Source organism: Urocitellus parryii, chromosome 9 (assembly GCF_045843805.1).
Source record: "Urocitellus parryii isolate mUroPar1 chromosome 9, mUroPar1.hap1, whole genome shotgun sequence".
Taxonomy (NCBI): domain Eukaryota; kingdom Metazoa; phylum Chordata; class Mammalia; order Rodentia; family Sciuridae; genus Urocitellus; species Urocitellus parryii.
The window spans coordinates 30,299,142-30,371,230 of record NC_135539.1 but is presented as its reverse complement, the minus strand read 5'-3'; the positions used below and the strand labels follow the sequence as shown (position 1 = coordinate 30,371,230).

Genomic DNA, 72,089 nt, shown 5'->3' with positions numbered 1-72,089 from the left:
AAAAATATCGTGCACCATGATCAAGTGGGATTCATCCCAGGATGCAAGGTTCATTCAACATATGGAAATAAATAAATTTAATCATCATAACAATAGACTCAAGGATTAAAATCATATGATCATTTCAATATGTGCAGAAAAAAAAACATTTGACAAAATACAGCATAGCTTCATGTTCAAAACAGTAGAAAAACTAGGGATAACAAGAACATATCTCAACATCATAAAGGCTATCTATGCTAAGCCTCAGGCCAACATCATCTTAAATGGAGAAAAATTAACAGCATTCCCTCCAAAAACTGGAACAAGACAGGGATGTCCTCTTTCACCAGTTATATTCAACATAGTTCTTAAAACACTGGCCACAGCAATTAGAGAGTCAAAAGAAATTAAAGGGATATGTATAGGAAAAGAAGAACTTAATTAGCACCATCTGCTCACGATATGATTCTTTTTTTTAAAGAGAGAGTGAGAGAGAGAGAGAGAGAGAGAGAGAGAGAGAGAGAGAATTTTTTAATATTTATTTTTTAGTTCTCGGCGGACACAACATCTTTGTTGGTATGTGGTGCTGAGGATCGAACCCGGGTCGCACGCATGCCAGGCAAGCGCGCTACCGCTTGAGCCACATCCCCAGCCTGCTCACGATATGATTCTATACCCAGAAGACCCAAAAAGCTCCACCAGAAAGCTTCTAGAACTAGTAAATGAATTCAGCAAAGTAGCAGGATATAAAATCAACACCCATAAATCAGAGGCATTTCTATATATCAGTGACAAATCCTCTGAGAAAGAAAGCTACCCATTTACAATAATTTCAAAAAAATAAGATACTTGGGAATCAAATTAAAGAGGTAAAAAATCTACACAAATAAAAACTACAGAACCCTGAAGAAAGAAAATCACAGACGACCTTAGAAGATAGAAATATCTACCTTGCTCTTGGATAGGCAGAATTAATATTATCAAAATGACCATACCACCAAAAGCACTATTCAGATTTAATGCAATTCCAATCAAAATCACAATGGTATTCCTCAAAGAAATAGAAAAAGCAATCATGAAATTCATCTGGAAAAATAAGAGACCCAGAATAGCTAAAGCAATCCTTAGCAGGAAAAGTGAATCAGATGACATCTCTATACCAGACCTTAAACTATACTACAGAGCAATAATAACAAAAACAGCACGGTATTGGCACCCAAACAGACTGGTAGACCAATGGTACAGAATAGATGACACAGAGACTAACCCACAAAATTACAATTATCTTATATTAGACAAAGGTGCCAAAAACATGCATTGGAGAAAAGATAGCCTCTTCAACAGATGGTGCTGGGAAAACTGGAAATACATATGCAACAAAATGAAATTAAACCCTTTAATCTCTTTCATCTGTATAATTGCTCTGCTCAGTGTTTCAAGAACTATGTTAAATAGAAGTGGTGAAATCGGGCATCCCTGTCTTGTTCCAGTTTTTAGAGGGAATTCTTTCAATTTTTCTCTATTTAGAATCATGTTGGCCTGGGGCTTAGCATAGATAGCTTTTACAAAGTTATTATATGTTCCTGTTATCCCTAGTGTTTATAGGATTTTGAACATGAAGCCATGATGTATTTTATCAAATGCTTCTTCTTCATCTGTTGAGATGATCATATGGTTCTTATCTTTAAGTCTATTGATGTGATGAAATACATTTATTGATTTCTGTATGTTGAACCAACCTTGCATCCCTGGGATGAACCCCACTTGATTGTGGCACAGTATCTTTTTGATATGTTTTTGTATTCGATGCCAGAATTTTTTTGAGAATTTTTGTATCTATATTCATTAGAGATATTGGTCTGAAGTGTTCTTTTTTTGATGTGTCTTTGCCTGGTTTTGGAATCAGAGTGATATTGGCTTCATAGAATGAGTTTGGAAGTGTTGCCTCTTTTCTATTTCCTGAAATAAATTGTAGAGTATTGGTATTAGTTCTTCTTTAAAGGTCTTGTAAAACTTGGATGTGTATCCATCCATTCCTGGGCTTTTCTTGGTTGGTAGATTTTGTGGTGTCTGCTATTTTATCACTTGAAATTGATTGGTTTAAATTCTGTAGATCATCCTGATTCAATTTGGACAAATTATATGACTCTAGAAATTTATTGGTGCCTTTGATATTTTCTATTTTATTAGGGTATATATTTTAAAAATACTTTCTAATTTTCTTCTGTATTTCTGTAGTATCTGTTATGATATTTTCCTTTTCATCAAGTATGTTATTAATTTGAGTTTTCTCTCTCCTTCTCTTCATTATAATGGCTAAGTGTCTGTCAAATTTATTTGTTTTTCAAAGAACCAACTTTTTTTCTGTTAATTTTTTCAGTTGTTTCTTTTGTTTCAATTTCATTTATTTCAGCTGTGATTTTAATTATATCCTGTCTTCTGATGCTTTTGGTGTTGATTTGTTCTTCCTGTTCTAGGGCTTTGAGATGTGTTAATTCACTTATTTGTTGACTTTTTCTTTTCTTAAGAAATAAACTCCATGCAATGAGGTTTCATCTTAGAACTGCTTTCATAGTGTCCCAGAGATTTTGATATGTAGTATCTGTGTTCTCATTCACCTCTAAAAACTTTTTAATCTCCTCCCGATGTCTTCTGTAACTCATTGTTCATTCAATAGCATATTGATTAGTTTTCAGGTGTTGGAGTGGATTTTATTTCTTATTTTATCATTGATTTCTAATGTCATTCCATTTTAATCTGATAAATTCAGGGTAGTATCTCCACTTTTTTTATGTTTTCTAAGAATTGCTTTGGGAATATTATATGGTCTATTTTAGAGAAGGATCCACGTGCTGTTGAGAAGAAAGTATACTCTCTTGTTAAAGATTAAAATATTAAAAAAAAAGATTAAAATATTCTATATATGACAGTTAAGTCTAAGTAATTGATTGTACTATTGAGTTCTAGAGTTTGTTTGTTCAGCTTTTGTTTGGAAATCTATCTAGTGATGAAAGAAGTGTGTTAAAGTCACCCAAAATTATTATGTTGTGGCCTATTTGACTCTTGAACTTGAGAAGAATTTGTTTGATGAATATAGCTGCACCATTGTTTTGGGCATATATATTTATGATTTTTATGTTTTTTGGTGAATGGTTCCCTTGAGCAGTATGTAATGTCCATCTCTATCCCTTTTGATTAACTTTGGCTTGAAGTCTACTTTATTTGATATGAGGATGGAAACTTCTACTTGCTCCCAGAGTCCATGTGAGTGGTATGATTTTTTCCAACTTTCCCCCTTCAGTCTATGAATGGCTTTTCCAATGAGATGAATCTCTTAGAGGCAGCATATTGTTGAGTCGGTTTTTTTAAATCCAATCTGCCAGTCTATGTCTTTTGATTGGTGAATTTAGGCCATTAACATTCAGGGTAATTATTGAGACATAATTTGTATTTCTAGCCATTTTTGTTTATTTTTGGTATTTAACTTGTCTTGGTTTCTCCTTTGATTAGTTTTTCCTTTAGTATAATGCCTCCCTTTTCTGATTTTACTGTTGTTTTTCAATTCCTTTTCATAGAATATTTTGCCAAGGATGTTCTGTAGTAGAGACTTTTGAGTTGTAAAATCTTTTAACTTCTGTTTATCATGGAAGGTTTTACTTTCATCATCAAATCTAAAGCTTAGTTTTTCTGGATATAAGACTCTTGGTTGTGGCATCCATTTTCTTTCAGAGCTTGATATATGTTGTTACAGGACCTTATAACTTTCAGGGTCTGGGTTAAAACTCTGCACATATTCTAATCGGTTTCCACCTATATGCAATCTGATTCCTTTCTCTCATGACTTTAATATTCTCTCCTTATTCTGTATATAAGGCATTTTCATTATAATGTGCCTTGGTGTGGATCCGTTATAATTTTGTACATTTGGCACCTTGTAAACCTCTTGAATTTGGTTTTCCAATTCATTCTTAATGTTTGGAAATTTTTCTGATATTATTTCATTGAACAGATTGCTCATACCTTTAATTTGGAACTCCATTCCTTCCTCTATCCCAATATCTCTTAAATTTTTTTATTCTATCCCATATTTCTTCTATCTTCTGCTCATGGTTTCTTACCATTTTCATTGTGCGGTCTTCATTCAAGATTATATATTTTGTCTTCATTGTCTGAGGTCCTGTCTTCCAAGTGGTCTAATCTATTGGTGATGCTCTCAATTGAACTTTTAATTTGGTTTATTGTTTCTTTCATTGCAAGATTTCTGTCTGTTTTTTTTTTTGAAGCCTCTATCCCCATTGAAGTAATCTTTTGCTTCCTCTATTTGTTGATGTAGCTCTTTTTCAAAAATGATCTTTTGCTGCCTGTATTTGCTCTTATATCATCTCTCAGTTCACAGAACATTTTAATTATGTACATCCTGAACCCCTTCTCTGTAATATCTTCTGCTGTGCTAGCCATGGATTCTAATAATGCAGTGTCTTTATTTGTTTCAGACACTTTCTTCCTTTGTCTTTTCATATTGCTTGTGTGTCTTTCCTTCTAGCACTGTGTATATAGGTGGTACCTATTTTACCGTATAGGCTTATTGTGCCCCTGTAAGAACCCAATACCTCTTCTTTGAAATGAAGGACAATGTTATCAGATCCCATATAAACAAATATATATCCTAAAAACCCAAATGTTTGCTACAGTTTGTTCACAATGTACAAAAATGGTGAATTAACTTCTATAATATACTCAGTAGGCTTATAAAAGGATTTACAGATTCTGATGGTAGGCAAGGAACCTGGGGTGAGGAATAGGATGATATGGTGAGGAGGTAGGAGGTGAGGATATAGAGTTGTTATACCTTAGAAAGTCTGAAAGAGAAATCTAAAAAGGAAAATTAGTAGAAGGATGGAAAGTACCTTTTGGGTAGATAATTAAGTGGGAAGATAGTAGAGTACATAAAACAAACACACAGATATATCAAGAAAAGTAAAAAATGTTAAAATAGAAGAACATTAAGGAAAAAAGAAAACAGATTTTTAAAATTTAAAAAATAAAATAGTATTAAAAGAATGTACAACATAATGTAATATACTATTCAGACGTCCCAGACCTTCTTTGTGGGTGCTGCTGCCACTGCCATGGATGGTCTCACTCAGGTATCCAGTAGTCTTGTGTGGGCTAGTATTTGGGAGACCTACTCTGATCTTGAGGCCTGGAGCCCTGGAAAGGCAAGGTGCTTCCTGCATGGGGCAGGAATATTGCTGGCAGAGAAGCCATATTCTCACAACTTGAACCCCAGGTTACTGAGCAATGCAGAATTCTACCTCCCTCTGGCCCGCCATCTTGTAACCCCTCTTAATCATCCACACTTCATTCGTTGCTGTAATTTGTTCACTTATGGGTCTCTCTCTCTCTCTCTCTCTCTCTCTCTCTCTCTCTCTCTCTCTCTTCTCTTCTCTTCTCTTTGATCTGAGAGATGAGTCTCACTCACACTAGTGTCTCTGACTCCGCTGGCACAAGGGCAGCTGCCTCATGGCATGTGATGGGAACAAGAACTAGCCATTGGTCAACAGATAATTCTGACAGTGTGTGGATCTATGCTGGACCAGGCAGTGAGGGAGATAACATGTAGGTGACACATAATAATGAAAACTCCATCGTCATATTCTGTCCTTTCCAACTCCAGTTAGAGAACACCCCCTCCCAACCCCAAAAGCACAATAATTAGCTAAAAGAAGTTTAGTCTTCATGGCCCAAATTCTTGGGTTCATACTTGATAAACATTCCCATAAGTTAAAATTTCTGTGCTCCTGAGAGGTCCATACTGGTGTTCTGCCAGGGCGTTTTGTTTGCTATGTCTCTTTGGTCTCTTGACTCTTCCTTAATGTGCAGATTCCTACTCTAGGTAAAAAAAAATGGTGGGGAGAACAGATGTTTTGACATGATTTTGATGATGAGATTTTGGGTAACCAAGTTCACTCAATTACAGGGAATCCACTGAGAGAATATGGTGACATTTTTTCCTTGCAATTTGTTCACAAAACATTTATCTTTTTTCTTCTCACTATGCCATGTCCCTGGTTCATCATCCAGCACTACTTTAAATCTGACTTCACATGGGCACTTAGAAACAGTCATAGTATTCTTATTTCTATTGAATAAAAAATGTATCATTTTAAAAAATGAGACTCCATTGGCTTAACACAAATGTGAAATCTGTTGAGTGACACCAAAGTCTGTTGTCAGATAATAAGATTGACTTGAGCCATAATGAAGGCTGATTTCCCTTACATCCTTTAAGTGCTACTTTGAGGAATGAATGACTGAAAAATCATCTCCAGACCACTCCTCTCCTTATTGAGTGTGTTTCTTCAACTGGAGATGGTCAAATGGCTCACAAAGCCAGACATGCTCATGTTCACCAAAGTGGTCAATCACGAAGCAATTTGTTTATTGCCTCCATACATGAGTATTTAGAGCAGAGGATACCATACATTAACTCTCTTTGTAAGAAAATCTACAAAGGCTGGTGCCCCTTGGGCTGAATAGTCAGCAACTCAGATGTGTTAAGTTGAATAGCCCCATTCCTGGGTATTCTGGATCCTAAAACCCCTGCCCTTCCACAGCATTACTCAAAGATGAGAGACTAGGAAAAGAAGAAAAGGTGAAGAAGATTTCTGCCAGCTGCTTTAATCATGAAACATCTAGTTCTGTATAGGTGGCCCCATAGTGGCAGAGAAGGAGAGTGTGGTAAGTATAAATGGCTCAATAGCCCTGCAATTCCATTCAGCTACATGGAAGAACCTTCCAAAGTTCAGGTACAGTCCTGTTGACACAGCAGAAAATATGCAACATAAAATAAGAACCCATGATGAGTTCCAAACAGTTGCAATAAAAACTTGATGCTACATCTTTAGAGGAGAATGTTGAAGGCAGTATAGGTTTCATACACTTCTGTACAAATCATGTATCTAAATACAAGAAAATTAAGCTACATCAATTTATTAGAAAATGTTATTGAAGAGAGGATTATGTCACCATAACACCCTGAATTAATACCTTTAATTTCAGAGAATTGAAACTTTTTCATGCTATTGTGATTCTCTACTCTTACGAGTGAAATTCAGACAGAAGTCCAATATAACCGGCATGGAATCTCTCCTACACACACATCAAAGTAATGTCTCTCCCTCTACTTCAAGATATCATGATCTCATTATTAAGAGCATTTCCGATGAGATGATATTTATTCATGTTTTCATGCTGGAGTATAGAGAAAAAAACTATAAAATCAAATTGTCTTTGGGGTGTTTTTCAGGCTTCTTGCAGATTTCATATAGGGGGAAATGCATCTCTTTACTGATGTTAATCAATATAAAGCAAGAATAAGACTTCTTAAAATTTCTGTCAAGTATCCTCTGCTCTAAATACTCATCATTTGGAAAGAAACAGTATTGTGTATTGCTTAGTGTAAGAATTGAGTTGTAGGAGGGAGGGAGCGCCAGGAGTGGTTCACAGAAAACAGGAATTTGTGCAGTTAGCCTCCTGGGGAGTCTCAGGTATAATTGGTTCATTCTATAAATAGTGCTGGGGGCAGGAGGAGTAAGGAATCACCACATGCATAGGAGCTATTCCTTTTACATTTGTTTTGCAGAAGATAGAAAACCCAGAGGATAAAGGCAAAACCCAAGCAAACTGGTTGCCCCCGAATTTCCCAAAACTCCAAAGGGTGAATTTTCCACTGTGCATGGTAATAACTCATTCATTAGCTGTATATGTTTAATTCTGGTTCATTACACTAGGTGCAAAGTCAGAGCCAATCAGATCATCCCCAGGAACAAACCACCAATCCCTCTACCCACAGGAATATGGATTTAGAGGTGGGGAGGAGCTCCAGAAGTCTGCCTAAGATGAACAGGAACTTCCTAAGTGTTTATAGCAATTTCAATGACATCATCTCTTTGATCTTCCAAACATAAGGGAAACAGGAACCTGATTAGGCCTCCAACTCCAGGGTTCCAGAGGAGAGGAGGCTAGACAGCAATTAAGAGTGAACTTCAGACAGAAGTCCAATATAACCTGTATGGACTTGTGTCTGAATTTCACTCTTAATTGCTGTCTAGCCTCCTCTCGTCTGGAACCCTGGAGTTGGGGGCCTAATCAGGTTGGTGTTTCTAATGTAGCTCCTCATAGGTAGAGAAGCACAAGGCTGATAGCTAGGAGGACTCAGGTCTCTATGGAAGAATTTGGGATCAGATCCATCACCATTTTCCTTCAATACTTCTGTCTTCTGAATTTTCCTTTCAGCTCTGGGGGATGCTGTTTGGAGAACTGTGCCTGCAGAGCATGCCTTCTGTGCCAAGTTGTGCAAGGCCAGTTTATGTGCTGGGAAATGAGGTGGGGCAAGAGTTTCAGTCAGAGGAAAGGCCACTCTCTCCATTTCCTGAAATTGGAGGGTCAGGTGCCCTCTTTGCAGTTGGCAAAAAATCGTGCACTGTCTTACTTTGACCTTTTATAATAGGAACTTCAAGAAGCTACCTTTGGTAAATGCAGTGACTCTGAAGTCCACAGCTGTTCAATGGGTAACTAAAAGCAGGATAAAGCTTGGTGTTCTGCCTTCATTGGGTATCATTTACTAACTTAACATTTTTGACTGCTCAGCTCTGCACATAGATATGTTAATCATTTAAGAAGTGCTCATCTAAAAACTGGAAATACCACATTTATTAACCCAAATTTACCTATATTTAGCTATATTTGATACCCCCTTGAAAACTGAGGCAAGATGGAGGGGACATTTAATCATCAGCTTTTACAGTACCTTGTTTCAGAGACCTGGTGTGGTGCCTAGAAGTTTTCAGTCATTGTTCAATTCCTTCCAGAAATGACAGAGCATTATAGACAGATCACAATGAGGAGACTCTTCCCTCAATAGGAGCAATCATTTCATGGGACCTATAATGCCCCTTCTAGCATTTCAGGTCTGGTACATGAACATACTGTGCATTAAGTTAAATTTACCGACTTCAAGAGATAAGGACTTCTCAGAGTGCTAGAACTGAGATAATAATCCATCAGACTACAGTTTGGCCAATAATACTTAAAAATGCATACTTCTTCCCCACTTCTGCAATTCTTCTTCTATATAAACCTTCAGTTCATGTCAGCACCCTGAAGATATGCCTAAAACATGCATTCCCATTGTGGCTGGTATTAAAGTTATTTTCTTGATTTTCACAATTACTGTTTGGGTTTGTTTTCGGGGGTGAGTGGCCAGACCTGGTTTTTGTACCTGGCCTGGAACTCCTGTAATACTTTTAGTTCATATATTTTGGGAAATCCATTAATCACTGTGTAATTGGTAATGTCATAGGTTATTTGATATCATGAGAAACCGAAGCAAAGCCACTAGCATTAAATCTCCTTATTTTGTGTCTGCAAAATAGCTGCTGTTGTTAAAAACAGACTTTATCATAACAAAATGTTTCATCAAACATTCTTAAATCTTAGCCCACACAGTTTTGTCTGCCTAGTATGATTTTGTGCCTCATAAAAGATTCCTGCTTAGCCTACAAAACAAATCTCCTATAGCATCTATTTGGTACATAGAGTCTTTCCTTATTTATCTCAAACAGTAGAACAATTTATCTTTTGCCTGTATTCCCCAAGACTCTGGAGGCTGAGGATGGAGGATTGCACATTCAAAACTAGCCTCAGAAATTCAGTGAGGTCCTACGCAATATAGCTAGAACCTGTCTCAAAATAAAACATTAAAAAGAGAAGAGTAATAGAATTAATCACACATTATTACTCTATGCAAATGATTATACAACACACGTATCTCTACATAGTGTACAAGCAGTAGATTCATTCTACTATCCTTATTACCTCATATCCCCTCCCCTCCCTTCACTCCTTTCTACCTAATCCAAAGTAATTCTATTCTTCCCTAACATCAGAATTTTATTGTGTATTTGCATTCGCATATCAGAGAAAACATTCACCCTTTGGTTTTTCTGGGATTGGCTTAGCACAATATTTTCCAGCTCCATTCATTTACTGAAAAATGTCATAATTTCATTCCCTTAGGCTGAGTAATATTCCGTTGTGTATATATAACACATTTTCTTTATCCATTTATCTGTTGAAGGGCACCAAGTTGGTTCACTGTTTAGCTATAAATCTCTGCTCTAAGTACTTGGTTAAGTAGAAACTCAGCCCCAGATATCATGATGATTTGAGAAAGGCACACCCCATAAACAGGCAATTTCAGGATGCCAAATAAAGTAATCATAGTGGAATTAGAAACAGCATCCTACCAATCTTGAATGGTGGAGCTTCTTTCTTGCCACGGGATGATCCATTCCCTTGTTTTTCGTCAGCACAAGTGACATCTCTTTGAGAAGCCTGTTCTGACTTTCACTGACAAGTATATTGCTCATGGTCTTGGTTTATGTTTTACATTGAAAAATCAGAGGTCATAATCTTAAATATGCAAAAAGAAAAAGGAAAGAAATGAAAGAAAGGAGAAAGATGATTTGTGCAACTCAGTTCTCAAATGCCCTTTCTTCAAAGTAGGAACTATATTCATCTTGCCAGTTTTGGGGGGCAGGCAGTATCTAAGCTTTGTGGCTGGGAAAGGGAATGGCCAAATCCTCTGGCCTTTGTGTTTGTGTTGTGAGGAGAGGGTCAGGTCTAGGGACATTCCCTCTTGGCACTGGAGAAAGTATGTACCTCACCTCAGTGTCACTGCAGGGTGACTGGGCTGCATGCCTGCACTTGTAATGCATGGCTCAGATCAGGATTTAGGATCTAAGCCATGCATCACACAAAAGCCAGGCACAACCTTGGCCTTCATGAAGTTTAACTTTTCCTGGGGGAAATAGACACTAAACAGCAACAACAAAATTTCCACTAATACAGATTTTGAATTACAAATTGGGATAAATTCTGTGAAGTAGAAGAATTCTTTACTGAAGCTTGCAGCAGGATTTGATTCATTCATCCTTTCTTTTCCTCAAATCACTCCTCCTTTGAAAAATATAAAAACAACAGAATCAATGGGACTAGAGGCATGGAAAGTGTGAGGCATTGGTTGTGCCTGGATCTCTTTCCTCACAAGGGAGAAATTGACCTAAGAGGTCCAAAAGCCTTGTTATCTCAATCACAAGACCCACTCAGCACTACCTGCCTATCTCATACTTGGCATGAAACACACACCTTCCTCATTATTCTAATTATCTTCTATGTTATAGTCCCCAAATTTCTCCAGTTCATGCAGAAACCAAGAGATCCTGTGATCAGGATGCATAAAAGGTGAAATAATCTGGAACTGAAAGTTGACACACCTGCCACAGATGTCCTGAGCTATAAAATCTAGAGAGGGTATCTCAATTGGGAGTGCAATAACCACATACAGGAATCAATAACTCAGGAAAGAATAGCTACCATTTATTTACTTATCTATATTTTTTATTTGGTCTTTTTAGATATACATGACAGTAGAGTGTGTTTTGACATTACACATACATGGAGTGTAACTTTTTAATTAGAATAACATTCTTGTGGTTGTACATGATGTGGAGTTTCATTGGTCTTGTATTAATATATGAACATAGGAAGGTGATGTTCAATTAGTTCTAATGTCTTTCCTAGTGTGTTTTTTTTTTTTTGTTCTAATAACTTCTGCTTCATTAACTGGCACAATCCATCCAACAACTCTATGAAATTTGTGTGATTATAGTCATTATTTTATGAATGAGTAAACTAAGTATCACAAAGTTTAACTCACCCACCCATGGTTACCTAGCTAATTACTACCAGAGCCACTGTTATAATTTAAATCATCTAACTCTAGTGCCCAGGGTCTTAACCTTGCAACCTGGGCTCAGCCTCACCTTCTGCCACACAGGATGAGTTAAGGGAATGGAATGTGGCCCAGATCTTCTGAAAGTGTTGTGCCCAGAGCTCTGTCTCCTACAAAGGCACAAGTTGAAGATACCATTTTAGCTCCATGGGGGACATCCTATCTCCCCTCCTCACTCTGGAAGAGGAAACCTTCTGAAGATTTTGAGGTTAAGAGTAAGAAGACTTCATCATGGCTGCTCACTTCCTACTCCATCCCTGAGCCTTTCTTCTTTTGAAAATAACCAATAAGGGAACAGAGTACCTCATAGTTTAGAAAGCTCATTTACATGTCTCTTAATGATGGATCCTATTTGTACTCTGTGAGACAACTAGTGTTGGGTTGTTTTAATTCCCCTGTTATAGCTGTGAAACCAACACTGAAGAAGAAAATTGCTGAGGCAATTTAATCCTGAAGTGGGGCCCTGGAGCCAGAACTTGTAATTCCAAATTCTTCTGAAGGTGTAAGGGATTCTCTCAAAAACTTGGTTGATATGTCAGCCTCACATAGGTTATATATTTCTTTCCACCCCTCCCAGAATACTCCCAACATAGTTATGAAATGGTGCAGAACTGCTTGTGAACACAAATCCACAGACAGCCTTTAGTTTATTACTAAATGTGAATTCACTGAATTTCTGGAGTCAGCAGACAGTCAGAGGTAGAAATAGTTCAGTCATTTCATAATCTGAATCATTTTGATAGTCAGGAAAGCAGGAAGCAAATGAGGACAAAGCCAATAAATCAAAGAGAAATCAGAATTCATGAAAGAGAAAATGAGTAAGGAGAAGATGAGCATCAGGGGGGTCATGTTGAAAAGGACTGCAAAGCCTGCACACTCTCCCCTCCACATGGGACAGTGAGCTTCTAACTTGCTTGATGGGACTGCAGGCTGCTCTTATCCAGGGAATACCCTGCTCAACACCAGGCATATCCTTGTAAAATGGGTCTTTTAATATTTATTTATTGATTTTTGTACTCAGACTTTTTACTTTTTATTTTGAATCCGGTCTTGCTAAATAGGTTAGGACCTCACTAAGTTGCTAAGGCTGGCTTTAGACTTGTGATCCTCTTGCCTCAGCCTCCTGAGTCACTTGGATTACAGGAGTGTACCACAATGCCCAGCTAACATTTCTCTTGTGCTAAAATCTTTCAAAATGCTATCAACACCTACAGAATAAAACCAAATTGCCTTCAGCAACACCTGATTCTTCTTCACCAGGACACACAGGCCTCTTCAGTCTGTCTCACTCTATACTTCCATTAGATGTTTTAAGGGATTGTTATCATTTATCACATCCCAAGCTCCCTAAAGGTGACATGTTCTTGTTTTCCTTTGTCTGTACAGGCTAGTCTTCTCTTGAAATGACCCAATGTGTTTTTCAAAAAGTGAATTCTATCCAACTTTCAGGAGTCACACAGGGCATCATCTACCCCAACTAACCCCTTCCACTGACTCACCAGAGAGCTTGTGAAGAGTCCACTTCTGCCCTCTCATACTTCCTATAAAGAAACTCTGAGTTGCTATCAACACAGGATTTCCATTAAAATTGTTGTGCATGGGAGGCTTAAGAAATGCAGATATCATAATCTGACCCACTGCAGACCCTAGTAATTTCTCTGTCCCTCCCATTGTCCTTCCCTCTGTTACCTTTCTCTATTCTACTAGTCTTATTTCTATTTATTTCTACTTTTTGAAAATTAATGCTTTGTATTTATAATGAGATTACAATAAATCACTGAGTCACACTCAATATAAGAATTGTAACTTTTATTCACAAGCTGGTGGGCCAAGAGAAGGCCAAGAGAAATCTTCAGTACTTGACCCACTCCAGGGTTGGAGCACACCACTTATAGTTCAAAACCACAAGTCACTACATTAAACCTAAGTGGCTGTTACTATGATTCAAAACCATACACATAAATCATAAGCTCTAAAATCATAAGCAGAAAGGGAAATGGATCAAAACAACAATAAATGTGTACAATTGAAAGAATGGTTTACTAATATCTAGACAATTGTCTCCCGAGTTCCCACTCAGCATGGAGAGAGGGAGAGCTGCCACCTTTACAAAAGAACAGGGCAAGTTCAACACTTGCCCTGAGTTTTCACTTCGGAAAGTTAAGAATAAATCTTTCCATTGTTAAAAGGTAATTGTGAATTTTAACTACACAAAACTAGGTCGCAGAAATGTGGATTTTGGGACACATCTACTGAAAAGTTCATTTGGGATAAATGGAGAGGGAATTGTTGCTTTTTCAGAGAGAAAATGCATGGAGTCCTTCACTGGAACAAACAAAATCCTCTGAATGTGCCAGAGATTTTGGCTGTGAACCTGAGGCAAACACTAGGCTCCAAAGAAATGAGGTTAGAGCCCCAGGAAAATCCTGGGTGTACTCTGTGGAGCCAATACACAGTTTCTGAAACCTCAGCACTTCTTCCCAAGGAGCACCATCTAAATGGAACTAAGTGGATCTTTGCAACAAGGAGAAGCAAAACGGGAACTTACCTTGCAGTAAGCCAGAATAGTTTCCCCAAACAACAGAGGTCCCAGAATCCCCATCTCCATTAAAAGTCCACACGAGGAGGTCCCATAGCTATACTGTAAAAGAGAAAGCCAATTCACAGGAATTGTGAAAGTATGTGGGGCTTGCCTGTCACAGACTCAGGAACCAGAGCAGTCAAGCCAGGGAGGTGACATGTAGGTGATAAAATGACAGCAAAATCCCCAAAGCAATAATTGCATTCACTCACACTCTCCTCCTCCACCTCCACTGAGGGACCTGTTGGAACTCAGGATTACCTAAAAGAACCTGAATTCTTTATGTTCCCATCCTATAATAAATAGTTGATAAGCATCCCCAAACTAAAGTGTTCCTGAAAGGTTCAGACTAAAATTCTCCCGGGGCATTTGATTTGCCTATGTCAATTGGTGAAATAGATTATTCCATGAAGTTATGATTCTCATTCATATAATAATAATTGAAGTAGATTTTTTCTTTTCCTCAAATGATAAGATTTTGCTTAATTGCATCTTCTCAACATCACAAAGTCATGAAACACCTGTGGTAACATCGATCTTACAATTTGTTCTTGAGGGTTTTATAATTTTTCTTTTCTCTGAAGCATGCTCCTATTTTAGGGTCTGCCCTTAGATCTGTCTTCCCAGAAAGATCTGGGATTGCTCACAGTGTTCTTATTTGCATAGAATGACAACTGGGTCCAAGGCTTCCCATGACATCAGATAAATCTGAACACCTTTAGAGATACTCAAATTGCTGTCGTCAGACAGTCCATATGATTTGATTTATAGGGAAGGCTGATTTTCCAAATTACACCTGAGTGACACTGGGCACAAAAATGGGTTACCAAGGAACCAATGTTGAGGCCATTCATCTCCTCATGAAATCTACAACCAATGATGCTTGCATGGTCAGCACAGTGCCAGCCATGCTCACACTTATAAAGAGGGTCAGTTACAAAACCATTCATTTGCAGCCTCTGTCCATCAACTACCTCTGTATGAAACCCATTAGGGCTGATGCTCCTTAGGGCAGGCCTGCCTGCAACTCATCTTTGATATGTCATGTTCTGATACCCACAGCTGTGGGTTCTGGATCCCACAAACCTCTTACTCCAATGTGGCCGACATGGGGCAAAAGTAAGAAAGAAAAGAGAGGGAAGAGGCTGCCAGCAACTGGTGAAGCCTGTAGCTGTTATTCCCAGAAGGTTGGTCCCAGAGTGACAAATGGGGAAAGTATGAAAAGTTCTATGTGTATGAAAGGAATGTTCTCCAAGAGAACTTTCAGTTACAATAGAGGTGCCCTTTGAAGTTCGTTTCTTCCTGTTCATAGCAAGAGATGCACTGTGCAATACCAAACGAGAAACCTTGATGTGTTTCAGATGGTTAAATTAACATCTTCTTCTCCAGAGATGAGCTTTTAAAGCAGACAGTGTGTCAAATATTCTGTAAAAATCCAGGAACTCTTGTAAAATATCATAAAATTTATTTCAGGAAAAGACTTGTATTTGAAGGACCCACAGGCATTCCTCAGCAAGGCCCAGCTGGGCTCTGGGATTCCCCCTTCATATTTCCAACAGCTGTCTCTGCTCTAAAAGTTCAACATTGAGAGGTAAATAGTTCTGCATATTGCACGGTGTAGAAATTGAGTTCTAGGAGGGAATGGAGGTCCCAGGTGAAGATCACAGAAAAGAGGGAAGGTGGAATGTGACGCTCCCACTAGGTATGCGGTGCACTGTGGAGCTTTTTATAAATGATGATGGGGATTAGGAGGGAGAAGAACAGGAAACACCAATATCCACAAGACAGCCACACATCTATTCCAGCAGACATAATGAAGAAGGTAAAGATAATAAGACAAATCTCCAAATAACCCAGAATTCCCAAAGGGAATAGAGAAAGGGGTGAGATTCCTACTGCACACGGCAGTCAGGATATATATATATATATATATAATTTGCCTCCATTGTATTCTGGATCATTGTTCTGGGCCTAAAATTCAGTTAATCAGATCATCCCAGGAACTATTTTTTTTCAATAACCCCTGTAGACACAGAAATAGAAAGTTGGGGGAAGGGATAGAAACTCAAGCAGATATTAAGGATCTGGTTAATATTAACAGGAGCTTATGCATTTCAAGCATTATCTCTTTTGACTGTCCAAACACATTAAAAAAATAAGGCCCTGATAACCACCCCAATTCCAGGGTTACAGAGGAGAAGGGCCTGGACAGCTACTCACAGACAGAGGAACACCAGGCTGATTGTGAAGAGGATCCAGGTCTCCATGGAGAAGTGGGGGATCAGGTCTATCACAGCTTCCCACAGGCAATTCTCTATGCTGAGTTTTCCTGTCAGCTAAAGATGAAAACCTTTAGGGCTGCCCTATGCACAGCTGTCCCTGCAGAGCTTCCCTTCTGTGCCCAGATGTATTTGGTGAGGGCAACCTGCATTTTTACATTACAGAAGAGGAGATGGAGATAGTATGTTGGCCAGGAGTAGGGCCACCTGTGCCCCACCTGAAGTTGGAGGGGTTGAATGCTCTCTGCACCCTGGCAGTTGGAAAAGGGTCATAAACACCCCTACTCTGACCTCCTCTGAGTGCATGTTCTGGGTAAAATCAATATGCAATTCTCTTAGTGTTGTCCAAATGCCAAATATCTTTTACTCATATTAGATATTTAAGTGAGCCCACTGACATTAAATTTCCTGACTTGCTCTTTTCTCCATTGCTCCCCTCGTTCCAAAATACTTGAATTCAATCCAACAAGTCACATCTACAGATCATTACCCAAGTAGTTTCCTCAGCCTAAATTGACTCTGTGCCCCATAGAAGGCTCCTAATCACACTTCAAAACACAACTCAGGCACAAAATCATTCTAGTAGAAAGTTTCCACAGCAGTAGCCTCCAACAAATAAAATTGTGTCTTCCTCTGGGTAATTTCTACCTGTCTCCCCCACCTCCATTTATATTATATTATTGGGTATCATTTACTGTTATGTCCCTAGTCCCTAGCAGAATACTTGATACAGAGTTGGCATCCAGAAACTTTGGTAGAGTTGAATTGAGTGTGATGCCTGGGCACCTGCATGTCTTCCCTTGTAAGACCTTGGCATCCACTCTACCTACCTAACAGAAGGTATCACCTATGCCTCATCCTTTATCCCTGTAAGTTCAGGTGGATCTGAGCCGGGATCGGCTGCATTCAAGCTCTCGTTCGCCTACTTCTCCCAGCCAAACCGCAATGACTCAGCACTAATGATCTAGCCAAATCAACTGGTCAGCCCTTCTGATCCTACGGAAGTAAATGCCAACCAAGCCTTCATAGGCAGTGGCTACAGGATTGAAACGGGGCTGGGAGAGACAGTCAGGACCCATCCTTTGCATTGGTCACCCGTGAAAGGGAACGAACTGTCACCATTTGCATGGGATACTACCATGGCGGAGAACTGACATCACCAAAATGTGGCAGAGGAGAAAACTTCATTGAAACCAGTGGCAACTGGTGTGTAATCCCCTAGCCATCCCTCTCCACACAGCAGGGAAACCTTAAGGGCCCCTCCCCCCTCCCAGCTCTCCTGTGAGCGTTATAGCCAGAACGAGGGAATCAGGAGTGGCGCGAGACTCACAGCATGGAACTCCCAGCTACCGCTCCCACCAGTGCTGACAACTGAGGTCCCTTGCACCAGCTACAGGGGGCGTGGCTACCGGAGGGCAAGCAAATTTGCTGGGGGTTCTCAGCCCCAAGCTCTACAAACTTAGGGTCCAAGGGAATGACAAACAGGGAGAGTGTGCCCATGCGTTCATGAAAACAGAGCTCCCGGGAGCAGCAGACCTGGCGAGTAGCCAATATTGTGGTGAGCATCACCAGTGACCTGGGCCTGGCTTGAGGATAAGAGGGGAAGTGTCTAGACACAAGAGAAGGCCCTAGGCACCCAGGATTCGAGACCTGTGCAGTCTGGGAGGAAGAGCTGCTGCACAGTGATTGGTTCCCCCCAATTGAGAGGACAAGCTTGGCCCAGTGGGCACAGCTCCACCTACTGGAAGAGAAGTTAATCAAACTCTAAGACTCCATTTATGAATTTTTTTGAATTTGGGGTTTTTTTTCATTTTCATTTTCATTTTCATTTTGTTGAAACTGGAAATCAATGATAAAAGAAGAAAGGAAAAATCCTACATCACATTGAAAATGAACAATATGTTACTGAATGATCAATGGGTTACAGAAGACATAAAGGAGGAAATCAAAAAATTCTTAGAGATAAACGAAAATACAGACACAACATATTGGAATCTATGGGACACAATGAAAGCAGTTTTAAGAGAGAAATTCATTGCCTGGAGGTCATTCCTCAAAAAAGAGGAAAAACCAACAAATAAATGAGCTCATACTTCATCTCAAAGCCCTAGAAAAGGAAGAGCAAAACAACAGCAAATGTAGCAGAAGGCAAGAAATGATTAAAATCAGAGTGGAAATCAATGAAATTGAAACAAAAGAAACTATTGAAAAAATTAACAAAACTAAAAGTTGGTTCTTCAAAAAAATAAATAAGATTGACAGACCCTTTGCCATGCTAATGAAGAGAAGAAGAGAGAGAACTCAAATTACTAAAATACGAGATGAAAAAGGCAATATCACAACAGATGCTACAAAAATACAGAAGACAATTAGAAATTATTTTGAAAACCTATATTCCAATAAAATAGAAGATAGTGAAGACATCGATAAATTTCTTAAGTCGTATGATTTGCCCAGACTGAATCAGGAGGATACACACAATTTGAACAGACCAATATCAATGGATGAAATAGAAGAAGCAATCAAAAGACTTCCAACCAAGAAAAGCCCAGGACTGGATGGGTATAGAGCAGAGTTTTACAAAACCTTTAAAGAAGAATTAATACCAATACTTTTCAAGTTATTTCAGGAAATAGAAAAAGAGGGAGCTCTTCCAAATTCATTCTATGAGGCCAACATCAGCCTGATTCCGAAACCAGACAAAGACACCTCAAAAAAAAAAAAACTACGGACCAATATCTCTGATGAACATAGATGCAAAAATCCTCAATAAAATTCTGGTGAATTGGATACAAAGGCACATCAAAAAATTGTGCACCATGATCAAGTGGGATTCATCCCTGGGATGCAAGGATGGTTCAATATACAGAAATCAATAAATGTTATTCACCACAACAATAGACTCACAGATAAGAACCATATGATCATCTCCATAGATGCAGAAAAAGCATTCGACAAAGTACAGCATCCCTTTATGTTCCAGACATTAGAAAAACTAGAGATAACAGGAACTTACCTCAACATTGTAAAAGCTATCTATGCTAGCATCATTCTGAATGGAGAAAAATTGAAGGCATTCCCTCTAAAATCTGGAACAAGACAGGGATGCCCTCTGTCACCACTTTTATTCAATATACTTCTGGAAACACTGGCCAGAGCAATTAGACAGATGAAAGAAATTAAAGGCATAAAAATAGGAAAAGAAGAACTTAAATTATCACTATTTGCAGATGACATGATTCTATACTTAGAAGACCCAAAAGGGTCAACAAAAAAACTACTAGAACTAATAAATGAATTCAGCAAAGTGGCAGGATATACAATCAACACGCATTAATCAAAGGCATTTCTGTATATCAGTGACAAAACTTCTGAAACAGAAATGAGAAAAAACACTCCATTCACAATATCCTCCAAAAAAATAAAATATTTGGGAATCAACCTAACAAAAGAGGTGAAAGATTTATACAATGAAAACTACAGAATCCTAAAGAGAGAAGTAGAAGAAGATCTTAGAAGATGGAAAAATATACCCTGTTAATGGCTAGGCAGAACTAAGATCAAAAGTTTTCTATTATTACCAAAAGTTTTCTATAGGTTTAATGCAATGCCAATCAAAATCCCAATGGCATTTCTTGTAGAAATACATAAAGCAAACATGAAATTCTTATGGAAAAATAAAAGACCCAGAATAGCAAAAGCAATTCTAAGCAGGAAGTGTGAATCAGGCGATATAGTGACACCAGATTTCAAACTATATTACAGAGCAATAGTAACAAAAACAGCATGGTACTGGTACCAAAACAGGCGGGTGGACCAATGGTACAGAATAGAGGACACGGAGACTAATCCACAAAGTTACAACTATCTTATATTTGATAAAGTAGCTAAAAGCATGCAATGGAGGAAGGATAGCATCTTCAACAAATGGTGCTGGGAAAACTGGAAATCCATATGCAACAAAATGAAACTGAATCCCCTCCTCTCGCCATGCACAAAAGTTAACTCAAAATGGATCAAGGAGCTTGATATCAAATCAGAGACTCTGCGTCTGATAGAAGAAAAAGTTGGCTACGACCTACATACTGTGGGGTCGGGCTCCAAATTCCTAAATAGGACACCCATAGCACAAGAGTTAATATCTAGAATCAACAAATGGGACTTTCTCAAACTAAAAAGTTTTTTCTCAGCAAGAGAATCAATAATAGAGGTAAATAGGGAGCCTACATCCTGGGAACAAATCTTTACTCCGCACACTTCAGATACAACCCTAATATCCAGAGTATACAAAGAACTCAAAAAATTAGACAATAAGATAACAAATAACCCAATCAACAAATGGGCCAAGGACCTGAACAGACCCTTCTCAGAGGAGGACATACAATCAATCACCAAGTACATGGAAAAATGCTCACCATCTCTAGCAGTCAGAGAAATGCAAATCAAATCCACCCTAAGATACCATCTCACTCCAGTAAGATTGGCAGCCATTATGAAGTCAAACAACAACAAGTGCTGGTGAGGATGTGGAGAAAAGGGTACACTTGTACATTGTTGGTGGGACTGCAAATTGGTGCAGCCAATTTGGAAAGCAGTATGGAGATTTCTTGGAAAGCTGGGAATGGAACCACCATTTGACCCAGCTATTCCTCTTCTGGGTCTATTCCCTAAAGACCTAAAAAGAGCATGCTACAGGGACACTGCTACATCGATGTTCATAGCAGCACAATTCACAATAGCAAGACTGTGGAAGCAACCTTGATGCACTTCAATAGACGAATGGATTTAAAAAATGTGGCATTTATACACAATGCAGTATTACTCTGCATTAAAAATGACAAAATCATAGAATTTGGAGGGAAATGGATGCTATTAGAGCAGATTATGCTAAATGAAGCTAGCCAATCCCTAAAAAACAAATGCCAAATGTCTTCTTTGATTTAAGGAGAGTAACTAAGAAAAGAGTAGGGAAGAAGAGCACGAGAAGAAGACTAACATTAAACAGGGATGAGAGGTGGGAGGGAAAGGGAGAGAGAAGGAAAATTGCATGGAAATGGAAGGAGACCCTCAGAGTTATACAAAATTACATACAAGAGGAAGTGAGGGAAAAGGGAAAAATAATACAAGGGGGAGAAATGAATTACAGTAGAGGGGGTAGAGAGAGAAGAGGGGAGGGGAGGGGAGGGGGGATAGTAGAGGATAGGAAAGGCAGCAGAATACAACAGACATGAGTATGGCAATATGTAAATCAATGGAAGTGTAACTGATGTGATTCTGCAATCTGTATACAGGGTAAAAATGGGAGTTCATAACCCACTTGAATCAAAGTGTGAAATATGATATATAAAGAACTATGTAATGTTTTGAACAACCAAAAATAAAAAAAAGAAAAAAATAAAATAAAATAAAATTTGAAAAAAAATAAATGAAAAATAAAAATAAATATATGAACAACACTAAAAATATTCTATAAAATAGTTATTTTTGTTAGTATGTCTTTGCTCCTTTCTGTTATAGGTTATCAAAGCTAAAGGGTAAAATAAAGATAAGTCATGTTAAGTGAAATAATCCAGTCCCAAAACATTAAAGTTCAAAGGTTCTCTCTCCTAGGGGGAAGGTAATCCAAAATAAGGCAAGTAAGGTGGAGATTAAAAAAAAGAAGAAGAAAAAGAGAGAGGGAACAAAAGAAGGGAGAGGTAATTTCATCAAAAAATGGGAGTGCATAATCTGCTTGAATCAAATGTATGAAATATAATATGTCAAGAGCTTTGTAATGTTTTAAACAACTAATAAAAAATAGAGGAAAGTTCAGGAGAGTAGATGGAGGAGTTGAGGAGGAAGAAGAAGGGACATAAAAAGGGAAGAAGAGTGGAATGAATCTCACTGAACATGGAACATGCATGCATGCGTGTGGCACAGTGGGTAGCAGCATCACATGTTTCCACAGGATGTTAATTTAAAAAAAACTATAAATGGATTTTTTATGGGATGATTTGAAAATTCTGTCAGTCTGACCCAATTTTGCTCAGACAATTCACCCTGAGCCGAATTGGCCCCCATTTCTGCATGAGCCCATTCACACAGAATCTGAAATTGCCACCCTTACCAACTTGCTCCCTTACAACAATGTCCTTAACTGTAGAACTAATGCAAGCTTGCTTCCTGACTATGCACAAAAAGGTGCCAATTCTGAGAACCTGGTGCTTTCCACTTTATAAAATGAATGTACTTATGATTGTACTTGCCTCTCCTGCCTCCCTACTTCGTGCTTTTTTTGTATGTTTTTAACCTGCCCCCAACCAGCACTTAATATCTTGGACTGAAGAACTGGCAGCTTTGTGCTCCCTTGGCCCTGGCCAGAATAAATCCTTTGCCTTTACTTCAAAAAGACACAGAGTTTTATTTGGGATTTAGAATAGTGCCTTAAAATTTGGAGTCCCCAGAGAGATATTGGCTGTAGTTCTAGGCCACCTGAGACCCCAATGCCACAAATACAGAGAGAAGATCTTGGAACAACATATATCAAGTTCTGAAAAAAATGGGTGCCAATCAAGAATCTTGTATCCAGCAAAATTAACCTTTAGATTTGAAGATGAAATAAAAACCTTCCATGATAAACAAAAGTTAAAAGAATTTTTAGCTAGAAAATTGGCTCTACAAAACATCCTTGGAAAAATATTCCATGAAGAGGAAATGAAAAACAACAATGAAAATCAGTAGAGGGAGGTAGTACCCTAAAGGAAAAACTAATCAAAGAAGAAAATCAAGTCAAGTTAAATAACCAAAATAAACAAACATGGCTGGGAATACCATGTCTCAATAATAACCCTGAATTTTAATGGCTTGAACTCACCAATCTAAAGACATAGGCTAGCACACTGTATTGAAAAAAAAGAACAATATGTTGCCTACAGGAAACTCATCTGATAGAAAAAGACATACACAGACTGAAGGTGAAAGGTTGGGGAAAATCATTCCACTCACATGGGCTGCAGAACCAAGCAGGGGTGTCAATTCTCATGTTAAATAAAGTAGACTTCAAGCCAAAGTTAATCAAAAGGGAAAAAGATGGACATTACCTTCTGCTGAAGGGAACCATACACCAACAAGACATAACAATCATAAACATATATGCCCCAAACAATGGTGCAGCTATGTTCATCAAACAAACTCTTCTCAAGTTCAAATTGAACACAACACAATAATTTTGGGTGACTTTATCACACCTCTCTCAGCACTGGATATATCTTCCAAACAAATATTGAATAAGTAAACTCTAGAACTCAATAATACAATCAATAACTTAGACTTAACTGACATATATAGAATATTTCAATCTGCATCAAACAGATACACTTTCTTCTTGGCAACACATGCATCCTTCTCCAAAATAGACCCTATAATATACCACAAAGCAACTCTTAGAAAATACAAAAAAGTAGAGATACAATCATGCATCTTATCAGATCGTAATGAAATGAAATTGGAAATCAACAACAAAATAAAAAATAAATATTTTTCCATCACCTTGTGACTAAACAATACGCTACGGAATGAACAATGGGTTGCAGAAGACAACAAGGAGGAGATAAAAAAAATTCTAAGAGGTAAATGAGAACATAGACAAAACATACCAAAATCCAGGACACTATGAAAGCAGTACTAAGAGGAAGGTTCATTGCATAGAGTTCATTCCTTAAAAGAAAAAAAAAAGCAAACAAATAAATGACCTCACATTACATCTCAATTCCCTAGAAAAACAGGAACAAATCAGCAGCAAAAGCAGTAGAAGGCAAGAAATAATTAAAATTAGAGCTGAAATCAATGAAATCAAAACGAAACAATGGAAAAAATTGACAAAACAAAAAGTTGTTTCTTTGAAAAAATAAATAAAATCGACAGGCCCTTAGTTATGCTAATGAAGAGAAATAGAGAGAAAACTCAAATTACCAGCATTCGTGATGAAAAAGGTAATATCACAACAAACACTACAGAAATACAGAGGATAATTAGAAATTATTTTGAAAACTTATACTCCATTAAAATAGAAGACATTGAAGGCATTGATAAATTTCTTTTTTAAAAATTGTTTTTAAAGCGAGGCGCACCTGCAAGCCACGGGCGGGCGGGTCAGGCCCAGCAACCAGCCAAGGGACTGCAGCTACACGCGCCGGCGGGGAACGCGGACCGGACCCACTAGGACAGGTCCGGCGGCGGACGGCTGAGGGCTAGGCCCGTCCCCTCCCCCAGTGTCTGCAGGTAGGAGGGACTGAGAACAGCAGCAGAGCCAGCCCAGAGCCTGCTGAGGGGCGGAACCGGCCCCTCCCCCAGTGCCTGCAAGCGAGGCGCACCTGCAAGCCACGGGCGGGCGGGTCAGGCCCAGCAACCAGCCAAGGGACTGCAGCTACACGCGCCGGCGGGGAACGCGGACCGGACCCACTAGGACAGGTCCGGCGGCGGTCGGCTGAGGGCTAGGCCCATCCCCTCCCCCAGTTTCTGCAGGTAGGAGGGACTGAGAACAGCAGCAGAGCCAGCCCAAAGCCTGCTGAGGGGCGGAACCGGCCCCTCCCCCAGTGCCTGCAAGCGAGGCGCACCTGCAAGCCACGGGCGGGCGGGTCAGGCCCAGCAACCAGCCAAGGGACTGCAGCTACACTCGCCGGTGGGGAACGCGGACTGGACCCACTAGGACAGGTCCGGCGGCGGACGGCTGAGGGCTAGGCCCGTCCCCTCCCCCAGTGTCTGCAGGTAGGAGGGATTGAGAACAGCAGCAGAGCCAGCCCAAAGCCTGCTGAGGGGCGGAACCGGCCCCTCCCCCAGTGCCTGCAAGCGAGGCGCACCTGCAAGCCACGGGCGGGCGGGTCAGGCCCAGCAACCAGCCAAGGGACTGCAGCTACACGCGCCGGCGGGGAACGCGGACCGGACCCACTAGGACAGGTCCGGCGGCGGACGGCTGAGGGCTAGGCCCGTCCCCTCCCCCAGTGTCTGCAAGTAGGCGGGACTGTGAACAGGAGCAGAGCGGGCCCAAAGCCTGCTGAGGGGCGGAGCCGGCCTCTCCCCCAGTGCCTGCAAGCGAGGCGAACCTGCAACCCATCGGGAGGTTAGGCCCAGCAATCTATGGAGTGACACAGGTGCCCCTGGCGCCTGCTGGGTAGGTAGACCTTTGACCGACCAGCAAAGCAGACCTAGGGCCTGCCAGCATGGTAGACGGATCACACTAATTGGAGGAGGATCACAGCCACTACCTGCCCTGCAAGGGTGATTTTTCAACTATACAAGAGCAATATAAATAAATAGAGGGGGAAAATATCAAAGACACAACAATTTCACCAAGCAGGAAGAAACGCCAGCAGTATGAAACGACAAGGAAAGAAAGGACCACAGGCAATGCAGGTCAACTCAACTTTAGAAGAGGTAATAGCTGCAACAGATGGAATGTCAGATAGAGAGCTCAGGACATACATGCTTCAGATGATCTGGAGTCTCAAGGAAGACATGAGACAGCAAAATCAGACAATGAAAGATCACATTGACAAACAAATCCAGGAAGTTAAAGATCAATTTCACAGGGAGATAGAGGTAATAAAAAACAAACAAATAGAAATACTAGGAATGCAGGAAACAATAAACCAACTTAAAAACTCAATTGAGAATACTACCAGCAGAGTGGATCACTTAGAAGATAGAACATCAGATAATGAAGACAGAGTATTTCAACTTGAAAAGAACATAGATAGCTCAGCAAGTCTACTAAGAAACCATGAGCAGAACATTCAAGAGCTATGGGATAATATCAAAAGACCTAACTTAAGAGTCATTGGGATACAGGAAGGCACAGAGCTCCAAACCAAAGGATTAAGCAATTTATTCAGTGAAATAATACAAGAAAACTTCCCAGACTTGAAGAATGAGACAGAATCCCAAATCCTAGAAGCCTACAGGACGCCGAATGTGCAAAATCATAAGAGATCCACACCAAGACACATTATAATGAAGATGTCCAACATACAGAACAAGGAGAGAATTTTAAAAGCTACAAGGGAAAGGAAGCAGATTACATTTAGGGGTAAACCAATCAGAATAACAGCTGATCTCTCAACACAGACTCTAAAAGCTAGAAGATCCTGGAATAACATATTTCAAACGCTTAAAGAAAATGGATTCCAACCAAGAATCTTGTATCCGGCGAAATTAAGCTTCAGGTTAGAAGATGAAATTAAAACCTTCCACGATAAACAAAAGTTAAAAGAATTCGCAGCTAGAAAACCATCTCTTCAAAAAATCCTTGGCAAAACATTACAGGAAGAGGAAATGGAAAATAACATTGATAACCAACAATGGGAGGTAGGACAGTAAAGGGGGGAAAGTAGTCAAAGAGGATAACAAATCAGATTTAGTAACATCAATAAACAAACATGGATAGAAGAACAAACCATATCTCAATAATAACCCTAAATGTTAATGGCTTAAACTCACCAATTAAGAGACACAGGCTAGTAGAATGGATCACAAAACAAGACCCAACAATATGCTGTCTACAGGAGACGCATTTGATAGGAAAAGATGTACATAGACTGAAGGTGAAAGGTTGGGAAAAATCATATCACTCATATGGACCACGGAAACAAGCAGGAGTGTCCATACTCATATCTAATAAAATAGATTTCAAGCCAAAGCTAATCAAAAGGGATAAAGAAGGACACTTCATACTGCTCAAGGGAACCATACACCAACAAGACATAACAATCATAAATATATATGCCCCAAATAATGGAGCAGCCATGTTCATCAAGCAAACTCTTCTCAAGTTCAAGAGTCTAATAGACCACCATACAGTAATCATGGGAGACTTCAACACACCTCTCTCACCACTGGACAGATCTTCCAAACAAAAGTTAAATAAGGAAACTATAGAACTCAATAACACAATTAACAACCTAGACTTAATTGACATATATAGACTATACCACCCAACATCAAGTAGCTACACTTTTTTCTCAGCAGCACATGGAACCTTCTCAAAAATAGACCATATACTATGTCACAGGGCAACTCTTAGACAATACAAAGAGGTAGAGATAATACCATGCATCTTGTCTGATCATAATGGAATGAAACTGAAAATCAATGATAAAAGAAGAAAGGAAAAATCAAACATCACCTGGAGAATGAACAATAGGTTGCTGAGTGATCAATGGGTTTTAGAAGACATCAAGGAGGAAATTAAAAAATTCCTAGAGTTAAATGAAAACACAGACACAACATATCGGAATCTATGGGACACATTGAAAGCAGTTCTAAGAGGAAAATTCATTGCTTGGAGTTCATTCCTCAAAAAAAGAAAAAACCAACAAATAAATGATCTCATACTTCATCTCAAAATCCTAGAAAAAGAAGAGCAAAACAACAGCAAAAGAAGTAGAAGGCAAGAAATAATTAAAATCAGAGCTGAAATTAATGAAATTGAAACAAAAGAAACAATTGAAAAAATTGACAAAACTAAAAGCTGGTTCTTTGAAAAAATAAATAAAATTGACAGACCCTTAGCCATGCTAACGAAAAGAAGAAGAGAGAGAACCCAAATTACTAGCATACGGGATGAAAAAGGCAATATCACAACAGACACTTCAGAAATACAGAAGATAATCAGAAACTACTTTGAATCCTTATACTCCAATAAAATAGAAGATAGTGAAGGCATAGATAAATTCCTTGAGTCTTATGATCTGCCTAGATTGAGCCAGGAGGATATAGACAACCTAAACAGACCAATAACAATAGAGGAAATAGAAGAAACCATCAAAAGACTACCAACTAAGAAAAGCCCAGGACCGGATGGATATACAGCAGAGTTTTACAAAACCTTTAAAGAGGAACTAACACCAATACTTTTCAAGCTATTTCAGGAAATAGAAAAGGAGGGAGAACTTCCAAATTCGTTCTACGAGGCCAACATCACCCTGATTCCGAAACCAGACAAAGACACTTCAAAGAAAGAAAACTACAGACCAATATCTCTAATGAACCTTGATGCAAAAATCCTCAATAAAATTCTGGCGAATCGGATTCAAATACATATCAAAAAAATTATACACCATGATCAAGTAGGATTCATCCCTGGTATGCAAGGTTGGTTCAATATACGGAAATCAATAAATGTTATCCACCACATCAATAGACTTAAAAATAAGAACCATATGATCATATCGATAGATGCAGAAAAAGCTTTCGACAAAGTACAGCATCCCTTTATGTTCAAAACTCTAGAAAAATTAGGGATAACTGGATCATACCTCAACATTGTAAAAGCAATCTATGATAAGCCACAGGCCAGCATCATTCTGAATGGAGAAAAATTGAAGGCATTCCCTCTAAGATCTGGTACAAGACAGGGATGCCCTCTCTCACCACTTCTGTTCAACATAGTCCTCGAAATACTGGCCAGAGCAATTAGGCAGACGAAAGAAATTAAAGGCATAAAAATAGGAAAAGAAGAACTTAAATTATCACTATTTGCAGATGATATGATTCTATACCTAGCAGACCCAAAAGGGTCTACAAAGAAGCTATTAGAGCTAATAAATGAATTCAGCAAAGTGGCAGGATATAAGATCAACACGCATAAATCAAAGGCATTCCTGTATATCAGCGACAGAGCCTCTGAAACGGAAATGAGGACAACTACTCCATTCACAATATCCCCCAAAAAAATAAAATACTTGGGAATCAACCTAACAAAAGAGGTGAAAGATTTATACAATGAAAATTACAGAACCCTAAAGAAAGACATAGAAGAAGACCTTAGAAGATGGAAAAATATACCCTGCTCATGGATAGGCAGAACTAACATCATCAAAATGGCGATATTACCAAAAGTCCTATATAAGTTCAATGCAATGCCAATCAAAATCCCAACAGCATATCTTGTAGAAATCGATAAAAGAATCATGAAATTCATATGGAACAATAAGAGACCCAGAATAGCAAAAACAATACTAAGCAGGAAGTGTGAATCAGGCGGTATAGCGATACCAGACTTCAAACTATACTACAGAGCAATAGTAACAAAAACAGCATGGTACTGGTACCAAAACAGGCGGGTGGACCAATGGTACAGAATAGAGGACACAGTAACCAATCCACAAAACTACAACTATCTTATTTTTGATAAAGGGGCTAAAAGCATGCAATGGAGGAAGGATAGCATCTTCAACAAATGGTGCTGGGAAAACTGGAAATCCATTTGTACCAAAATGAATCTGAATCCCTATCTCTCGCCGTGCACAAAAGTTAACTCAAAATGGATCAAGGAGCTTGATATTAAATCAGAGACATGGCATCTGATAGAAGAAAAAGTTGGTTATGACTTACACGCTGTGGGATCGGGCTCCAAATTCCTCAATAGGACACCCATAGCGCTAGAGTTAACAAATAGAATCAACAAATGGGACTTACTCAAACTAAAAAGTTTTTTCTCAGCAAAAGAAACAATAAGAGAGATAAACAGGGAGCCTACATCCTGGGAACAAATCTTTACTCCACACACTTCAGATAGAGCCCTAATAACCAGAATATACAAAGAACACAAAAAATTAGACAATAAGATAACAAATAACCCAATCAATAAATGGGCCAAGGACCTGAACAGACACTTCTCAGAGGAGGACATACAATCAATCAACAAGTACATGAAAAAATGCTCACCATCGCTAGCAGTCAGAGAAATGCAAATCAAAACTACCCTAAGATACCATCTCACTCCAGTAAGACTGGCAGCCATTAGGAAGTCAAACAACAATAAGTGCTGGAGAGGATGCGGGGAAAAGGGCACTCTTGTTCATTGCTGGTGGGACTGCAAATTGGTGCAGCCAATTTGGAAAGCAGTATGGAGATTTCTTGGAAAGCTGGGAATGGAACCACCATTCGACCCAGCTATTCCCCTTCTCGGTCTATTCCCTAAAGCCCTAACAAGAGCATGCTACAGGGACACTGCTACATCGATGTTCATAGCAGCTCAATTCACGATAGCAAGACTGTGGAACCAGCCTAGATGCCCTTCAATAGATGAATGGATAAAAAAAATGTGGCATTTATATACTATGGAGTATTACTCTGCATTAAAAAATGACAAAATCATAGAATTTGGAGGGAAATGGATGGCATTAGAGCAGATTATGCTAAGTGAAGCTAGTCAATCTTTAAAAAACAAATTCCAAATGACTCCTTTGATATAAGGAGAGTGAACAAGGACGGGGTAGGGACGAAGAGCTTGAGAAGAAGATTCACATTAAACAGGGATGAGAGGTGGGAGGGAAAGGGAGTGAGAAGGGAAAGTGCATGGAAATGGAAGGCGATCCTCAGGGTTATAAAAAATGTCATATAAGAGGAAAGGAGGGGTAAGACAAGATAATACAAATGGAAGAAATGATTTACAGTAGAAGGGGTAGAGAGAGAAAAGGGGAGGGGAGGGGAGGCGAGGGGAGGGGAGGGGGGTTAGTAGAGAATAGGACAGACAGCAGAATACATCAGACACTAGAAAGGCAATATGTCAATCAATGGAAGGGAAACTGATGTGATACAGCAATTTGTATACGGGGTAAAAGCGGGAGTTCATAATCCATGTGAATCAACCATGTAATATGATGTATTAAGAACTATGTAATGTTATGAACGACCAATAAAAAAAAAAAAAAAAAAAAAAAAAATAAGTAAGTGAGGGAGAAGTTAAATAAAAAGAGATAAATGGTGTTAATTCAGAATAGCAGAATAAGAAATTTCGCAAGATAGTAATGATTAATGATCAAGTAGTTGGCAAAGAAGTCCAAACCGAGTTCAGGGGAGGAGGAATTATTTGTGCCTAAAAGACAATAGGAAGAAGGAGATCTGAACTCCCATCATTCTTCCAAGTATTTCATTCATTTATTCATTCAATAGAAATATATATTGATTGCTTATTGTGTACTATTAAAAAGCTTCTGTCCTCCTGAACCTCATGTTCTACTGAAGGACAAATAGATGATGAGTTGATCAGCCAATAAATAAACAAATTCACGTACAATAAAAAAAAAAAAAAAAAAAAAAATTGTTTTTAGTTGTCAATGGATCTTTTTATTTATTTGTATGTGGTGCTGAGAATCGAACCCTGTGCTTCAGGTATGCTAGGCAAGCAGTCTACCACTGAGCTACAACCCCAGCCCCAATAAATTTCTTAAGTAATACGATTTGCCCAATTGAATCAGGAAGATATACACAATTTAAACAGACCAATATCAAGTGATGAAATAGAAGACGCCATCAGAAGCTTACCAACCAAGAAATGCCCAGGACCAGATGGATACACAGTTCTACAAGACCTTTAAAGAAGAACTGTATTAGTTCTTCTTTAGAAGAAATACTCTTCAAGTTATTTCAGGAAATAGAAAAAAAGTTAAAATTTTTTAGACAAAAATTTGACCTATTGTATCAGTCATCCATTTCATGCTTTGAATATAGTCTTTGGCTGCTTTGCTACTGAGGCTTATCTTAAAATGGACAGGATTTTATTTTCCTCTTCAACCTCTCTGTCTTCATAACCTGGGGGTGGGGAACAAAATAATCTTTTCCCATCCTAGGCTGAGTAATCCATCTGTCTTTGAGCATACACCCACCACAGGAACAAAGTAATTCAGACTTCAGGACTAGTGCCTTAAGAATGGCTATCTCCCAAATTAACAGGTGAACCGAACCTCTCACAGGGAACACCTGGAATGGATTATGTCTTTAAAAACCCTCTGTTATTGGTTGAGTCAGAGCACTTGCCTAGCATATATGAGGCACTGCTTTCAGTTCTTAGCACCACATAAAAATAAACATAAAATAGAGGCATTCTGTCCATCTACCACTACAAAAAAAAAGTAAACAAACAAAAAACAACCCAAACCCTTTGTTCTCCCTGATGGGCAGAATCACAGCCTCTGGGACAGGAGTCCCCTGTTCTTCTCCTTCCCCAGTAGAACAATAAAACTTTCTTCTTTTCTCAAAACCATTCCTTTTATTGAATTGACATCAGGGACAAGACTGAGCTTTCAGTAACACTATTGTTGCTTGAGGTACATTCTGTGTGTGGGCACAGTGATGCACATCTGTAATCCCAGGGGCTCTGGAGGATAAGGCAGGAGGATCATGTGTTTGAAGGTTTGAAGGCAGATTCTTAGCAAGGCTGTAAGCAACATAGTGAGAGCTTGCCTCAAAATTTAAAAAAATAAAATGTGCTGGGGATGTGACTGGATGTTTAAGCAACCTTAGGCTCAACCACTACTACTAAAAAAAATGGTGTGTGTGTGTGTGTGTGTGTGTGTGTGTGTGTGTGTGTGTGTTAATGCATTTGTGTTTCTGGGCAAATATGTGTTTGGGTGCATGTGTATGATGCCCTTTACTCTGTACCCCTAGTTGAGAAACCACTTTAGAATTTTAAAGCTAGGACATCCTTGGCAGATGTCTTCTTCAAGGCCCAGTCTATTCTGCTGTCTTTGTGCTTCATCCTACCCTCACGAGTTCTTGGTTGCTGGCTGGACTTGAGGGTCTGGGGGACTCTCAGTGATATGCAAGATAAAGAGGATAATGTGGAGTTGGCATGTTTTTGAAAAGACAAGAGAATCATAGAGGTAGAGAGAGGCAGGTGATCCTTGGGGTCCTGTGATTTGAAGGGCATTTACTGACCCCCTTCTACAGTCAGATGAGGAATTAGAGCTAAGCATACTCAAGTTCTCACACAACCAACCCCGCAAGTCCTGTGGATACTGCTTTCATAACTTACAAAGTAGGAGGGAGTTAAGGGATAAAGGAAATATCATGATATGGTTTTTTTTTAATCTTTTTTTTTATTATTTTTTTTATTGGTTGTTCAAAACCTTACACGGCTCTTGACATATCATATTTCAGACATTAGTTTCAAGTGAGTTATGAACTCCCATTTTTACTCCAAATACAGATTGCAGAATCACATGATATGGTTTGGCACTGGAATGTTCCCAAAGGCTCAAGGGTTAACAGCTTGGTTCCCAATGCATCCATGTGCAGAGATGGAGATTTTGGGAAGGTGGTATGATCATGAGCTTCCCTAATCTCATCTGTGAATGATCCATAGATGGATTCACAATTGTATGGCATTATCAGAAGGTGGTAGAGAGGACAGGGCCTAGGGCCTAGTTGGAGTTAGGTCACCAGGTGCAGATCCTGGAAAAGCTAATCAAATCCTTTGCCCCTACCTTGCCCTCCTTATGCTTCCCAGTCACCATGAGGGGAGCAACTTTGCTCCATGGTGCACTTCTGCCATGGCAATTTGCCTCACCACAGCCCAGAATCAATGGATCCAAGTGACTATGGACTGAAATCTCTTAAACTATGAGTCCAAATATATCTTTTCTTCTTTATTTAACATTTCACAGTTTTTTTCTCTTATGGTTTTTAAATTTTTATTTGTGCATTATAATTAGATAGATGAGTGATTTTTATTGTGTTATATTCATATATGCACATAGCATACATTGTCGATTTCATTCTCATATCCCTCCCTTTGCTCCCCCTTTTCTATCCACAAATTCCATTTCTCTACTGGTCCCTCTTCTGTTTACCTGGGTTCCCTTTCTTTCCTTTTTTCTCTCTAGTTTCCACATATTATAAAAAAACATATAATCCTTGACTTTCTGAATCTGGCTTATCTTACTTAGTATAATGTTCTCTGTTATGGTTTGGGTGTGTAGTGTTCCCCAAAGGTTGAGGTGTGAGACAATGCAAGAAGGTATGGAGGAGAAATGTTTGGGTTATATAGCATAGTCTTAACCTAATCAGTGAATTAGTCCCTGATTGGATTAATTGAATGGGGACTGTAGGCAAGTGGAGTGGGGCTGGAGGAAGTGATTCATTGGGGGTATGGCTTTGGGGTATATATTAGTATCTGGCAAGTGAATACTTCTCTCTCTCTCTCTCTCTCTCTCTCTCTCTCTCTCTCTCTCTCTCTCTCTCTCCTTTCTGATCATCATAAGAGCTGGTTCCCTCTGCCACAAATTTCCACCATGATGTTCTGCCTCACCTTGAGCCCCAAGGAATAGAGCTGGCCTTCTATAAACTAAGACATCTGAAACCATGAGCCCTTAGATAAACTTTTCCTCCCCATACAATTCTACTAGCTGGGACCTTTAGTCACAGAAGAAAAAAGAACTGACTAAATCATTCTCCGTTTCTGTTAATTTTCTTGCAAATGGCATAACTCTATTTGTGTTTATGGCTGAGCAAAACTCCACTGATTACATATACCATATTTTATTTATCCAGTTGATGGACACCTAGGTTGGTTCTATAACTTAGTAATTGTGAAGTATGCTACCGTAAATATGGATATGCATATGTTGCTATAGTATGCTAATTAATTCTGATGGATAAATATGAGGGATGATATATCTGGGTCATATATTGGTTTAATTTCTCATCTCTTGTCACATCAACCAAAACCTGACAATACAGGTCACCTATGTCAAACACTGCTGGGGAGTTCAACAAAGGGCACTGGAGAGTTCAACAAAGGACAGTCATGAGGGCAGTCTTCTGGCACATAATGTTTTCCTGCACATGCACAGCAAAAATTTAGCATGTAAATATCTTTGTGTTTGATGATATTACCTTCTATGGAATTAAGTTCATGAGGAACATGCCTCTCTCTCTCTCCCTCTCTCTTTCTTCTGTGTGTGTGTGTGTGTGTGTGTGTGTGTGTGTGTCATGACTTTTCCCTGTGTTGCCTGACCTTCCTTGAATTCCTGGGCTCAAGGTATCCTCCTGCCTCATCCTCTTGAAAAGCTGGGACTACAGATGTTTGCCACCCTGCCTGGCTAGAGCATGGCTTCTTTGATTGCCCTTTGCAGAACAAGAACTTTTGCATAGGTTGGGCCCCAGAACTGGATGTGTTTTTCATCTCAAGGAATGACTAACTCATCCTTGTTGGCACAAATCCCAACCAGTCCAACAAGGATCAGAGCTATGAAAGACAGGGGGAAAATCATAATAGCCCTAGTTATTTCATCATAAGAGCCAAATACATTACTTGAAGGAAGATGAAATTATATTAGTTCCATAGAGGTTTTATATACAGAAAATATAAAAAAGATTTGGGGTTATGGTAAGATTATTACTGACAGCCTAACCCTGGGAGCTACCTTGATCCTAGCTGGCTGGATTTGGCTGCCTATCCACATAATAAATAGAAAAAAGATGGTAAAATGAGTATTGAACTTGATGCAGTTCCATCAACTCAGGAGAAAGCGGTTAGATTGCTTCTCCTTACCTATCCCACAGACACAATTATAATTTACAGAAACAAAAGCCATGTGATAGACATGTGTATATTTGGTTGATCTGAAGAAGAAGCAATCTGGAAAAAAAGGCAATAAATGCACAGATGCAGATTTAGTTAGTCTGTGTTGTCCCAGAAGGAAGGAAATCCCCATTTCCATTTTCTTTGGTGCCTGTCAGGGTGGGAGGTGGAAGCCCCAAGGTCCTCCAGCTTCAACTCTTAGCATGAGGAAGTCATTCCCAATTTCAGTGGGGTGCCTCCAAATTCAGTCTGTTTCAAGGCTGTTAATTGTCAATAGTTATCAAATGACACTGTAATCTCTCCTTCTTTGAATGCATGTAAGAGATGTGGGAAGAGTTGGTGAAGGGTATCAGTTGGTGCAGAGTAAGAAGAAAAAGAGAAGGAAGCACACAAGAGTTGAATGTCTTATTATTCTGTTATGTTTGAGAACTTGGAGACTTTGTTACCTAATCCTCCACTTCTCAAGCTAATCAGACAAAAAATTTGAATCAGAGTTGAGATAATGAGCTGATATAATTTTCAAACACTCATACCTGGCATCACTCACATCTGGAATCTATTGAGAGTCTCACAAGTGACAATTGTTCTTACAAGACTTCTCCTAAACCAGCTCCCAAGGTCTGCTCTCCACCCACAACCACCTATTGACCAAAAAGCAGGAAGCCACCTGCTCAGACACCTCTTGGTTAATGAGAAATCTAGGATCATCTTTTTGGAGTTCTGGTGCTGGATGTGCTCTCTGTGGTGATATCTGCCATGAGATGGGTGGGTAGATATTTGTGGTTCACCTGGCCATGCAGGATGCTGTTCTCTTCTTCCTTTCACACCCATTGATCATGGACATGCATTATTTTCAGAGACAGAGGCTATTTTTTCTATAAAATATACTTACTGGCTACTGCAGGGATCACTTACTGGCTACACAGAAAGTAGCCTAACGTGCTGGGAAGGTGGCTGTGGCCCAAACAAGACAAATCATCTTTCTGTATTAATAAACAAGGAAGATGAAGTGGTCAGCAAAGACACACAGGGAAAGAACTTGCAGAGACTCAGCAGTCTCACCTGACTCAATGACCAAACGTCCCAGATACCAGCTCTTTGTAAAGAGCTCTGCTAGGGACTAGGGGCATAATAGTGGATAGTACAGAGATCCTGATCCAGAGAAGTTCACATTCTGGAAAGTTAAACAAAGGTGGAATCCAACAATGTTGTAGGTCAGTTAAGAGAACAACAACAAGAGAAATGTGTTCCAGGGATACTAGAAGTTGTCCAGGGGAGGAAGTGGCTCCATGTGAAGAGGTGGTGTTGAAAGCCTCTACCAGATGAAGTTTTGACTGAGCTGGGTTTTGAAGGATGATTAATAGTCTTCTGGGCTTGGGCTGTGACTCAGTGGTAGAGGGCTTGCCTAGCATGTGTGAGGCCCTGGGTTTGATTCTCAGCACTGCATATAAATAAATAAATAAATAAATAAATAAATAAATAAATAAATAAATAAATAAATAAAATTTTCAGCAACAACTAAAAAATATTTTTTAAAAAGTCTTTTATGGGGCATGAGGGCATTGTAAGCAGAGGAAAGTGCATGAGCAGTTATTTAGATATAACCTTTTTGGGTAGAATTCAAGGATTTTGTAATGAGAACATCCACGCAGAAAAAAAAAATGGAGTAGAGGACATTTAATTCTAATGTTTCACTTGAGTTTATGATAAGAAGCAATAACCTTTGGGCATAATGATAACACTGATCAAAGTTTTTTTTAAAAAAATATTTATTTTTTAATTGTAGGTAGGCATAATATCTTTATTTCATTTTTATATGGTGCTGAAGTTTGAACCCAGTGCCTCATGAGCACTCTACCACTGAGCCACAACCCCAGCACCATTGAAGTTTTTATAGATAATTTGTTATAAAATCTGAACTCAAAGATCAAAATAGGCATGTCCCCATGTCTCACTGCCAACTGCCAAGGTGGAGAGGGCACCTGGCTTCTTCAATAGTGGCTAGAGCACCAATAGTTTTTTCTATTGGTTGAACACTCAGCCCCACCTCCTTTTCCAGCATATAAATATGCCAGTATGACTTCATTGAATCACACCTGCTCACAGAAGGCAAGCTTGGCATTTCTAGATCACATATCTGGAAAGAAAGTGATGCACACTTTGCAAACTTTCAGAATTCTGGGGGTATAGAGGGGTCTTCACAAGTTTCTGTGTCATTGTTTATCTTTTGTGTTCTATGTGCACTACAAGCGATGTGTAGGAGCTTCTCTCCTGTGGAACAGGTGGTTCCTGCTCCTTTTTCCCATGTCCCAGCACCATTTGTAAAATACACCAAGTGCATCCCAGGTGCTACCACAGGCTCAGATTCAGTTCTTCCCTCTGTTCTCTTCCCTTTCACTGGAACAGCCCTCCCTCTAAAAAATCAAATCCTCCACTCTGCAATATGCAAGTACTTCTGAATAATAAAACTATTGAGCAAAGACCTGGGAGAAATTTGGAAGTTTTATGCCTTAAGTTAGCATCAGTGTAGAGATTTGTTTCTCCCTTGAATGGAAATCTAATGACAGCTTCAAGAGACAGAAGTTTCCAAGCTCATTTTGTATTTTAAATATTTGCTTATGAAATTCCAGTACAGGAGCATGAATAAAACCATCTAGTAGAAGAATTCCTTTAAATAGTTGGAATCCTGGTTTGGGGTTGTGGCTCACTGGTAGAGAGCTCATCTGGCATATGTGAGGCACTGGGTTCAATCCTCAGCACCACAAAAAAATAAATAAATAAATAAAATGTATTGTGTCCGCCTACAACTATAAAAATATTTTTTAAAATTGTGGGATTCCTGGTTTCAAGGAGCAGGGGAAGAGAACAGTTATTTCTGACTGAGGTAGAAGACATTGCCCCAAGGAGACCTTTGACTTCTATCTTAAATCCACTTTTACAAGACTAGGTATTCATAATGATGTGAAAATAGAAAATATAAACCTGGTTGTAACAATTAAAGTAAAGGGTAGTATTCAGGCTTTTGTTGCATCTATTTTCCCTCCAGTGGCATTTTAAAATTAATGAAAATGTTTTAATTTTATTCTGCTCAATAATACAATTTCTTTGAGGTAAGTTCCTCACATTTCTTCTGAAGGTCAAAATAGGACCCTTGGATTCTGTATTTGTGAAAACCAACCTGTTTAAACATGACTTCATCTTTTTTGAAAAATTGAAGGAATATTAATCTAATACATACATCCATGATGTAGATTGCACGTGTCTTTAAATATACCTTCCCAGCTGGTTATTCTTACTCAACAGTTTCCCCATATGCCAGTGTTCTTAATCTCTTACAGCAGATGAGTAAGGAAAATGTGGACCAGAGATGCAATAAAAGGCATCCAGATGGGAGTTATGAAAAAGTGGGAGAATACTCCTGTCTGCTCAGTTAAGAAGTCCCAGAATGGGGATGGCCCCCACTGGAGGCCACTAGAGGGCCAACATGATGGCATCAAGTCAACTTCCTAAACTGACACCAGTGAGTGAAGTGACCTGGAAGAAATCTAATCTGAATGACTCAGGAGTTTTCAAACTCATGTTTGGGGACTTATATCAAATATTAACTGTAGCATTTGGAGCCTAAATATGGAACTTAACAATAATCAGCTGCTTTGAGCTAATTATTATGACTTGTGTTCTCTCAGGGAATGTGAGAGAGGAGATGATGAGCAGATGTAATTAGGGCCATTGGAGTTTTTGTTGTTATTTAGGGCCTACATGTTACCTGCCTGGCTTCACTGTTCCCATTCTTGAATCAGTGACTCATGAGCCACTATGTACACACAGTCACAATCCCTTGACCTGGATTTCTCTTCCACTTTATAGATATGGGACGTATTCACATGGATATTTTAAGAAGCTGGGAATTCCAGGGCCAAAACCTCTGCCTTTTTTAAGAACTCTTCTTAATTATCGCCGGGTGAGTGTCATTTGAGCTCCCTGTTTTGCCTCTTTTGGTTGCAAATACCTGCTTAGTTTCATCAGTAGAAATTTAGCTCCATGAAAGAAGTTTTGAGATTTCAAGCTTCAGAAACTGTGTGAGGGACCATCCAAAGTTCAGTCAGGTTTACCCTGGGGCTCTGTTTACAACTCCTCATAGTGTCAGGTTCACTTCTGTTAATGAGCTCAGGACTCTGGCACATCAACAGTGTAAGCTGTGGACTTTCTGTTCAGACTATGAGCATCCTCACAGTGTTTTCTTTTTTTCCTCAGGGCAGATTCTAGGAAGATACACTCATACCTCTGGGATGCTTTATTTGCACAGTTAAAATATTACACATGAAACTTAGCATGAGGAAGATTAATTGCTTAGTTTCTATGATGAAAACTCACAGCCAGTGTCTAACTATCTGTGTACTATGTGCAGAGAGGTAGCATCTCCCCTCTTCCAAGTTAAGCCCCAAAACAGGAAGGCAAATTCACTTTTATTTGCTCACTATGTCACTTACTTACTCAACAACATGATTGTGACAACATAAATCTCCTAGGCTAAAAGAGTTTGCTGGCATCTTTACTCCCTAATTCTACCAGAATTCTACCAGAAAACATGAGATAAATTAAAATCATACTTGATGAGGAGAGAAAAGATCATGCATGGTCCTGGGATGCACTCATTTTCCCTCACCCTGGGATTCCTCACATGCCTATGGAGGTGATAATTCAGAAGGTCCCAGTATTTCTAAGACAACACAAGCAGACAAAGAAATAATGCAGAAGAGAAGCATGTTGTATTCACTGATAAGGGTAATTGGTAGATTATGTATAATACTTAGAGAAAATTCAAGTGACTTTACATGTTTTATTTCAAATATTGCATATTTTCTCTTTTCTCCTCAGAAGCTTCTGAATAAGAGCTTCTCTCTAACCACCTGTTAGGAACATCAAGCCCGAATTCATGGGATTTGGGTCATTTGATGCAATGTCAGTACATTTGCAACAATAATGTAATTTCATTTTGTTCTTCTTCCTAGGTTGTGTCTAATTTTGACAGAGAATGTTATAAAAAGTATGGAAAAACATGTGGGTGAGTATTCTGGAAATTTCTCTTTGGTAGACTTGTTATGATGTGGCACCCCAATGCATGAGGACAACCTCAGCCCAGAACTTTTGGGATGCAACCCTCTGTGCTGCAAAGTTCTTGGAGGATTGCCTGCCAGTGATCCTGCATGTCACCAGGAGTCTGGGTCTACAGTCTGACTTAGGTTGAGAATGTTGCATGTTTTGGCTTTTCTCCTACTTTTGATGACCCAGAGTCTACAGCCTTACTTTGTGTCCAATGTCTGGCTATTCCTATCTTCCCCATTTTTCTTTCTTTTTTAATCCTTTAGATGAATAAAATGTATTATTTGAGAACTTTTTTTAAGAAAAAATCATGGGCTTATAAATCTATGCCATCATCTCTTTTGTCCACTGATTTCCTTTTAATTTAAAGACAAAATTCCCTTATTTAAATTTCAGATTCAATGTATGCTTTTGAACAAAAGGCTGGGAGGTACTCTAAAGCAGATGGGAAACCATTTCTGCTAAGCTTTTTTCATTTCCTTTACTTTCTTCTTTTTAATTATCATAATTATTGTTGCTCATATGCCGTTTTTTAAGTTTTCAGTGTTGACTATTCAATGAAGCATTTCTTCCTCTCCTTCATCCATTTGATGTTAAGACCAGACATAGGATGTAGTTCCACCAGTGAGTTCCCTGGTAGATTGATAGGGTTTATATTGGAGGGTGGCCTCAGTTAACTATAGCAACTATTCCCTTTCAGAGCTGGTGGGGGTTTGGTGGGAGCCATAGATGAGGTATAATCATTTTGCTCTACACTAAAAATAGTGGTAGAAGACTTTGACTTTTCATCTCCATCTTCTCTCATCAATCCCCAGAAAGCCACAGGGCTGGCCAGAGTGTTCTGCTCAGTTGACATGGCCCATAGATACCATGTGATCCAAGGACACAACATGCCCCACTGGATCTCCAAAGGCCCCATTTCAGCTACCACTTGCAAAACTTAGTACTTGTGAGATGTTAGTCAATTATCTGCCTTCAATTTTTCACAAACCTATATTTTTCCATGTAAAAAGTTGTGGAGACTATGGGCTGAGGCTGTAGCTCAGTGGCAGAGCGCTTGCATAGAACAATGAGGCACTGGGTTTTATCCTTATCACCACATAAAAATAGACAAATAAAGGCTTCTGTCCACCTGTAATTAAAAAAATAACTAAACAAGTAAATAAATAAACAAATAAATAAGTTATGGAAAGTACCATAGGCATAACTATTGTATTCACCATCTAGATTTAACCAGTGTTCCAATGCTATTTCTAATTATGATCTCTTAGAAGGTGTATTTTGTCTCTAAGTTTCTCTTCCTACCTACTTTACCTACATTACCCTTTATGCTATTAAGAATCCCCAACTAGAACTTTATGTTGCTATGTATTGTAGGAGTAGGCAGGTAGAATAGGTAACATCAGGATCAAAGTCTGGATTCCTGCTGCAGAATCTGGCCTGTTCGATTTAATTAGCTTTGCTTTCCCAACACAGCCTGTTTCATGGTTCACAACCTGTTTTGGCTACTGCAGAGCCCAGCATTATCAAAACAGTGCTCATCAAAGAATGTTATTCTGTCTTCACCAACCGACGGGTAAGCACTCACTTTTCAACATTATAACATTTATTTATATTTTTAAGTTTTTATTTGTTCTTTTTAGTTATACATGACTCTAGAATGTATTTTGACATATTATACATACATGAAGTACAACATCCATCCTTGTGTTTGTGCATAATGTGGATTTTCACTAGTTGTGTATTCACATATGAACATAGGAAAGTTGTGTCTGATTAATTCTACAGTCTTTCCTATTCCGATCCCCTCACCCTTCCCTTTGTTCCCCTTTGTCTAATCCAAAGTAACATTTTTTATTTATTTATTTATTTATTTATTTATTTATTTAATTTATTAACTCAATTTTTATCCTGAGATATTTACAAATTCAGAGGGCATTCCTTGCCAAAAACAATTACCAGGCAGTTTCATGTATAATTTATTCTGTTTTACCCAATGATAATTTCTTACATGACTATAAATTTATTAAGTTCTTGTTCCTATATTAACAGGAAATTAATACAATCTAGGCTTTTTATTTTCATTTTTCCATTTTGTGTGCCTATATGAATGAGTGTGCAGCTCTGTCCAAATGTATCACATGCCTAAATTTGTGTAGATTTAGATTGTGTTTTTAATGTGTTTTCACCAATTTTCATTAACCTTAGAAATGTACCTGATTTCTTGTGTGTTGACCACATTGGACAAAAATTGCACCTATAAATAGGGAAAATCCTATCTATATTTCTTTTATTTATTTGTTTTTCTTTTCCTCTGACATCAGCTGGGAGTTCCAGTGTGAGGTGGAATAACAGCTATGAGAGTGAACATTTCTTTTGAAGGATATAGACTTTAATCTTCCAAAGTTCACCCCAATTTTAGATGAGGCTGTGTGTGTGTGGATTCCCATACAATCTCTATCTTCACTTTTTAAAAACTTTGAGGGCTAGGGATATAGCTCAGTTGGTAGAATGCTTGCCTTTCAGGCACAAGACCTGGGGTTCAAACCAAAATTTAAAAACTTTGATTAATATATGATAATTGTGCATGATAATTGGATTTGCTGCAATCTTCAATACATGCATATATTGCACATTACTCAAATCCAGCCTCTACTTACTTGCCTTTACATACCCCTTCCCAACATGTATATATCACTAATCTACACTCAGATGAACGTTCTTACTTGTGTTTCTGTGTATGACTGAGAAGACATTGTTGAATTATTTCCTGATGCTTGGGAGAAAGCATTCAGTTTGCCACCAGTATGTACATTGTTAGCTGAAAATTTTTTTATACAATCTCTGTCAAATTGAAGAAGCTTCCCTCTGCTCCTAATCCCCTAAATGTTTACATTGAATGAGTGCTTGAAGCATACATTTTTTGGTAGTAGTGGGGTACTGGGGATTGAACTCAGGGACACTAGACCACTGAGCCAAATTCCTGGTCCTATGTTGTACTTTATTTAGAGACAGGGTCTCACTGAGTTGCTTAGCACCTCAACACTGCTGAGGCTGGCTTTGAACTTGTGATCCTCCTGTCTCAGATTCCTGAGCTGCTGGGATTTCAGGCATGCACCACTGTGCCTGGATGGAAACATACATTTTAACACAAAAATATATTTTAGGTGACAGAACTAAATTTCAAGGGTTTTACTTTGGAAGTCTAGCACCCAGGTGAAAAATAGAATTATCTTCCTTTTCTCCTCTGCCCTTTTAGAAAATACTGAAACAACTTCCATTAAAAACTTGTGTTTTTTTCCTGTATTACACTTATATTCCAAATCCTTTAAGTTTCAAATATTATTATTTTTAAAATTATCATACCTAGGCACCCTTTTATCAAGACGCTTATGCTGTAAATGCATGTAAAGACAGAACTGATCTTAGGTAACATACAGTTGACCAAGAACATCTGGTATCTGTCACCAACCCATTTCTGCTCTGCATAGCCCTGGAGTTTGTACTATGTCTTCTTAGATCTTCTTCCTGTCTATTCCCCTGGAAAAAGTTTCCAACCAACTTTATATTCCAACCTTTGCATCTAAACAAAGGTTGGAATATAAAGTCTAAAAGCGGTGTGAGGTACCTGGGTATCTCTTTCAAACCCTCAGGAGGTTATGTCACTTGGAATAAATATTATTGAGTGTCTGACATAGGGCCAGCTACCTAGTAGGCAGTCACTAAATATTTTTTTAATAAATGATACTTATTTAACAACTTTTGCAACTGTGGAGACCTCAACATTTATGTAGGATAAAATCTCTTTTCCTTTGGGTGCTAGAATCTTGGTCCAATGGGATTTATGAAAAAAGCCATCTCCTTGTCTGAGGATAAAGAGTGGAAGAAAATAAGAACACTGCTATCTCCAACCTTCACCAGTGGAAAACTCAAGGAGGTAAGGAGGGCTCTTCATTGAAAACTTAGAGAATAAACCTGGGGATGGGTAGAAAATGAGATAGATAGTAGTCCCTTTAAAGGGATAGTTCTCTGAATTTGAACTTCCTAAACATGTTCTTTTGTCTTTATGTTTTAGAAGAGATATAGTAAGATTCATTATAAATGTCTCATACTTCTTTATCCTGGGAAAACCATAACCTTGGGGACTGAGTCTCTCACTTAACTATGGGTGATTTTGTGTTTTGTGCGTAGATGTTCCCCATCATTAACCAGTATGGAGATGTGCTGGTGAAAAACATGATACTGGAATCAGAGAAGGGCAAGTTGATCAACTTGAAAGAGTAAGTAGCAGGGCAGCTCGGGCATTCCAAGCTCCACCAGGAGCCCCTCCAACTGCCTGCCACGGAACCGAATTCCAAATGTTGAGCTTGTACAATGAGCAGACAAAAGCAAGTTTGGAGTCAAAACTCCAACTTCTCATCTAAGAAAGGGCTATTCCCAGGAGGAGACAGGGCATCTGGGGGAGAAAGGATCTTTCCTGTATCAACCAAGGTTTGTTTGGCTGCTATTTATGACTTTGGATATACTAGAAGGCAAAATACTGTCAAGGTCACGGTCACCTTTTTGAGCCCTCTAAGAAGACTCAGTTATTCCACCCTTGTCCTGCTGAAGCTCAGTTTGTATACAACTGTCATCATCTGCATTCTATTTGTGCTACTGTAGTTTGTCTGATTATGGATCTTATCCCTGTGTGGGTGAACTTCTTGAGTTCAGAGGTGAGTCTAAGTCACCTCACGTCCCCATGACTCCTAGCACAAGGGCAGTACCACATTTGAAACTCATAAAGACCTCTTGGTCAGTGTGAAGGGATCATAGACTCATCTGATGGTCCAGCAGATAACTGTTGACAGTGTGTGGCTCTCTGCTTGTCTTGCTTGGGCACATGAACTTACTCCTACTCCTTGCTGCATGTGTAGTGGAAGGATTGGGAAGAGGCACTGTTTTAACTTTCTAAATCTTTCTCTATTCAGCATCTTTGGGGCCTGCAGCATGGATGTGATCACTGCTACATCATTTGGAGTGAACATTGATTCTCTCAACAACCCACAAGATCCCTTTGTGGAGAAAGTCAAGAGACTCTTATGACTTGATTTCTTTGACACTTTGCTCTTCTCAATAAGTATGTGAACTACCATGTTATTCATTCATTCTCTTTTTAAATAAGAGTATTATTGATACATAATTAATATACCTTTGGATTACCCTACTTAACTTATACAATTAAATGGTTTTCAGTACAAAGATATATGCAGCCATCACTAGTGACCATTTATCAACTCAGAAGAAGGCTATCATTCATATTAACTCTTATTCCCCAAGCCTAAGCAACCATGAATCTATTTTCTGACTCTATAGATTTGCTGATACTGTGAATTTTCTATTAATGGAATCCTAAAAGTCATGTCTTACTTCTTTCATTTATCATTATGTTTTCAAATTCTTCCATCCTGAAGCATGTGTCAGTACTTCATTCCTTTTTTAAAAGAAATTATTTATTTATTTGTTCTAATTAGTTATGCATGACAGCAGAATGCATTTCACTACATAATACACAAATGGAGTGCAAGTTTCCATTTCTGTACTTTTACATAAAGTAGATTCACACCATTTGTGTCATCATACATGTACCTAGGGTAATGATGTCCATATTATTACACCATCATTCCTATACCCATAACCCTTCCCTTCCCTTTTCTTTCCTTTGCCCTCTCCGAAGTTCCTCCATTCCTCCAATGACCACCCCATTACGGATCAGCAACCAATTATGGGAGAAAATATTTGGCCTTAGATTTTTTGGGGATTGGGTTACTTCACTGAGCATTGTATTCTCCAAATCCATCCATTTATCTGAAAATTTCATTATTTTATTCTTTTTTAATGCTGAATAATATGTCATTGTGTATATGCACCATAGTTTCTTTATTCATTCATCTACTGAAGGGCATCCAAGTTGGTTACACAGTTTAGCTATTGTGAATTCAGCTTCTATAAACATTGATGTGGCTGTGTCCCTGTGGTATGCTGATTTTAAGTCCTTTGGATATAAATTGAAGAGTGGGATAGCTGGGTCAAATGGTGGTTCCATTCCAACTTTTCTGAGGAATCTCCATACTGCTTTCCATATTGGTTGCATCAATTTGCATTCCCACCAGCAATGTAAGAGTATGCCTTTTCTCCCACATACTCACCAATATACATTTTTGCTTATATTCTTCATAACTGCCATTCTGAGAGAAGTGAGATGAAATCTTGAGAGGAGTTTTGATTTGCATTTCTGTATTTACTAGAGAAGTTAAACCTTTCTTCATATATTTGTTGACCAATTGTATAGCTTCTTCTGAGAAGTGTCTGTTCAGTTACATATGCTATTTATTGATTGGGTTATTTGTTTCCTTGGTGTTAATTTTTTCAGTTCTTTATATATCCTGGAGATTAGTGCTCTATATGATGTGTATGCTGTAAAAAATTGCTCCCATTCTTTAGGCTCTCTCTTCTCCTTATCGTTTCTTTTGTTGAGAAGCTTTTTAGTTTGAATCTATCCCATTTATTGATTCTTGATTTTATTTCTTGCACTTTAGGAGTCTTGTTAAGGAAGTCAGAATTTAATCCAAGATAATCAAAATTTTGGCCTACTTTTTCTTCTATTAAGTGCAAGGTCTCTGGCCTAATTCCTAGGTGCTTCATTCATAATGAATTAAGTTTTGTGCATGATGAGAGAGAGCGGCTTAATTTCATTTTCCTACATATGGATTTCCAGTTTTCCCTGCATCATTTGTTGAAACAACCATCTTTTTTTTCCAATGAATGTTTTTGGCACCTTTGTCTAGTATGAAATAACTGTATTCGTGTAGGTTTGTCTCTATATCTTTTGTTCTGTACCATTGATCTACGAATCTGTTTTGGTGCCAATATGGATTTCCAATTTTGCCAGCACCATTCATTGAATAGGCTCTTTTCTCCAGTGAATGCTTGTGTCACCTTTATCTGGTATGATATAAACATATTCATGTCGGTTTGTCTCTGTGTCCTCTATTCTGTACCATTGGTCAACAAGTTTATTTTGGTGCAGATACCATGCCTTTTTATTACTATAGCTCTGTAGTATAGTTTAAGTTCTGGTATTGTGATGCCTCCTGCTTCACTTTTCTTGCTAAGGATTGCTTTAGCTATTCTGGGTCTCTTATTTTTCGAAACCCATTTTACCATGGCTTTTTCTATTTCTATGAACAATGTCACTGAGATTTTAATAGGGATTGCATTAAGTGTGTAAAACACTTCTGGTAGTATGGGATTTGCCAGAATTTAATTGAGAATGCTTATATCTATGTTCATTAGAGATAATGGTCTGAAATTTTCTTTTGTTGATGTGTCTTTGGCTATTTTGGGAATCAGGGTGATAATGGCCTCATAGAATGAGTTTGGAAGTGTTCCCTCTTTTACTATTTCATGGAATAATTTGAGGAATATTGGTATTAGGTCTTTTTTGAAGGACTTGTGAGAATCTGTCTGGTCGGGGGTCTTCTTTGTATGTAGCCTTTTGATGGTGTCTTTTGTTTCCTTGCTTGAAATTGATCTTTTTAACCTGTGAATGTGATCCTGATTCAGTTTGGGTAGATCATGACTCTAGAAATTTATTGATGTCTGTGATATTTTCTATTTAATTGGAGTATAAATTTTCAAAATAGCTTCTAATTATCTTCTGTATTTCAGAAGTGTCCATCATGATATTTCCTTTTTCATCACAGATTTTAGTAATTTAAGATTTCTCTCTCTCTCTCTTTCTCTTTGTTAGTGTGGCTAAGCATTTATAAATTTTTTTTTCAAAGAACCAACTTTTTGTTTTCTCAATTTTTTCAGTTGTTTCTTTTGTTTCAATTTCATTGATTTCAGCTCCAATTTTAATTATTTCCTGTCTTCTACTACTTTGGGTTTTGATTTGTTCTTGTTCTGGGGGGGCTTTGAGATGTAATGTTAGGTCATTTATTTGGTGACTTTTCTTCTTTTAAGGAATGAACTCCATGCAATGAACTTTCTTCTTAGTACTGCCTTCATAGTGTCTCAGAGATTTCTATATGTTGTATCAGTGTTCTCCTTTACCTTTAAGAATTTTTAAATCTCCTCTCTGATATCTTCTTCTATCTCTTGCTCATTCAATAGCATTATTTTTTAGTTTCCAGGTGTTGGAGTACCTTCTATTTTTCATTTTATCATTGATTTCTAATTTAATTCCATTATCTGATAGAATGCAGATTACTATCTCTGTTTGTTTGTATTTGCTAAGATTTGCTTTGTGGCATAATATATGGTATATTTTAGAGAAGAATCCATGTGCACTTGAGAAGAAAGTGTATTTACTCCTTAATGGGTGAAATATTCTCTATTTGTCTATTAAGTCCAAGTTATTGGTTGCATTATTGAGTTCTATAGTTTCTTTGTTTAGCCTTTGTTTGGAAGAGCTATTATATCTATACTGGTTAAAGTCATCCAGTATCATTGTGTTGTGGTCTATTTTACTCTTGAAATTGAGAAGAGTTTGATGAATGTAGATGTTCCATTGTTTGGGGGTATATGTATTTACTAGGGAGTGCTGCCCTGTATAGCAATTTAATGTTTACCTAATAAAGTAACTGTCAGTATGTTTTCCACAAAAGCCATACCCATCTCAAGTTCCCACCTGGAATGCACAAGTGCTGCTGTTTCTCTCTATCCTTTCCAACACTTACTTTTTCCCATTGTTTTGTTTCTAGCTATCCTCCTGGGTGTATTGTGGCATCTCATTGTGGGTTTCATTTTAATTTTTATAAACTAATATGTTGAACAAGTTGAGCTATTTTTATGTCTTCTTTCTATAAAGGTCTTTTCAAGTCACAATTGTATTTCTGTTTGTAGGCGAGTTGTAAGATTTCTTTATTCTGGATACAGACTCCTGATGTGATGTGTTTTGCAATTTTTTTCTCCTCATCTACAGGTCTGGTTTGACTTTTTGATTGTATATTTGGAAGTACCATCTTTTTATATTTATAACATATAATTTTTTATAGAGAGAGAGAGAGAGAATTTTTTAATATATATTTTTTAGTTTTTGGCGGACACAACATCTTTGTTTGTATGAGGTGATGAGGATCGAACCCAGTCCACATGCACGCCAGGCAAGCTCGCTACTGCTTGAGCCATATCCTCAGCCCAAATTTTTGTGTTTTTATTCCCTTCTTTTGGCTTCACAATCTTAGACTCCAGATCTAAAATTGTAAAGGTTTAATTTCTTGCTTTTTTCCTAAGAGTTGGTTTAATTTTATATTTACATCTTCAGTCCATTTTTAGTTGGATGTTTTTTACAGTATTAATTCAGGGCCCAACTTTAATCTTTTTCATGTCTCTGTCCAAATGAACCAAAAGCATTTATTGAAAAGAGTGGTTTTTCCATTTTTCACTGTCATGGCACCTTTCTCAAAATTCTTTGAACCATAGAAAGGTGGGATTATTTCTTATCAATACTACAATTCTTCTGTCAGTTTTTTTGTCTTTGAATTTTAAGATCACATCTTTTATAAAGAATAACAACTTGACTTCTCTTTTTCCTATTCCTTTTATTTCATTCTTTGACCTCATTGCTCAAAGATTTCAGTTGATATATTGACTAAGAGTGGTGACAGTGGACAACTTTGTCTTATTCCTTATTTTAAAGAAAATGCTTTTAGTTTTTTCTTGTCCATATGCTGTTTGGGATTTTCATAGATGACATTAATGATGTTGAAGAAATTTCCTCCTATTCTTTGCTACTTCAGTGGTTTTAATTTTTGACCAGTGCATTATAATTACACATAATATTGAGCTTCATTCTGACATGATTATACAAGAATGGAATATAATTTGCTTTAATTCAGTCTCTAGTACTTCCCCTGTCCCTCTCCTCTCCCTCTAACCTGTTCCCTTTCCTTTAGTCTACTGGTCTTTATTCTATTTATTTATCATTCTTTTTAATCAATGCATTATGGATATGCAAAAAGATGAAATTCAATGCCTGAAAGCTAGGCGAACCTGCAACCCACGGGAGGGTCAGGTCCAGCAACCTACCAAGTGAGAGAACAGCTACGCACGCCTGCAGGGAACGCAGTCAGGACCCACAAGTAGGACAGGGCCGGCGGCTTGCTGAAGGGCAGGCCCGTCCCCTCCCCCAGTGTCTACAAGGTAGGCGGGGCTGTGACCACTGGCAGATCGGGCCGAGCGGCCTGCTGGGGGGTGGAACCGGCCCCTCCCCCAGTGCCTGCAAGCTAAGCGAACCTTCGACCCATCGGGAGGTCAGGCCCAGCAACCTGCGGAGTGACAGAGGTGCCCCTCGTGCCTGCTGGGTAAGCGGACCTTTGACTGACCAGAAGAGCAGACCTAGGGCCTGCCAGCGTAACAGACGGATCACACAAATTGGAGGAGGATCACAGCCACTACCTGCCCTGCAAGGTGATCTTTCAACCATACAAGAGCAATATAAATAAATAGAGGGAAAATTTCAAAAACACAACAGTTTCACCAAGCAGAAAGAAACGCCAGCAGTATGAAAAGACAAGGAAAGAAAGGACCACAGGCAATGCAGGTCAACTCAACTTTAGAAGAGGTAATAGGTGCAACAGATGGAATGTCAGATAGAGAGGTCAGGATATACATGCTTCAGATGATCTGGAGTCTCAAGGAAGACATGAGACAGCAAAATCAGATAATGAAAGACCACATTGACAAACAAATCCAGGAAGTAAAAGATCAATTTCACAGGGAGATAGAGGTAATAAAAAACAAACAAATAGAAATCCTAGAAATGCAGGAAACAATAAACCAACTTAAAAACTCAATTGAGAATACTACCAGCAGAGTAGATCACCTAGAAGAGAGAACATCAGACAATGAAGACAAAGTATTTCAACTGGAAAAGAACATAGACAGCTCAGCAAGTCTGCTAAGAAACCATGAGCAGAACATCCAAGAACTATGGGATAATATCAAAAGACCAAACTTAAGAGTCATTGGGATACAGGAAGGCACAGAGCTCCAAACCAAAGAAATAAACAATCTGTTCAGTGAAATAATAAGTTCAGTGAAAACTTCCCAGACTTGAAGAATGAGACAGAATCCCAAATCTTAGAAGCCTACAGGACGCCGATGGTGCAAAATCATAAGAGATCCACACCTAGACACATTATAATGAAGATGTCAAACATACAGAATAAGGAGAGAATTTTAAAAGCTACAAGAGAAAGGAAGCAGATTACATTTAGGGGTAAACCAATCAGAATAACAGCTGATCTCTCAACACAGACTCTAAAAGCTAGAAGATCCTGGAATAACATATTTCAAACGCTAAAAGAAATTGGGTTCCAACCAAGAATCGTGTATCCGGCGAAATTAAGCTTCAGGATGGAAGATGAAATTAAAACATTCCATGATAAACAAAAGTTAAAAGAATTTGCAGCTAGAAAACCATCTCTTCAAAAAATCCTTGGCAAAACACTACAGGAAGAGGAAATGGAAAACAATAATGAAAACCAACAGTGGGAGGTAGGACAGTAAAGGGGGGAAAACAAATCAGGTTTAATACCATTAATAAACAAATATGGCTGGAAGAACAAACCATATCTCAATAATAACCCTAAATGTTAATGGCTTAAACTCACCAATTAAGAGACACAGGCTAGTAGAATGGATCACAAAACAAGACCCAACAATATGCTGCCTACAGGAGACGCATCTGATAGGAAAAGATATTCATAGACTGAAGGTGAAAGGTTGGGAAAAATCATACCACTCATATGGACTGCGGAAACAAGCAGGAGTGTCCATACTCATATCCAATAAAATAGATTTCAAGCCAAAGTTAATCAAAAGGGATAAAGAAGGACACTTCATACTGCTCAAGGGAACCATACACCAACAAGACATAACAATCATAAATATATACGCCCCAAATAATGGTGCAGCTGTGTTCATCAAGCAAATTCTTCTCAAGTTCAAGAGTCTAATAGACCACCATACAATAATCATGGGAGACTTCAACTCACCTCTCTCACCACTCGACAGATCTACCAAACAAAAGTTAAATAAGGAAACTATAGAACTCAACAACACAATCAACAACCTAGACTTAATTGACATATATAGACTATACCACCCAACATCAAGTAGTTACACTTTTTTCTCAGCAGCACATGGAACCTTCTCAAAAATAGACCATATATTATGTCACAGGGCAACTCTTAGACAATATAAAGGGGTAGAGATAATACCATGCATCTTATCTGATCATAATGGAATGAAACTGAAAATCAATGATAAAAGAAGGAAGGAAAAATCAAGCATCACTTGGAGAATGAACAATAGGTTGCTGAATGATCAATGGGTTTTAGAAGACATCAAGGAGGAAATTAAAAACTTCCTAGAGTCAAATGAAAACACAGACACAACATATCGGAATCTATGGGACACATTGAAAGCAGTTCTAAGAGGAAAATTCATTGCTTGGAGTTCATTCCTCAAAAAAAGAAAAAACCAACAAATAAATGATCTCATACTTCATCTCAAAATCCTAGAAAAAGAAGAGCAAAACAATAGCAAAAGAAGTAGAAGGCAAGAAATAATTAAAATCAGAGCTGAAATTAATGAAATTGAAACAAAAGAAACAATTGAAAAAATTGACAAAACTAAAAGTTGGTTCTTTGAAAAAATAAATAAAATTGACAGACCCTTAGCCATGCTAACAAAGAGAAAAAGAGAGAGAACCCAAATTACTAGCATACGGGATGAAAAAGGCAATATCACAACAGACACTTCAGAAATACAGAAGATAATTAGAAATTATTTTGAATCCTTATACTCCAATAAAATAGAAGATAGTGAAGGCATAGATAAATTCCTTAAGTCTTATGATCTGCCCAGATTGAGTCAGGAGGATATAGACAACCTAAACAGACCAATAACAATAGAGGAAATAGAAGAAACCATCAAAAGATTACCAACTAAGAAAAGCCCAGGACCGGATGGGTATACAGCAGAGTTTTACAAAACCTTTAAAGAGGAACTAACACCAATACTTTTCAAGCTATTTCAGGAAATAGAAAAAGAGGGAAAACTTCCAAATTCATTCTACGAAGCCAACATCACCCTGATTCCGAAACCAGACAAAGACACTTCAAAGAAAGAAAACTACAGACCAATATCTCTAATGAACCTTGACGCAAAAATCCTCAATAAAATTCTGGCGAATCGGATTCAGATACATATCAAAAAAATTATACACCATGATCAAGTAGGATTCATCCATGGGATGCAAGGCTGGTTCAATATACGGAAATCAATTAATGTTATTCACCACATCAATAGACTTAAAAATAAGAACCATATGATCATCTCGATAGATGCAGAAAAAGCATTCGACAAAGTACAACATCCCTTTATGTTCAAAACTCTAGAAAAATTAGGGATAACTGGATCATACCTCAACATTGTAAAAGCAATCTATGATAAGCCACAGGCCAGCATCATTCTGAATGGAGAAAAATTGAAGGCATTCCCTCTAAGATCTGGTACAAGACAGAGATGCCCTCTCTCACCACTTCTGTTCAACATAGTCCTTGAAACACTGGCCAGAGCAATTAGACAGACGAAAGAAATTAAAGGCATAAAAATAGGAAAAGAAGAACTTAAATTATCACTATTTGCAGATGATATGATTCTATACCTAGCAGACCCAAAAGGGTCTACAAAGAAGCTATTAGAGCCAATAAATGAATTCAGCAAAGTGGCAGGATATAAGATCAACACGCATAAATCAAAGGCATTCCTGTATATCAGCGACAAATCCTCTGAAACGGAAATGAGGACAACTACTCCATTCACAATACCCCCCCAAAAAATAAAATACTTGGGAATCAACCTAACAAAAGAGGTGAAAGATTTATACAATGAAAATTACAGAACCTTAAAGAAAGACATAGAAGAAGACCTTAGAAGATGGAAAAATATACCCTGCTCATGGATAGGCAGAACTAACATCATCAAAATGGCGATATTACCAAAAGTCCTATATAAGTTCAATGCAATGCCAATCAAAATCCCAACAGCATTTCTTGTAGAAATAGATAAAAGAATCATGAAATTCATATGGAACAATAAAAGACCCAGAATAGCAAAAACAATACTAAGCAGGAAGTGTGAATCAGGCGGTATAGCGATACCAGACTTCAAACTATACTACAGAGCAATAGTAACAAAAACAGCATGGTACTGGTACCAAAACAGGCGGGTGGACCAATGGTACAGAATAGAGGACACAGTAACCAATCCACAAAACTACAACTATCTTATATTTGATAAAGGGGCTAAAAGCATGCAATGGAGGAAGGATAGCATCTTCAACAAATGGTGCTGGGAAAACTGGAAATCCATCTGCATCAAAATGAATCTGAATCCCTATCTCTCGCCATGCACAAAAGTTAACTCAAAATGGATCAAGGAGCTTGATATTAAATCAGAGACACGGCATCTGATAGAAGAAAAAGTTGGCTATGATCTACATACTGTGGGATCAGGCTCCAAATTCCTCAATAGGACACCCATAGCGCAAGAGTTAACAACTAGAATCAACAAATGGGACTTACTCAAACTAAAAAGTTTTTTCTCAGCAAAAGAAACAATAAGAGAGATAAACAGGGAGCCTACATCCTGGGAACAAATCTTTACTCCACACACTTCAGATAGAGCCCTAATAACCAGAATATACAAAGAACTCAAAAAATTAGACAATAAGATAACAAATAACCCAATCAATAAATGGGCCAAGGACCTCAATAGACACTTCTCAGAGGAGGACATACAATCAATCAATAAGTACATGAAAAAATGCTCACCATCGCTAGCAGTCAGAGAAATGCAAATCAAAACCACCCTAAGATACCATCTCACTCCAGTAAGATTGGCAGCCATTAGGAAGTCAAACAACAATAAGTGCTGGAGAGGATGCGGGGAAAAGGGCACTCTTGTTCATTGCTGGTGGGACTGCAAATTGGTGCAGCCAATTTGGAAAGCAGTATGGAGATTTCTTGGAAAGCTGGGAATGGAACCACCATTTGACCCAGCTATTCCCCTTCTCGGTCTATTCCCCAAAGACCTAATAAGAGCATGCTACAGGGACACTGCTACATCGATGTTAATAGCAGCACAATTCAGGATAGCAAGATTGTGGAATCAGCCTAGATGCCCTTCAATAGATGAATGGATAAAAAAATGTGGCATTTATACACAATGGAGTATTACTCTGCATTAAAAAATGACAAAATCATAGAATTTGGAGGGAAATGGATGGCATTAGAGCAGATTATGCTAAGTGAAGCTAGTCAATCTTTAAAAAACAAATACCAAATGACTCCTTTGATATAAGGGGAGGAAACAAGGACAGGGTAGGGACGAAGAGCTTGTGACGAAGATTTACATTAACAGGGTTGAGAGGTGGGAGGGAAAGGAAGTGAGAAGGGAAATCGCATGGTAATGGAAGGCGATCCTCAGGGTTATACAAAATGACATATAAGAGGAAAGGAGGGGTAAGACAAGATAATACAAATGGAAGAAATGATTTACAGTAGAAGGGGTAGAGAGAGAAAAGGGGAGGGGAGGGGAGGGGAGGGGGGATAGTAGAGAATAGGACAGACAGCAGAATACATCAGACACTAGAAAGGCAATATGTCAATCAATGGAAGGGTTACTGATGTGATACAGCAATCTGTATACGGGGTAAAATTGGGAGTTCATAACCCACTTGAATCAAACTGTGAAATATGATGTATTAAGAACTATGTAATGTTTTGAATGACCAACAATAAAAAAAATAAAATAAAAAAAATAAAAAAAAAGATGAAATTCACTGTGGTGAATTATGTGCCCCCTTTATGTCACCCCAGAGCTCATGGATATTCTGATCATGGTTTCCTCTTGTTTCCCTTAATGCTGACTGAGGTTTATATGTTTCAAGTGTGAAGTTTTATCTTCCAGGTGACCTAATATATTTGCAAGAATTCAGCTAAATTTTTATTTGATTTATTGAGATTTTTATTTCTCAAATTTGTTTGGTCTTTTCAGAATATCTTTCACATCCTGTGTTCTCACCCAGAGTTCATTCCTTAGATCATGTCTTAGTTTATTGATAATGTTAACAATCAACTTTTAAAATTATTTGCTTGGGATTTCATCAACTGCAATATCTGTGAATTTACTATTGGAGGATAATAAGCTTTTGGAGACAGGATGACAGCCTGTTTGCTGAGGTTCTGTATTTGTGTATATGTTGAGATGGATTCCTTTTGCTCATGTATGTGGGGAAGTTTAATGAATATTTATTTCATCATTTTAAGCCCCGATATGAAGATATATCTTAACTTTAACACATCTAATCAATGTAATCAGTCTTGGGCTCAAGAACAAGTACCACTTTCAGAAAATCAGTGTCAGTAACAGTAATAACTTAATAGCAAATCATGTATCAACATATACTATAGCATTTATTAGTAATGAGCTCTGCAACTCTATTAACCAAAGAGAAAAGTAAGTGAGGAGTAGCATAGAGTAGGTGGAAAAGCTTAAGCATTAGCAATATAGTATGGCAAACTGTATTAGAAGGATAAAGCATAAAGAAAATAAAAAGAAAAATAAAGAAAAATTGGGAGAGGGAGGAGAGAAAAAACAATGAAGCACAGGAGAATGGAGTGGAGGTGAAAGAGAAGCAGAATTGACATGGGATCCATTTCATTCAAAAAATAAATAAAATTATATGAATTCTAAAAATACATAATGAGAAGACACTGGGAGTTTATCTCCAATAGTGAATGCAAGACCACTCATAGAGCTTCAGTTTTATTCCTGTTGAAGCTTTAAATTTGCAGACATTGGTTTGTGGGGTTTTGATTTTAGAATCTCCCAGTTATAAAGGGTTTTATGTGACACCAATGTCATGCTGTTTGTCTTTTTTCAGCTCTGGCCCAAGCTGGCCAAACTTGATGGAGGAGTCTGTGTGCTGAGCTCTGACCCCTCTGCCTGGCAGCATCTGCTGTGGGAGTATTGTATGATTCAGAGCAGACTTCAGTTTAAAAATGGCTTTGTTCTTATGACTGGGGTAGGAATGTGAGTGTGGTAGGGTTGTTGGTCAACTTCTAGAAAACAAAGAGAATCAGCACAGGATGTGGGTGTCTCACACCCCTCCTTCAGAAAGCCTGAGTCCCTGTGCTGGGTTGTGTGTGTGAAATGTTTCCCTCCATCCCTCAGACCCTCTGGAGCTTGGGGAGGTGGCACAGGTGCTGTGGGATGCTATCACAGGCCCAGGGTTTTCAACCTGACCCTGATCTGTCCTATTTCCATCTCCTGCAGCCATGGTCAGACTGCCAATTTCAAATCAAAGTGCCCTTTACATTTTACTCTGCAGACTGTCAGACAGCTGCAGCTTTCCCCACAAAGCTTCTCCTTTTCTGTGTTGTAGTCCCACTCCTGTGTCCAGATTGATGCATGATCTGGACACCCGCCAATACAGTAAAAGATAAGGATTAGGTGGCCATTTTTCTTGGTATTCAAAAAGAAAATATACCAGAAACAATACAAAAAGGAGCAAAAAGTGAAAAATGAGTGAAACATGAAAAGCAAGGGTAAATGGCAGGGATTCCTAGTCTCCCTCCCAGGAAGTACTAACAGAGAATGTCTTTAGCTGATGCCACTTCCCCACTTTTACTCTCTGCTGGAGAGTGCCTGGTCTCTCTGTTGAGCTAGCTCTGATGAGCTTATTTTCTTCTCAGATGATGATTTTGTTGGACAGCAGCACCATTCATCTTAAACTGGGTGGGAGTAATTTGGGCCCATTGGGGAGGAGCTTCCTCTCCCCCATGGAACCAATGCACACCCAGAACTGCTGCCATCTATCCCATGAATTAATTCTCTTTGTATTCTAAAAGTTGATATTTTTGGATTTTGCCTGATTGCTAGTTTTCTGGGTTGCTTGCTATCATTTCCCCACAGTCTTCCCATCTCCCCACAGAACTGTTGTTTTAATTCAGTCTCCAGGGACTGCTGGGTTATTGTGAGTTCTGCTGATACACCATTTTTTCTGACCTCCAAGTCTGATTTTTTTGTTGTATATAATTCTTTTTATATGATACTGGTTTTAATTTGCTAATACTAGTTGAGATTTTGCATCCATAATTATAAGATATGTCAGTGTGTAGTTGTCCTGTGTTATCTTTGTGTTAAGTCTTATGATTAGGTTAACATGGGCATTTTAGGATCTTTTACAAGTGTTCACTGTATTCTATATTAGAAAATACTAGATATTTCTATGAAATTTTGTGAAGAAGTAAAGAATTGGTATTAGTTCTTTGAATATTTGGTGGAATTGTCCATGGAACATCTGGACCTGAGCTGCTCTTTGTATAAAAGTTCTTAATTTCTATTTTAATCTCATCATGTGTTGTATGTCTATGTATATCGTCTATTATTTTTTCTGTCAGATTCTGTTGTTTGTGTTTTTCTAGGAATTTGTCCATTTCATTTAAGTTATGTAATTTGTATAGTTGTTGTGATAATCTGATTGTTAAAATATCTTTATACTTCTTTCTATGTTTATAATGTCAGTATTTCCTATTTTTCATTTTGAATACTAGTAACTGTAGTCTTTACTTCTGGCTCAGTCTAGCTATTACTGTGGCAACATTGCTGATATTTTTCAAATAATTGCTTTTGTTTTTATTCATTTCTTCTATTGACATTATTTTCTCTTTGATTAGCTTTCACTTTGGTCCTTAATATTTTCTTCCTTCTGTTTTCTTTACGTTTAATTTGTTCTCTTTTTTTTCATGATTTATTGTGTGAAGTTTGTTCATTTGCGATCTTTGTTTTTATTTAATACATAACAATTTTCTGCTACACAATAATGGCTTTTTCTTCTGTCCATAAGTTTAATATATTATTCCTTCTTTTTTCCACTCCGTACTTTATCTATATCACTTTATATTTCTTTTTTCATCCACTGTTTATTTAGGTGAATATTGATCAATTTTCCCATACATTGAGTTTCCCAATTTTCTTTCTAATAATGTCTTCTGGATTCCTCCTCTGGTGGATTCTCTTTATCCCATCCTGACTGCTCTTTCTTGAAGAGCATGATTAACCACAGTCCCAGACTAAATCCTAGTATTATCCAAAGACACTCTATTCAAGTACATGAAGAGGAAAGGGGTCAGGGTTTTCATCTTGCTCCTTTGGTCACTCCACACAGGCACAAGGGGCCACTGATATCACTGCTATGATGCTGGCCCTATATATGACCTCCTCTTGCTCAGCCAGGGGCCTGGAGCCCAATCAGTGGTCCTAACAGGAACAGTTCCTCTTTAGGAACCCTTATGACTTCCACTTTTCTGATTGGTAGAAAAGATGTAATTGCTCCAGGTAAATTTTACATTTTTCACTGAAGTGTCCTTTGTTTTTTCTTTCCCCTTCAGCAATCTTTCCATTCCTTACTCTGATTTATGAGGCAATGAATATCTCTATTTCCAAAGGATGTCACAAATGTTTTAAAGAAAGCTATAAACAGAATGAAAGAAAGTCGCCTTCAAGAGAAACAACAGGTAAAATCCGGTGGTGGTTACAGAGGAGGTTAATTTTTGATAACTTATTTGCCTGTGGGTGTTTGACTTCCATACTTCTTTGCATATTTTTAAAAGGTAGATGAAGAACTCTTAGTTGAGAATAGTAGATGGTTTTCATTTGGGGAGAATAAAGAATTTAGCATCTGGTAATTGAGTTACAAGAATGAATCAGAGAGGGAACTTAGAGTAAGATGTATTCCAAGCTTTTATAATAACATCAAAATGGACTCTACTCTCATACATAACTAAAAAGAACTAATAAAAAGATTAAAATAAATAAAATCATATATTTTAAATATTGGAAAAATAGTGAACCAAAGAGAAAACATTTACAATTAAATGATGGGCATGGAATTCAGTTTGTCAAGGCAAAAATACTGCTGATAGAAAAAGTCCCAAATACTCTAAAAATGAGTCCTTGTACATTGTTGAGTGGAATGTAAATTAGAACAGCCTTTATGGAAAATTGTCTGGAGGGCCCTCAGAAATCAAATACAGGCCCATCATATGATCCAGCAATCTCACTACTGGTTATCTAGCCACAAAAAGTGAAATCAGTATGTCAAAGAGAGATATGTATTCCCATGTTTATTGCTGCACTATTTTAAAATTGTTCCTATTAATTGAGCCAAATAGATTTTGGAAATATCCATTATCAGAAAATGATAAATGCAATTAAAGATGTGTCTAAACTGACATAAACATCAAACAGCATATATATCAAAGTAATCAGGTACCTTGTTAATATGTGTATAGCTTAATGTTTTTATATATCAGTTGAAATGATTTTTTAATTAGAGGAAAAAAATTTTATTTTATCCCTTCTCTTCAATAGATAAAATTTCAACATAATATTTTTTTCCTGGTGCTTTAATTTTATCAGATTTTATATTGACAAAGAATCATTGCATTTCCAAACCTCTCACTTTACAAATTCTCCACAGAAGGCATCCTCAGCGTAGCAGGTACTGTCTGGCCCCTAATGGAGCAGGCATGGGTTCTTTAGGTGAAGGTTTGTTTCGTGTATGAAGGCCAGCACAAGGATGTGTGCAGGCCAGGGAGCCAGGATGGACCCTCCAGGTGTCAGTACAAGTTCATAGCTTCAAGCATGGTGGGATCTTTCAAGAAGCTTGCCCAAAATCTAATGATAAGCTCTATAAATGGCAGGAGATTAATCTGTGGCATCTTTGGTGAAGAATTAAGGCAGTAAAACAAAATATTGCAGTCAAGGACTTCTCCCTGAGAAAACAAATGTAACAGGAGACAAAGCCAACCACTCTCTGGCCAGGAGGCTGTGTTCAGAATCCACAGAGCTCACAAGCAGGGAGAGCAAAGACCAGTAGCTGTTGGACACCACAGCCAGTTTTCACTCAGGGAAACGTCCTAATCTCCAAAGTTTGTAGATGGATACTTTTCTTCACTGATGGCTTAGGAAACTCCAGCTGGACTTCTGTACTTAAAGAAGTCATAGTCCCAGAAGGGTAGATAAGTTCTGCACTCTTAATTTATTTCTGACTTCATACTTAACCTTCTATCTTTGAAATCACTCTGTTTCTAGCATTGGGTGGATTTTCTTCAGCTTATGATAAATTCTCAGAATTCCAAAGATGTGGAGTCTCATAAAGGTAACCAAGGTTGCTACCTTGTCTACTGATGGGGAAACTCAGTGGGAAGAGTTGTTCTTGAAATGTTCAGCAGGTTTCCCAGGAAGAAGAGCATTTCTACCAAGTTGCAGAAAGGCCATGCTTGGATATTATGTACAGTAGCCTGAGGAACTTTCTGGAAAGACACCTAGAGCCATATTCAATGTTGAAGCTGATATAAATAGTATTTCTTTCACTCACATGGTATTTTTATTCAACTTATTTTCTTAATATTTTTATTTGATGCTCAATTTCTCCCTTATTTGTCCACTGGAATCCCTTTCATGTAGGCTCTTGAGTTCTCTATTATTCTGTCACCTTTCCTTGTGATTGTTTAAAAAGTAGCCTCTGTTTATTCTGAGAAATTATACATCCATAACAATATTGAACTGAAAACATAGAGGTTCTCCATGTAGTCTTGAATACACTGCTTCACTCTTAATATCCACCACAAGAGAGTTATATTTGTCACAGTTCAGGAACCTGTATTGACACACTTCTATCATTCAAAGTCCACAAATTTCCTTAGAGTTTGCTCTTGGTCTTGTACATTCTCTGACATGTATTTACATTATAGGAACATACAGAATATTCTGTGCCCTTTTCATTTATTTTCCAAGTATTTTCTTGCTTTATGATTTAAGATATTCCAGGTTTCTGCTCTGTTTCTCCTGACAGCTTTGGAATCGGTGATTTTTCAATGGATCCCATTTCACTTCTAATTTTTGGTACCCATTGTCTTGACAATCATATGAAAAAATTACTGAATGTTGAACAATTAATTCTAGAGATGAGGGCTGGGCTTACTACAGCCTGCCAGTGTACATATTTTTTTAAATATCTTTATTTTTTAGTAGTAGGTGTACACAATATTTTATTTTATTTTTATGTGGTGCTGAGGATCAAACCCAGTGCCTCACGTGTGCTAGGTGAGTGCTTTACCACTGAGCCACAAATCTAGCCCCAGTGTACATAATTTTTTTAATATTCATTTTTGGGTTTTAGACGGACACATTATGTTCTTTTTATTTATTTATTTTTATGTGATGCTGAGAATCAAACCCAGGGCCTTGCACATGCGAGGTGAGCACTCTACCACTGAGCCATAACTCCAGCCCCTCCAGTGTACATATTTTTGTGTTCACATGTGTATATCCATCCATCCATCCATCCATCCATCCATCCATTCATCTATCCTATATGTATCTACCTAGTTCTATTCAGCTCTCTGTGATGATGGAAACAGTCTATATTTTAACTGTTTCAATATAATAACCATCAAACACATGTGCCTACTGACCATTTGACATGTGGCTAGTGCCACTGAGGAACTGAAGTGTATTGACTTTAATTAATTAAAATTTAAACATTCACATATGGTTGGTAGCTACAAATGCAAACATCCAACTTCAAACCTTGAATTTTTTTTTTTTTTGCGTTGGGGAGTGGGGTACCAGGGATTGAACTCAGGGGTACTCAACCACTGAGCCACATCTTCAGCCCTACTTTGTATTTTATTTAGAGACAGAGTCTCATTGAGTTATATAGCACCTTGTTGTTGCTGAGGACTCGTGAATATCTTGCCTCAGCCTCCCACTGGGATTACAGGTGTGTGCCACAGCACCTGGCCCAAACATTGACTTTATAGTACTACTTCATGGGGTTCAAACTCACTGGGATAAAAGATTTCATAATTAGATGCTCTCATGACATCATCATAGAAAAACATCATAGAAAAAATAATCAGTAAATCTGAACTCTGTATACCTTTCAAACACTTGTTTTGTGTATTCTGTTTTTATCTTGAATTGCATGTTTGGCATAGGGACCATGTAATTTCAGGGCCCCAGGTATCTAAATGTCCTGATGCATTCCAAGATACATGAGTTAATTTCATGATTGTGTTTAGCTTCTGTCAAGAGAAAAATCAACATAGAGGTAAGCTTCTATGAGAAGATCTGTTTGGTGTGCATGATGTAGAGCAGAAAGAGAGAATGTACTAAGGAAGGTGAAATTCAGTCGTGCCTGAATAAGTGTTGTGTTTTACTAAAACTGACCCACTTTTTCGCCACATGTGATGCCCACTGCAGCTCTATTGACAGTTTTCAATAGAATAGAATCATCACATTTTATGGAAGTTCATAAAATGTAAGTTCATATTTTGACTTGGTAGTTTTAGGATGGGTTTGAGATTCTGTGTTTCTAATAATTTCCCAAATGCTATTGATGCTGCTTGTCTATGAACCAGGCTTTCAGTAGCAACAGTCCTTTTACTGCCCAATATTTCCGTACATTTCCTCCAACATGCTTAGATTAAAGATTTTTCAATTTCCCACACACTGAAACCTTAGTATTAGAAACAATCAAATTAGTATTTCAGGCTATATGTTACCTAGAATAATTAAAATTGTCCTCCACAAGAATATCATCCACTTTTGTACTTATACAAAGTAGATTCATGATAATCTAAGGGACATATTGATCATACTGTGTATCTTAGATAGAAATGGTATCTCTTGAAATTACCTATCTTTGGTGGTGCTGAGAATGGCACAGTTAGTAGCCAAGTCCAAGTGTGGTGTAGACCTCAGAAAACTGGATTAAAAAAAAAGTTTTCCATTGTCTCCCTTTCAGATAGACACTAGACTGAAAACCACTCTGAGAATGACCCTGAACTGCTTTTCCATGGTCCTGCCTGGTGATCTGTGGGTTTTAATGGGATTTCTCTTCATCTATACCCTGATGTTTTTTTTTAAAGAGAGAGAGAGAGAGAAAATTTTTTAATATTTATTTTTCAGTTTTTTGGCAGACACAACACCTTTGTTTGTATGTGGTGCTGAGGATTGAACCCGGGCCGCATGCATGCCAGGCAAGCGCGCTACCACTTGAGCCACATCCCCAGCCCTATACCCTGATGTTGTGATTCTCTGGATTTACCTAAATTGTGTTTCTTCTTCCATTAGCCCTGTCTGATCTGGAGCTTGTGGCCCAATCAATTATCTTCATTTTTGCTGGCTATGAGACCACTAGCAGTGCTCATTCCTTCATTTTGTATGAACTGGCCAACCATCCTGATGCCCAGACCAAACTGCAGCAGGAGATTGATGCGGCTTTGCCCAATAAGGTGAGAAGATGGTACCTGGAGAGGGAGGAGAGATGCAGAGCCTCAACAAGACTGCCTCCTCATCACTTCCTAGGAGGCTTTACCCAAAATATAGTCACTGATTCTTTTTACCAGCTCTATTTGGAAAGGCTCTGAAGAAACAAATGAAGAAGAAAACAGCATTTTGGGGAAAATGTTATTCACAAAACTACAAGGAATTTTGAAAAGAATGAAATTTCAATTGTACCCATTACCAGTTACCATGATGATACCTAGGAAGTGTAAGCATGTGTCACTCAAGTGTCCAGATCATTGTCTCTGCTGAGCTGTGGCATGAGCTCCTGCCCTGCTGTCTGCTGAGTGATCCTGGGCTTGGTGGGCAGGCCAACTCTGCTCTGCCCCACACATATTCACACTCTAGTCATGTATTAGAGAGAAGAAGTCACGGGATGAGTCAGGTTTTCTGTCTCCTGAGCCAAACTCTTTACTTCTACCTTGTGTCCTCTCCAGTGACACACAGGCATTAGCTACATGTTGTGCCTGCTGTCCTCACACCTCTTCCTAAACAGAGTCTATTGGATATGAAGACACCTGGTCTCTGGGGCTGGCATGCCTGGTTTGGCAGAGAAGTGGGCACAAAGCCTCTTCTTCAGAGCTCACAATGAAGCCATGAAGAACAACAAGGAGAATGGTCCAGCAAGAGAGGGTGGGGCTGAGAGTGGCTTCTTGTCCTCCTTAGAATGTTCTCTGGAACTGAAATTGTGTGACATGGTGCCATCCAAACTTAGCCTTCTTTTGATGATATTAGGGTGGAAGTTACCAGTTTCTCCCACATTTTTACATGATGTAGTGTTATCTCTATTATATATATATATATAAAACCAAAGCAGGATTATTCAACTAAACCTGATGTAGAATGGTTATTTCCTTTTTTCTATGTTCTATTTATTTGAAATACATACATGAGTTTTCTAGTGAAAGGTGACAGTGTCTTTCACATATTTTGCCTGAGTGTAATTGTCATATTCTCTTTTTGGTGCTATTAGTCACTTTTCCTCACATGAGAAAAAGTAGTACATGATGCTGCTGAGAATATTACACACTGAATTTGGGATTGTCCCAAAGGTCTCTTATGTACATAACTGCTCTGCACTTCTCAATGGGCCATGGACATGGTTGTCAAATGGGCATGATTGTTATTACAATGCTTAGTCAATTGTAAGCACTACTCTCCTTCACCATTCTGAGTATATTTTGGGATCTTCTAACACTTTAATAATACAGCATGGACTGAGTTTAAAGTTAGTTTCAAACCTTAATTCCCCAAAATTGCATTTTTTCCCTTCAGGCACCTGTTATCTATGATACCCTGATGCAGATGGAGTACCTGGACATGGTAGTAAATGAAACTCTCAGGTTGTACCCAATTGGTGTCAGAATTGACAGAATCTGTAAGAAAGATATTGAAATCAATGGAGTATTTATTAGTAAGGGGACACTGGTGATGATACCAATCTTTGTTCTTCATCAAGACCCAAAGTATTAGCCAGAGCCTGAGGAGTTCCGCCCTGAAAGGTACAGGGACCCCGGGAAAGGGAACAAACTGGGCTAGGCTGATTCAAGCATATCATTGTATCTATTAGCATAGGTGACATACAGGTAACTGTGCAATCATTTTCATGTATGTCTTTTTATTTTAAGCTGTTTTCATGTTACAAACATGACATTTTCTTGCAAAATGCTATAAATTTGTGACAAGGAATAAAAAGGATGCTATATCCATCCAGTATCTCAAATTCTTTAAATAATCACAAGTTAATAATGTGATTATGTTCTCAGAAACATATTTCTGTATAAATATAGACTTTTTGCAAAACTAGATTGTATGATATTTATTTTATTTTGAACAAATGTTTAACAATAAATGGTAAATTCTCCATTATCACTTGATGACACTCTGTATGTACAGGTTTTGCATCTATGATTTCAACTAAATATAAACATTTTTCTTGTTTCCCTATAAACTGTCTAATACAATAAGTGTTTATAGAGTATGTACATTTTATTAGTTATTATATGCAATCCAGAGATGATTTAAAATATATTTCAGTATGTGCTTAGGGTATACAAATATTTCCTCATTATTTTTATAAGAGACATCATCACCCAAGATTTTGTCGTGGCCTGATGCTGAAACTAATCCTCCTCAGATATGGCACCATGACTGTGTTTGTGTGTATGCATGTGTGTGTGTGTGTGTGTGTGTGTGTGTGTATGTGTGTGTGTGTGTGTGTGTGTGTGCTTTCAAATTTTATGGAATGTGCCAAAACTGACATAACTGCTATATCATTTCATTTTATGTGTTTATGTTTTATATGTCTTATATTTTTTGTTTGTGTTGTTTCCTTTACTATCTCAATTTTACCATGATTCCTTTAAACAGCATTAATCTCATCTCAAAATGACTGAAAGATCCTATAGGTTAAGGGAGGAGGGTAGGTGGAAAAATTCCATAGCTTAATAATTCTCATAGCAAAACCACAGCTGGATTTCAATAAAAATCAGCCCAGAAAGGCATCCTTTACACCATTGCTTGGGAGTGTCTAAGGGACATTGTAAAACAATTAACTGTTGTGGTTTTAATGTTTTGTTGACTTGTCATCTATTGTGGAAACAGGTTCAGTAAGAAGAACCAGGACAGCATCGATCCTTATGTGTACATGCCCTTTGGAAATGGCCCCCGAAATTGCATTGGCATGAGGTTTGCTCTCATGAACATGAAACTTGCTCTTGTCAGATTAATGCAGAACTTCTCCTTTCAACCTTGTAAGGAAACACAGGTCAGTAGATTTTCATGTAAATGTTTTACTTGAAGATGTTTTCCAAACAGAGGGACCTAGTCACAGAAAAACATATGCTCATTCATCACTTAATTCTTAGATCTATAGTCCAATGAGTCTCTTTTGCATCATCTTTGAGATTTTAGAGTTCTTCACTGTGGGGGCTCTAAGTCTATGGCTTTATGAAGACCCAAGTATAAAAAACATATGGGCTCAATGCAGATTAGTGTGACATGTGTATGTGTGGACTGTGAACTTGAGCACAGAGTAAATTCAGCTTTAAGTCTCCTGGAGACACCCTGTGCACAGTCATAAGGTGTGGTTACCTCAGGATTATGATGTTTGAGTGAAGCTCTCCTCACTGGAACTTACACAACCTCCCTATTGATAGTGGTTCACTTCCAGGACTTGTGGGTTTAATATGCAACTTTTCCTTCTCAGTGTGCCATCTACATGAGAGAGGAGGGTAGAGATGGTTTCAGGGCCAATTGGCTGATATAAACGGGTTCTCTGACACACCAGGAATGGGGCAGATACTTTCTGCAAGCTCTGTCTTCTCCAGGCTGGTCTTCTCAATCTAAACAATAATTTGCTTCTTACTGAGAGCAAAAGAGTACTCTGTTGGAGATCTCCCCAGCCCTGTGGAGTGATTCTGGAAATGGCATGAGGATTTAGTCAAAACACTGAAGGGCTCAGAAGTTCCCCCATTTCCACTGGGCTTAGAAGCCAAGAGGAGATTCCCAAAGAGCAAAGCAAAGCATAATGGTCTTAAGGAATTAAGACCACTTCCATCATTCTACAGATTGAGTTCAACTGGAATAAGTGAACAGACCCTTTGGAAGTTGAAGACTGCTTATGACATTGAAGTGAATAAAACCTCCTCAGGGTTCTTTGTTAAGTTTCAGCAGGCACAAAATTAACTTTATACAGTTCTCTAAAAGTTTGCCTTAATGTGTAGGAATCTATTTTAAATTTTTGAAACTTTTTTTAATTTACAATTTTCTTAAAATCACTTTTTGTTTAGTTTATGGACCTTATGTATTTATATGTGGTGCTGAGAATAGAACCCAGTGCCTCACATGCTAGGGAAATGCTCTACCACTAAGCCACAACTCCAGTCCTTTATTTACAATTTTATCAATAAAGTGATAAGTCAATCTCATTTTGTCTCAGGCCTCGTATAAGAGATATTCATGAAATAATTTTCCACATAAATTAATAATTTTACTATCCCATCATGACACGTTAGAGAAGGAGTAGGAGGAGTTCAAGATACATGATACTAAAAGTAGTTTTCATGTTTGTAAAGCATGACTGTACTGAAGGCTGTGTGCAGAGATGGGCCAATAAGTGGAGCCTGAACTTCCCTAAGGATTTGTGCATTGTTGTCCTCAGAGCCTGGGAACCAGAACATCAGATAACAAAAATTTATTTTGTGAAAAAAACTCAAAATGAAGATAGACTCTATATTCCTCAATTGATGAATGATAAGAGATGCTGGACCTTTGCTGACCTTGCTCAGGGTCTGTGCAGAGGAATATTATCTAATTTGTGATGGAAAGTATGTGCCAATCTCAGTGCCACTCACCCATTCTGGGTCTAATGGTCTCTCTTCTCTCACTGCCAGTTACTACTGGCAACTCCTCCTGATCTCTGATCAGAGAATCAACAATTATCACCAAATTTGTCAACAACTTTTAATGAAAATGAGGGTGGTTGTGGTGGCTTTTTTAGTGACATTGATATATGATGTGTTCTTTGAAATATGTTACGATAAGTTTTATAATGAGAAAGTCAATAAAAATATCCTTATAAAATTTATCTGAAGCCTCTATGCCCATTTAAGGGGATATATAGTACTGAATCAGTGAAAGTCAAAACTCAATCTTTTGATCCTCATAATCACTGAATACATGGAGCTTTTTCAGAAATTCAAATTAAATAGTAAGATAGAGTTAACCCACTGTGAATTTTTGCATTGCTGGAAAAGTATATTTATAGTGTCCTTCTGCAATTTTTGAAGCACATAATTTGTAACACTCTACTGAGGTAGTTATTACTGTATCTCTAGTTTAGATTTCATATTCCCATCCTATCTCCCTTATTGATTCTGGAAAGCAAAAATCATATTTGTAGTCCATCTTCAATTCCCAACGTGATAACAAGCACAATAAGCATTGAATTAGAAAATGGCTGATAGTCAATCATTTTTATAGCAGGACTCCTCAGATTCAACTGGTATCAAAAGCTACACAGGATTTTTTTCATCTTATTCCTGCCCCATATCTTCCTTCCCTTTACTTCTCTTTCCCTTCCTGAATAATTCACTCCTAATGCCATTAGATGCAGTCCAGCAATGTGAGGGCACACTTTGTGGTAAAGGGGGAATAAATGGTGGCTTCAAGTCAGATATGAGATACAATTGGGAAGGAGTCCTCAGAATGGACAGCCTGCCTGAGTATGGGAGCCCAAGCAACCTAAGATGGGCTCCACAGACAGAGGTAGCCTGTCATAAACACTCGTTGACAAAATAGGGTAAAAAACACCTCGGTGAGCTAAGGAGGGCATGTGGTTTTAGAATAGGATGAATGGAATTTAGCTGTATAAAGAGAGATTGTTTAAAGAAGTAAATACATCAAGGACAATGAAATCCAGTTTTCATAGGAAATGTTGGTAAAGTGACTCTCTGGTTCAGGAAAGAAAACTGGAATTAGACCTGTGAAGGAGGACTGAAATGGAATGTATCACTGTGAATTCATGCTTTTCTAGATAGAAAAATAAACTAGTGTGTGTGTGTGTGTGTGTGTGTGTGTGTGTGTGTGTGTTTGGGTGTTTGCAGAAATTTAAATTCATACTTGTCTGCACTAATGGGACTGGGTAAAAGTGACATTTTAATAGCAAGGACCAATGGATCAGTCTTGGTGATCAGATCCTTGAATTAAAATACCATATTTCACTATAGGAAACAGGGTTAGTTAGATAAAAGACTGATTCCAGGTTAAAAATTGGGAAAGTCCAAACTGAACCTTTAACACCTTTTTGTGCAAAATGCAAGAACACATTCAAAAAAGGGAGGAAGGTGTCCCAGGTGTACCCAGGCCTATCCCACCTCCATCTTGGGCCCCTGTAAGCATCTCCATGGCCCTCCCCATGCAATAGCCTCCACCTTGGGACAATAGGTAGGGATTGGAGGCAGCTGCATCTCAGAACCGGCAGCCCAAAGTCACTGTAAGGCCCACTTTTTTAGCCCCATCTCTGAAAGTAGTTGCATCCATTTTGACACAACTTCACAGCTATCTTGAGTTATCTCCACTATTGCCACCACCTCATTTATTTACAGTAGCATTTATCATGGGGCATTGACTGGGGGCTAGAAGTCCAAAACCAAGGTGAGGTACAAGTAATCTTCAGGGTCACTATAAGATTATAGGGTAGAAACTGTAATAACTCAGATTTGCACTGCAATAAAGTAAGACACATAGACGACATGAAAAAACACACCAAGATACTACAATAATAGAATTCATGGAAAGTGCAGTTGATGAAATGTCAGAGAAGGAATTAAGAATATACATAATTAAAATGACCTACAAAGTAAAGAATGACCTAAATGATAAAACACAGGCAACCATTGATTACACCAACAAAGAGATAAGGGAGCAAATACAGATAGCTAAAGAGTACTTCAAGAAAGAGAGATT

At 38.2% G+C, this 72,089-nt stretch overlaps 1 pseudogene; it reads left to right on the top strand.

Annotated features, from left to right (window-relative positions):
- Positions 1-39,525: 39,525 nt before the first annotated feature.
- Positions 39,526-68,889, top strand: LOC144256960 (cytochrome P450 3A9-like; annotated as a pseudogene).
- Positions 68,890-72,089: the final 3,200 nt, after the last annotated feature.